At 46.3% G+C, this 65,729-nt stretch overlaps 2 protein-coding genes across 3 annotated transcripts in view; one reads left to right on the top strand and one right to left on the bottom strand.

The window, feature by feature from the left end:
* Positions 1–5,652, top strand: part of c1qtnf6b (C1q and TNF related 6b) — a 12,819-nt gene extending 7,167 nt beyond the window's left edge. Inside the window, exon 3 of the mRNA XM_053856938.1 lies at positions 4,677–5,652. Within this exon, the coding sequence (XP_053712913.1) occupies positions 4,677–5,260 (584 nt within the window). The 3' untranslated portion in view covers positions 5,261–5,652. The remainder of the gene's footprint in view (positions 1–4,676) is intronic.
* Positions 5,653–12,013: 6,361 nt separating this feature from the next.
* mgat3b (beta-1,4-mannosyl-glycoprotein 4-beta-N-acetylglucosaminyltransferase b) lies at positions 12,014–65,002 on the bottom strand. 2 transcript variants are annotated; one of them, XM_053855068.1, is made up of 5 exons: positions 64,354–65,002; positions 31,450–31,849; positions 24,910–25,559; positions 22,840–23,122; positions 12,014–22,417 (listed from the first exon to the last, which is right to left on the bottom strand). In XM_053855068.1, exons 2-5 carry the CDS (start codon positions 31,846–31,848, stop codon positions 21,926–21,928), a joined length of 1,824 nt encoding a protein of 607 aa, XP_053711043.1. In that variant the 5' UTR covers position 31,849; positions 64,354–65,002; the 3' UTR covers positions 12,014–21,925. The 2 variants fall into 2 exon arrangements, with proteins under 2 accessions (XP_053711043.1, XP_053711044.1); XM_053855069.1 differs by lacking the exon at positions 64,354–65,002 and adding an exon at positions 55,256–56,793.
* Between the last annotated feature and the right edge of the window lie 727 nt (positions 65,003–65,729).

Genomic DNA, 65,729 nt, shown 5'->3' with positions numbered 1-65,729 from the left:
TCAATATGAAGAAAAAACAGCCAGTAAATGTAGCTAACGGGACACGTCTGCATACAGAGGCTGCGTTACACACAATAACAAAGCGCGTCGTGGGTCAGCTGATCGGTCCGCGCACGTTATGTTTTTTCCGGGGGCGTTTGAGTTCTGGATTTTCGTTCAAAATCCGAAGCAAAAAAATCTCGAAATTTTTGTTCGAACTCCGATTTGTTCGAAGTCCGGGACGTTCGAATACCAAGGTGCCACTGTACTTGAAACGCAAACTCCAGATTGTGTCAGGTTACGACAACAGGAACCAGAAGTGTCACTCGGGTCGTAGAAGAACAAACTCCTTCAGGTTTGTTCGTGTTTATTTCCTCAGATAAATCTAAACCCGGAATAGTTGAACCAGATGATAAAAGAAGAAAAGAGATCACGTCCACAAGGACGCGTCTTACAGGCCAAACATTCAGCACATAAACTCTGGTTCTTTAAGATGAAGCCAAACTGCTCTGGCCGGCACACGACCCTCGCCGGCTTCCAAGCCTCTGAATCAGAATCAGTCACAAACGATGGAAGCCTCGTTCTCACATCTCACTGAGTGGAAAACTGGAGGATGAGAGGGTGAGACTCAGTTTGGTTCTGACCACAACTTCATGGTGAGAGGCAAACCACTCCAGAGCCAGACGCGCTGCCAGAAGTGGGTCGCGACACCATTCTATTCCCAGAGTGAAAATGAGAGCCAAGCCAGTGACGGTCCAATAAAGTTAATTTGAAGAGCCGTGTGAGGAGAGATTTTCCAAGAACAAGTTGTTCCAGAATGTTTCATTGTAAGTTGTTTTCCTTTTGATGCTCTCAGCACGGTGGGGTCGGCAGAAAATATTCACTTTGCCGAAGTAGAAGTTGACCATCATGAAAGTTGGCCGCAGAAACACAGGACTGGACCGATGAAAATAGCACTGGGGCAGTTTGAAACAGTTGAAAGTGGAACGCTGGGAAGAAAACAAGTCTGAAACAACACCCAACAACAAACACCAAAATTAAATTTTATCGAATGAATTTGATCGGGAGCTGTGTTAAAGAAACAAATGATAGCACGTCGACTATGAAAAAATATTCAGTCCCTTCCACATAAAAATAAAAATAAAAATAAAAATAAAAATAAAAATAAAAATAAAAATAAAAATAAAAATGTACCACCCCTTCCCTAAAAATAAGAGAAAATAAATAAGAGAAAATAAATAAATGTAAAATATAAATGATAAAAATAATAATAACATACTTTGTTCATTTCTAAAATCAGAGGACAGGACAGCAGTCCTGTCTGCCATGATGTACGGTTCAGAGACTCGGGAGTCAGAGTTAGACGAGTCAGAGATGAAGATGCCGAGGCCATCAAGGCAAAGATCAGAATGAGTCCCTCAGAGGAACAGCTCCCTGATGGACGTGGTGAAAAGGAGAAGAAACATTTCAGCCCCAAAACACTTCCTCTGCCCCTCCAGAACCGCCCCGCGTCCCTTTCCGCGACAGAAAAACTCTCTAAAGTTGCAACAACATGAAAAGCCGTGACGATGATTAATGAGCGTCTGAACATCGCCGTCCTCACTCGAGTGTTTCTGCCTCACTTTTTCAAAGTTGCTCTGGCAGTCGCAACAAGGAGAAGCTCTAAGGCATGAAATGGAGTCAGACAAGCCCCGTCTCCACAGCGTGGTGGTATCAGCTGCCACCAGAACTGGCAGGCACCGCAGCGCATCGCTGCTAATGGAGGCAAAAATGGAAATGAGGCGCTCGCTCACAGTTTGGGGGCGTGCTTGGGACGCTCTGCTTTTCAAATGCTGCCGCTGACACCCAACACTTGTATATATTTATAAGATATGTCTCTGCCTCACTCGTGGAAAACCCCGGAACAGCAGCATCGATGCCCCGAGTCTCTGTCTGGGGTTCCCTCTTCCGCTCCCTGGACTGACTCCTAATCCGATCTAGAGCTCGACTCCTCCTGGGCTCCGTCTGGCACCACGGCGTCCTGAGATGAAACACCTTTAGATCCAGTCAGAAAACTCCAGCTGGACCCAATGACCACACACACACACACACATCCTCTCCTCTCCATCACAATAGTGCGGATACATATTAGCGCTGACACGTCTTCGCAGTAAGCGTCTCACTCAGTCATCGTGAAGCCATTACTGCAGCGCGTTCATAAAGACAAACAACCGTCGCCACTTTGCTTCATGGTCGTTCAATTATTAAGGACTATTGTGAGCTATATTACACACGTTTCATCAAATCGGCCCGAACTCTAGCGCCGTGCGATTTATATTCCCACATAAATCTCCGGCCAGTTTTCCTCTCTGTTAAATATCCGGACTTTATTACTGTCAAAGTGAAATACGGACTGCGTTATGTACAGAGCTCGACGGCTGAAATGCAAACCTAACTATGCATTCTGTAAGTTCACAGGGTGAAGGGAAGGGACTCCAGTTAGAGATTAATGACTGACATGGGACGTTTCCACCAAGAGGTCTGGGTCGTCTCACATGAACATGACATGTTCCCACTGCTGAACGGGGCTGAAACAAATGCCCTGACTCAGTCCTTTCTTGATGAGCTTCACGAGGGGTCACAAAGTGGGGCGATATTGGCCTGGGTACTGGGCACCCACCCAGTGGTCTTGTTAGGTGCCCATTGGGTAGTCACCCTTAAAAAATGGTTACGCCCCCCAAAAGGGATCGAAATAAACCATCTGACCCAGACCGGTTTTTGGTCACAAATCGGGCTGATAATTCAGCATTTCTCTGTAGGTATTGGGTAGTTCACTGAATAAGGGCGGCAAAAGTGGCCCAAATAAACGGTCTGACTCAGACCAATTGGTACATTTGCTGCATTTCCACAAGCAGCCTGGGTAGGTGCGTATTTGGTATGGATAACTAACCGTGGAAGGGTAGTTCCTCTGCAAAAAGAAACAACCTGACTCAGACCATTTCTTGATGCCCTTTGAAGAGGGGTCCAAAAGGGGTCGATAAAACTGCGTTTCCATCGAGCGGTGTGGGTTGACGTGCATTGGTTTGTTCCACCCCTGAAACCAGACTTATTTTCTGTGTGTCTTGCAAGGAGTTCCCAAAGGGAAGGAGCAGTCTGGGTAGGTACGTACCGGATAGCTACCTTTCTAAGGGGCGTTTCCACTGCCAGAAGGGGGGGCAGTAGCCAACCTGACCCAGATATTGCTTGGCACAACTCACCAGAGGTCCACGGTTTCGAACCCTGGGGCATGTCTACTGGCACCGGTCATTGGACGTGAGGGAGCAAGCAACATCTGTGGCGAGTTGCGATGGCAGCCACTGTTGGTAGAGAGGGAATCATCTGACTGAGTCTGTTTGTGCCACAGCTCTCTCCCCACAGAGTCTCTGCCTCTTGCCCTATATAGCTAGGATAGGATCCAGGTTCCCCTGGGCAACTGACATAATCCAGGTATTGTCTTCACCCATGAAGCTTCATGGTGACGACAGCACACTCACAATCCTCAGGTGAAGGAAGCGTCACTAAGGAGCAGCCAGCAATATAGAACACGTCATCTGGAATCCAATAGCTGGTTGGCATATGTAACAGCTTAAGGTGGATGGCTGCCAGTGGAAATTTCAGGTCATGTGTTCCCCTCCACCGAACATGTGTGTGGTATAGTGTGTGTATAGGTGCACACGGTTTCACCCTTTTGTCCTTGACGAGAGGTTCTGGTTCCTCCGCTAAATTGCCTCGCGTCTTTCCCTTCAGACGTGACAGATTGTGTTACACTGGTTCAGCTTCACAAGAAGAAACGCACACATGTATTCTGTGTTTACGCGGTTCGGAAATTAAAGACGCGCATAATGGAAAGTCACACACATTGCTGAGTCATTGTTTTTATAATGTAATTTATAAACGTCTGCATGTGCTGTCAAGAACCCTCCATCTGTTGTGATGCTCAAGGGCTCATGGAACTAGATTAGCTTCCACACTTAAATGAGACGGTAGCAGCTTTCCCAGTTATTAACGCGCCGTCTGAGATAGCATTACTCTGTGGCGACATGTGAGGACCTAAAAGTCATCGCCATTCTTCTGCCATCCATCGCTGGTTCTGTTTCGCTAGTCAGGGTTAGCTTCGTCCTTCTGTTAGTTTGGACTTTCGGTTGCTTATTTCCTGTTTTATTTTGGTGAGGTTAGTCTTGTCTTCCTGTATGTGACTTGCCTGTGTTCCCCTGACATCGGGGGTCTTGCTTCATCTCCTTTATTTGTTGCTCTCTTCCTGTATTCTTCTATTGGTACGTTCTCCTCTGCTGTCATGCCATAGCCTTCTTGTCAAGTCTTGTCAAGTCAGTCTGGATGAGTTTTGTCTCGTCTCTTCAAGTCATGGTCTTGGCTTGTCAAGCGAGCTCAAGTCTCCACGTCAAGTCAAGAAACTGTTTGGTCGAGTCCTACCTTGTCAACTGTCTTGCCCTCCACAAGTCTCCACATAGGTCAAGTAACCATCTAGTTGAGTCCCATTTCGTCTAGGTATCGTCAAGTCAGGTTGTCAAGTCAAGTCAAGTCAAATCTTTTCAACGTCTAGTCTGTTTTTGACTTGTCACGTTTGACAGATTTAATTGAAAATCATTCACAACCCTTCAAGTCTGGTTTTGACATGTTGTTTCAGCAAGAGCTTCTTGTAAAATGTTTCTTATCTCCAGGTGATAAAGGGGACAGAGGGATTCGAGGCACTCCAGGGAAACCAGGTCTTGAGGGACCTGCTGGACAGAGAGGGCCCTTCGGCCCAAAGGGATCTAAAGGCCAGGCCGGGGCACCTGGGGATGCCTGCAAGAACCCCCAGTCCTCCTTCTCTGTTGGCCGGCGCAAGTCGCTCCACAGCGTGGATTACTACCAAGCGCTGGTGTTCGACACGGTGTTTGTCAACCTGTACGAGCACTTCAACATGTTCAAGGGGAAGTTCTACTGCTACATCCCCGGGATCTACTTCTTTAACGTCAACATCCACACCTGGAACTTCAAGGAGACCTACTTGCACTTGATGCACAACGACAAGGAGCAGGTGATCCTGTACGCGCAGCCCAGCGAGCGATCCATCATGCAGAGTCAGAGCGCCATGTTCAACCTGGCTCTCAACGACGAGGTGTGGGTTCGGCTCTACAAGCGCGAGCGGGAGAACGCCGTCTACAGCGACGACGTGGACGTTTACATCACCTTTAACGGATACCTGGTGGCGCCGGCTTCTCAGTGTAACTCGGTCGGACAAAGTGACGAACCCTGTGTCTGACCCACAGAGGCTGTTGAACAGAACTGAACCGAGACTCTCCGTGTAACCACTTTCCAGGCGACGGCATGCGAGAATTTTCCACATCCACTGTGCTAATTTTGGTGCTAGCATTTTCACGGGCAACAGATCTCGATGGTTTCCTGGAATAAGTCAAGATGTCTTATGATCTTGCCAGTCTTTTTTTCGTCATCTAAAAATATGTAAATATTCCAACACTGGCAAATACAACGGAAAAAAAAAAAAAAAACTTTTTGGGGCATATTTCTTGTAGTAGATATTTTGGTACGTTGCCTACCTGTCCTCACACAGCCGGTGTTCATACATGTGGCGTGTTGTGTCTCTTGAAATATGGAATTCCATTTTTCATTTTAACTAGACTGTGAAATAAATTGCTGAAGTCATGGCTTTGGAAGGCACTTAAAGGCTCACTGCTTCACTGCGGGACAGTTCATCTTTGGTTGCGAGGCAGTGGCATGTTCCTAAGTTTCAAAAATGATTTCCAAGTTTAAGCACCATGACGATGTGCAGCAACCGTACAGTATGCTGGTGGCATCTAGCGATGGGCTTATGAGGCTTCATGAAACAGTGTCCTCATTTTCAGAGCCAGTAGATGGCACTCTCTGCTCTAAAACTTTGGATTTGAGCAACCCTCTCAGTGAAACCTCACATCATGTTTAAACCAGGAGCGCCACCTATAAAAATGAGAACGCTGTTTCATGAAGCCTCATCTGCTCATTGCTGCATATAGACACCTTCTTCAAAACGCCCACTGTCAGGACTAGGCTAACACTATTACACAAAGCAACACAAATGACGAGTGAAGGGCCGGTGAGGTTTCATGAAACAGTGTCCTCATTTTCAGGGCTCTGTAGGTGGCGCTCTTGGTTTGAAAATGATGTGAGGTTTCATTGAAATGGTTGCACAAATCCAAAGACTGTAGAGCAGCGAGCGCCATCTAGTGGGCTCTGAATATGAGGACACGGTTTCATGAAGCCTCACCAACCCATCACTCGGTGCTGGGGCACTTCACAAAATCAACACGGAAAGAACACAATGGATGTAAACGTGGCCCAACCGCACTAAACCGCCACCAAAAACACTTGTGCAGCATTTTAAGAAGCCTGAGAGAGGACGCCCAAAACCAGCCCAGCCAGTTGCATAAGACTCAACCACAGAATATGTTAACATCTATATTTGTGTCACATCATTCTCAAATGTTATAGTGACTTTTGCTGCTCAGTTTCTGCAGGTTTTTTCTCTCCACAAAGTCTGTGGACAAGTCAGACTCGGTGGATTTGCAAATAGAAGTTTAAAGACCAAACACACGAGGGGGTTTTCAAGCCCCAACACCAAAAAAGGCCAACTTACTTAAATAAACAACCGCCTCCCGCCCCTGACAATCGGCGGACGGGTGGATGGATGTGCGCCGCGCCGGCTCCATCTGTTTGTCAGTATCGCTCCCATTAGTGGTAATTCCCTCCCCGGGGAGGGTTTGCTGGCATCACGCCGACTGCAGCGTAGTAAATACCTCGGGCCGTCAGCGGGGATCTAAAGGCTCCAGTGGGAGACCAAGGACGACATCTGAGGCAGCTCTGCCGGATCTTCGGGCCAGACGAGTGCGAGCTGCTGCAGGAGGCTGGGAAGCTGCTTCAATATTTGCTCCTCCGCCGCGAACGCTTGCAAGGTCGACGCTTGGCAGATCAATGAAAGCTCCTGAAATAACCAGAGAAACGCTCATGAGTCGACTAAGTCACACAACTTCCTGCATCATAAAAGTGCGTCTTTCTAAGACACGCAGTTTGAAATTCATCTCTGAGATTCTCACATGGAACTAATGTACAGTGAACATATTTGTGTTGTGAGTCAGAGTGTGTGTGTGTGTGTCTGATATTTGCTGTGCATTACAGCGGAAAGTGAAGTGTGTGCTTGGTCTGTCCGTGGCTGTGCTGTGATGCGTGTGTATCTTGTTGTGCGAGGTCTGTGCTGGAAATGGTTCTAATGCGTGTGTGTGTTAAGCTAATCTATCCTAGTGAGGACCAATTTTGGGGGAAAACACCTCCTTGTGGGGAACTTTTGTCGGAACCCACAAGGTTAAGCCTCAAGTTGAGGATAAAGAGTCAATAACTGGGTTATAACAATTGAGTTTCAGTTTTGGTTTAGGCCCTGGTTAAGGTTTGTCTTTTGTTTGGGATGGTTAGGTTTAGGGAGAGAGGCTGGGGAAAGGGTTAAGGCAATGGGTGGTCTTTACAAATGACTAACCTGGTTAAGGTTAGTCTTGTGTTTTGGATGGTTAGGTTTAGGGAGAGAGGCTGGGGAAAGGGTTAAGGCAATGGGTGGTCTTTACAAATGACTAACCTGGTTAAGGTTAGTCATGTGTTTTGGATGGTTAGGTTTAGGGCGAGAGGCTGGGGAAAGGGTTAAGCCAACGAGTGGACCTCACAAACGTGTGTGGGCCATGTCTTTTTTAATCTTCTTCGTGACTGTGTTTCTGTGTTCCAGTCTCCGGAGGCTTTCGTGTGGGTGAGTGTGTGTTGTTATTCTGGGGTGGCCTATTCCGTGTTTGTGTTAGTGTGAGGTGTCAGGTGGTTGGTTGTCTGTGTGGGTCAGTACACAGTTCAGTAGACAGGTGTGTGTTTACGAAAAGGTGTTTGAATTCAGGTGTTGCTTCCTGGAGGAAGCAGCCTTTTACCTTCATCTCCTGTTTTGGCTCCTCAGCTGACTCATGGTCCAGCATTCATAGTGTTAACACACACAGACACACGCGCATGTTCCGCTGGGTCCATGTAGACCGTATCTTCACAATCGTGTTCCCATGTTGATGCCCAGGGAACATCTCGCCTCTGCAGTCCGTTACAGCGACTTTTACGAGGCAGTGAAAACTCGAGGATCTGAAGGAGGCGGACTTCTCCGTCCTCAACAACAGAGCAAAGCAGTAGGGAGTCAATTTGGGTCCAATGATCTCAATCTGGAGCTCAACTCTGCTGTGGTTTCGGCAGCTGAACACTTCGCCTGGCCACGTGCCGTTACTAATTCTGAGGGCTCGAAGTAGAAAACAGGACTCTGAATTGAGGGGCCGCGGTCTGTGTTGGGGAGATGCAAAACTGGACTGTGAGAAGTGGAACTTTGGTGTTTTATTGAGTAAAACCTGAATGGGATGATGTTGGAAAATGCTTTTCCTGTCCGAGTGCTGATGAAAAGTGTAGCTCGTGTCCATGTTGGGAAGGTCATGTGCTTCAGCAGCCATTGGAAGGAGGCTTCACGCAGGCACAGAAGGTTGCATGGGTCTCCAAGGATCGGAGGTTGGCAGTTCCATTCCCAGTGAGGAGACCAGTGTGGAGACACGGATCCATCGGAAGTCACTTTGGATTCAAGCTAAATGACACGTGAATTCAAGTTTTACAAGTTCAGGACTTGGAATTGATCTCCTGAAGTCCAGGCATCGAAGGCAAACTCTCAGCTCTTGCAAGGCTCCGAAATTTCAGAACCTCCTCGAACAATTTCTTTTCACTGAATCCCTTTTAAGAATACTTTTCGATTCGATTCGAAAACTCGTGTGTCTTTATTACTTGAGATGTTCCCACGTTTAAAGGCCCTTCACACCTGGTAACATCACCTTGACGCGGCTCAAGCGTTTCTTTTTCTTTGAATATATTTTCAAGATTCAAAGCTGCTATGTGTTGAGACGTCCTCCATAAATCTTCCACAAAGCCCCGTGGCCGTGTGACAAACATTACAAGACCATAAACATAAGTTGGAGACAGTTTTACTCCACTTTCTCCAGTTTAACGGCTGCTCCCTGGAGGCTAGCAGCTGGTCCCGTGGCAATCGCTGAGGTCGGAAACAGGAAGTCAGGTTGAGCGAGGCCCTAATTGCAACCACATGACCTCTGATATTGATTGTATTTTTCCGCTGCGGTTCACAAAATCGATGCTGGATGAGGTGTGTTTTGTTGCAGGAAAATCGACTGTATCTGTGGGAGAAACGCTGAATTGGTTGGTTCCACAACCGCGGGGCGAGAGATGATAGCGAGGCGGGAGTTTTACTGCCTCCTGCACTGCTTCGGTTCTCATGGTGGTCATGGAGTCCTCAACAAAGATGTCAAGCCACGAAGCTTCATCCGGCAGGTTCTGGTGATACTTTCATGGGATGGAAGGAGAGGCGTAGCTCCAGATCCAGATCCTGGACGTGGTCCGCCATGTTACGAGGTCAATAAACGGTGTGGTGCAGGGTCACATGTGGGGAGGAGGAAGAAATCTGATCCGCCTTCCAGGTCGATACCTGCACGGGGAACGGTTTCTCTCATCACTCTGGAGCAGCGATGGACCACACGAGCCAGTCGTCTAAAGCTGCAGCCATGAGGGGGCGTGATGGAGTCTGGAGGTGGGGTCACCGCAAAAGCGTCAGATTTTCACGTGAACTCAAAACGTGAACTCAATGTGCGACATGGCAGCAGGAGACGGGACAAAGTCACTGCTTCAGAGTGTTTCCAGCGGGACATTTCAGGAGACATTTGTCGCATCAAGTGTCGCAGTCGACGCTTGTCAAGTGGACTTTATCGTGACACACATATCGACTTGTTAGGATTCGATTCCTGAGGCCGTAGGCAGCGCTACACTGGGCAACTAATTGTCATAAAAAAGAATGTTTGGACGAAGAGTTTGGACATGAGGTGGCGCTCTTGCTTGGTAGACCGAGCACCTGGTGTGATCAGGAGCTTGACTCACAGTGCCACATTTGATCGTGGACCCATCCTCACTCCCAGGACGTAATATATTGACGTTGGGAAAGTGGACCTTTGCGTCCTATACTGACGCCAAAGGCAGCCTTCAGCGTTGCATGTTGACGCATTAGGTTTTCAATCGAAGGGCATGTTCCACCTTCCATGTCATGACTCGAGGCCACGGGCAGGTGTCATGTAAAATAAAGTGGTAGGTTGGGGTCAGGGTGAGCCATGGGATGGCACTCTTGTCTCTTGACCTGTAACAACGGACAGTCAGTTCCCTCAAACGGCCATGCATTTCAGTCATAACCGCTACTTGTGCGTACTCCCCTGCACACAGTATCCGATGCTACGTTTTCTACGCCATTGAAACGCCTGTGTGTCAACATTCAACACGGAAGGCTGCCTTTGGCCTCAGTATAGGACGCAAAAGTCCACTTTCCGTCAGATGTGTGTTGCGTCTCAGATTTGAAGAGTTGAATTAAAGGGTTTTTCAAACATGTTATGGGGAAAGACTCACTTGACAAGGGTCAATTCCATGCCATGTGGTTTACACACAGAGGATTGAAATGTCATGACAAATACAACATTTAAATCATGTACATAATACAACATCTATGACGGTTATTGATGCATTATTGTGATTGTTATGTTCATTGTTTCGAGACCAGGTGGAAGAGAACGACAAATCGCTCTGGCAACCTTGACTCGTCCTTGATAGCTTTAAGTGTAGCTCAGGATTGATGGAACAATGGAGCGTGACGTGAAGCGGCGCAGCGGTGGAAAGTTTCCGCACCACTGAGCAAGTTTGATACAAAAAAGTTTCTACATCCAATTTCTCTTCAGCCGTCCATCACAGCCTGGAACTGCGGGTCAAGATGGCGGACGAGGCGATGACCCACAGGGTGCCGGTCACAGGAGCCACAGTAACAAGAATGTCACACTGTTCTCCCCTAAGTTATTAATGTTTGCTGCAAGCCACAAGTATTTATAGACGTCTGATTCAGCGGCTGGGAGCAGACTGTGGTTCTTCCCTGCCAGTATTTTTGTGCCTCTGACGCTCCACCGCGGCTGCTCTGGCAAGTGAAGTGGACATTATCGTGGAGTGGAAGCCTCCTCCCGGTCTCGGTGGTGCCGCGACCTCAGACGACACCGCTGCTCTTCCAAAAGTGAGCAGCCACAAAATCCATGCTGGTGCAGGTCTGTCCTTTAGACGCCTTTCGGCTCCTCGGAATGGAGCGGCTGAGCTTCTGCAGGCTGAAGGCAGAGGCGATTTGAGATGGAACAGGCTCCTGCCATCTCCTGTCAACGGACATCCAGGACCAGCATCTTGCAGGCTCTTGGCTCAGCAGTACCAGCAACAGGTGAAGGTCCTGGCATCGACGTGAGAGATGGGAGTGGAGCTACGTCCTCGGAATAGAGCCACAACTTGTTTGAGGTCAGTTAGTTGGATTCAAAAAGAGGAGAGGGTTCGGGCGAGTGCGATGCAGATGCTACCAGCGACTTCCCTTGACCTTCTTATGGGGTCATAGAAGTGGACACTGGCCTGAGCTGGTTACTACGCCAGACAACCATAGTGTAATGAAGATGACTTGGACCTCACTGCTAAAAATGCCCCTGTTTAATCCTATTACTTCCCATGCGCAGCTGGTCACATGACCAGCTCTGGGGAACACCTGCAGGAAACCAGAAAACATTGAGCTCATAAATGATTTTTCTCGACACAAAATGTGTGAACTGTGCAGTGGTGTTCATGGTCCCACCATAAGCAAATGTGATGACACCCAGCCATCATCACCGTCGCTTGAGAGATGAGGAAGAGCGTCACGCAGCTGTGGTGACGCCATAATATCCACCGTTAGATGAGTGAGTTCACTTCCATCCCAAACATCTGCTGTTCTTGGTGATACACTGGTCATAATGTTTCGGCAGATCATGCGTTAGAAACAGGAAACGGAACTGACGATGATGGCGATGAGGTGGTGCCGCCCTCTGGTGGCAGCAGAAGCAGAGCCAAACTCTCAGGGTAAAATTTTAAAATTCATTTATTATATCGTCTTTGTCATAGAGCTCCACGGTTAACATACAGCGAGAGGGAGCACACGAGCTGGGACTGAACTCAAATGTGCACTCGTCCTTGAGACGCGGCGAGCGAGAGGAGCGTCATGGTCCAGTCTGAGGAACCTCCTCCTGGAGTTCCTCTATAGACCAGAGAACACCTGAACACGCCGGCACCAACATGAAGGCTCGGACCCAGACCCGCATTTGTCCTTTGCTCAGACTCACATTCGGCAGCACACAAACATTCCTGGAGTCAAAAACGTGACCCAAGTTCAGCAACAATAAACTCAGATTTTTCAGAGCATGTTTTGGGTGATTTAAAGGGACCGTGCGGGGGGTTTTCTCCTGGGGTCTGATTTGGGGTTTTGGGGTCTTCGTCACAGGAAAAAAATAAAAAAATTGAAAAATTGAAAAATTATTCATGTGAATATCTATTGCTTTAACCTATCTCTCAAAGATATGTAACAAACTGAAAGAGATTTTGATTTTTTTTTTGTCCATATTAAAAACATTTAACAAGATGGACAGGCACAATATACAAAATTGTTTTATGATATATTTTTGACTTATTTATTCACTTTAGTTTATATAATAAATATAAGTAAACAAATAAACATAAATACATAATAGTATTTATGTGCTTGCAGTTATTAAAAATGTCAAACAATTCAGACGATAAAACATTACAATGACCTGTGCAACGAACGAATGACAGATTTTCATATTAATTTACAATTTTTTTTTAAATCACAAACTACTCAAATCAGACCTATTTTACTGGTGACCAAGAATTTATTTATTTTTATAGTTTAAATATTTTTTGAACTACATAACCGAATTAAAATTGTTTTTCTTTTGATTTCATAAAATTCATTTTGACACATTTTACATTTCTTTTCCTTTCTTTTACACAAGCAAACACAACTAAAGGGAAAAAAATGTAAACAAAAAGCTGCCATAGATTAATTTCCACTTCATTTACATCATTTTTAAACAGATAAAAATATCCACAAGAACATGTGGTTGTTAAATGGAAACCTCTTGTGGTCAATATTTCTTACGGGAGCAATATCACAACGTTACTTTCTGTATTTCCATTGCATGGTCCCTTTAAATTGCTGGTTGGTGTTTGAGACCTGGCAACCCGACAGAGGAGTGGAGGGAATGATGGATATGAATCTGGCAACCCACAGCGTTTGTCAGTTGCTGCTGACAGAATCCAGCCCAAAGGAGACCAAGTGTGTGCGCGTGCGCGTGCTCAGTGCTCGATGAGTCCAAAACATATCGCCCCCTGGCGGTTGTCTGGAGCCGCAGGTCGTTTCCTGGTTTGACTCTCAGCAACATCAATGTGAAACATGAAATCAGCTGCTAAAAATAACCACTGGAGGAAATGGAAGGAGGCTCCGCGTCAGATGCGGCGAGGCATCAAACAAGCACAAGGTAAAGGTGCAGTAACGCGTTTTGTTTTTTGTTTTTTAAAGGCAGGTGATTATTTTTGGCAACTCGGAACTGAACCTCACAACAATGAACTAAATATAGCGACAAACATTGGTGTGTTGCTTTGTTTCAGCATATGAAGGAATGAAATATGAATATGAAAACAGGAATGTGACAAAATTCTTTTTCACTTTTTCGTATTGATCATTATCTCCGTATAATATTCATAAAAAATAAAAAAAAATAACAATTGCAAGGGGGAAAAGTCCTGATAAAAGAGTGATATAAAATTAAAACAAAAATAAATAAATAAATAAAAATGAAATAAAATATAAAAACTAAATTAAATAAGAAAAATTAAATAAATACAAAAACAAAAACACCTAGTGCCCTGAAGATATAGTCATAATGTTTTTTTGGAGAATCCGAATGAAGATAAAAAAATATTATTTGTGGCGGTGATGAAACAACATTGTGCTCCAAAAACCATACAAATAAAACAACAATTGTAAAATGTTATGTAAAACTGCCTTCAGGGTTCTGTATATTTTGCGAATTAATAAAAATAAAAATAAAAATAAAAACAAAAATAAAAATAGTAAGGACCATGTTGCTGCAAATGACTGACGTTCTATTCTTAAATGTTTGGGTTGGTCGACGTCACACTCTGACTCTGACCTCTAGGTGTCACCACTGAGCCCTAACGTAGGCTCCGTCATGCTGAGGGGAGCCATGACCTCAATCCAATATAAAGTCAAATGTCGTGTAGCTGTGACACAGACAGTTGTTGATGACGCGCACGACAGCGCACATGAATTATCCAGCTGCCTCGTGGGTCACGCAGAGGTCAGCACTCTCCACAGAAAAGGCTTTCAGACCCGACAGACAGACTTCAGAGAAGAGTGCAAACCAGAGCAGAAGCCAGAGAGGCTGAGATTTCCTCTGCGTCTGAGCCCCCTCTGGAGGCGCTTTCCCTCTCGTCTTTCCCACACTCACCCCTCCGTGACCCCGCTGAGCCCGCCTGGCTAATGTGGCGCTTCTCACAAACCATTAGGAACCACGTTCGCTGCTGTTGCAGACTGAATCAGGATCTTGTTTTTGTAGCTTTCGCGTCCTTTCGTGTCATAAAAGTTTCTCGGCCTGAAACAGGAGCCGAGCGGTGGAAAGTGAGTCTTCACAGACCCACAGTTTGGGGTTGGGGAACAAGAAACAGCCCTGATCCCGACATTTATTTGAAGGACTTTCCGTCCTTCAGGTTCCTGCGAGACGGAAATTCCTCCGCTCATTTCACTGTACTCTAAACCACACAGCTACAGTCGGCACTGTACACACAGCTCAGCTAACACCATCCAGATGGGACATACCTCGGCAGGTGACATCACCACAGTGACTCGGACACGCGTGTGTGTGTGTGTGTGTGTGTGTGTGTGTGTGTGTGCACAACACAACCCTGTACTTCACCCACCAACGGAGGAGTACTCATGTAATACTTGTATTCTGAGCTGAGACCCTGTTCTCATCTGAAGCATAGCGCCACACTGCATTAGCATCTGGGACTGACTTGTAGCTGCCCTTCCTGAGCCACATCGGTAGCAGCATCCAGTACGTGGATTTTTAACTTATATTTCGCTCAGTTTTACGCGTAAACAGCGCAATTTATGCTTATGATTATCGATTATCGAATGTACAGTTTTTCTGTTCACTCTGTCCGTGAATCTTTGGTTTTATTTCTCTCTTATTTCTTTTTCATTTTACTGTGAAATGTTGTGTACAGAGTATGTTACGAACATAATTTCCCTTGGGATTCATAAAGTTTTCTGATTCTAATTTATTTTTGGTTTTAAAGTGAGTATTTTTGGCTGCTAAATAATAAACAGTGGAACAAGTGGAAATAGGCTGCAGATGTGGCCACGGAGGAAGATGCCATCGCTTGGGAAATGCCTCTTATTGACGTCGAAATTTACCATCAACTTTAAAAATGAATAGCAACTGAGTAAAATATAGTGGAGGAAGTACAGTTTCAGTGTTGCCATTCACAGTACCTTCAGTGTGTGTACGGAGACGGGGCGACAGAGTGGTCGGCCTGTGACTGAGAGGTGGCCGGTTTGATCCCTGTCGTAGTGTCCCTGAGCAAGACACTTAGCCTTGGTATGGCTCAGATGGCGCGCTGCGTCGCAGCCTACTGCCGTCAGGGTGTGAATCGGTGGAGAGCGCTAGATAAGTAAGAGCCATTTACCATAAAACTGAAGTACGGGCGACTGCATCACATTCACAGAGCCCAACTGCTGTGCTTTTTCTGTCAACCTTGGTCGACAGAAACCTCTCTGGCAAGAAACAATGTTGCCGCCGTCCCGCCGACTCTTTTTGATCCGCAGCCAAGCGTCTGCGAGCCAAAGTTTGACTGCACGTTTGCCTCCATCTGTCTGCACACTGTCGCTCTCCACTTTCATCTCTCCTGATCCTCTGTGACACAACATATGGGCGCCCTGTCTCACCCCCAAAAACGCTTGGTGCCTGGCAGGGACACATCCATTTTCATCAGTACTCCACTACTTCAGAAGGGTTTTTGGAGTTGTTTTTTTTTTTTTTTTTGTAAGGCTCCCAGCTGTGGATGTATTCTCTGAAAACTGCAGGGAAGTTTAACTGAACATCTGTCAGGGTCTTAAACGCTTCAGCGGCTACAGCAGCCGCCGTTCTGAACTCCGATCGCCTCCGGAGGTGCTGATCCTCATCCCCATCCCTGACAACAGAGGCTCTAGTCCCGGGAGCAGAATTGGTGTCCCACTGATATTAGCGCAGAGTTTGCACTCCCTTTTCTGTGGCCTTGTTTACAACCAACAACAGCAGGTGACTCGTGTTTGCAGCGGCTCCCGTTGCCAAATTGCATTTCCCCTCGACTTGATTTGTGGGAAGGTATTCGGCATCATGAAGGAAAGGAGCCACAGCGCCAGCGCCGCACTGATAAGGAGAAACCTCACATCTGCTTTTAAAATATGTTGGTCCCACGCTCTCCCGCCCACAGCGGGAGCAAATAAGGCGACAGAAGTGGAAAACAGCTCAGTTACCGGCACCTTCGTCCCTTTTTATTCTTGGGAAAGTCCACGATTGACAAGTGAGAACAGGGGGGCGACGGGGACCAGCACATCTGAACAGGAAACCATGGTAATGATGTTTGTCCTGTAAAGGATCAGCCCCAACCAGGAGGAATGTTGAATTACAGGCGCAGATATGGAGGTTATTCCGTTTCGTACGATGGAAGGATCAACTTTCATGTGCTATTTAGGCTGCTTCCTGAGGCTAACGCTGGCCACACAGCAGTCTGAGGTCAGGGGAGGTTGCTGGGGAGAACTAGTCTCAGGCTGTGTCCTGGCTATAGCACAAGCCAAAAGCCCACTGAGATGCAAGCTCCTCCTGGCCTTGCTCCTTAACCAGTGGATGTAGTCTTAGCCTCTCCTGGGCAATTTGGGCCACTTGTTTCTGGAATTTTCAGGGGGCCCTTAGCAGGTCTAGGCCTGGTAAGGGCGTCTATGAATACATCCATTTCCCACTGCCTAGTCAAAGTATGGTCAAAGCCAGGAAGCTCCGACCTTTGTCTTGCCAGAAACCATCTCCAGATCACTGGGTGGTCACTTTTCAGGACAGTGTTTACAACGTGTTCCTTATCGTTCCTCCCCGTTTGACGCTGATGTTCCGGGTGTTAGGGAAGATCTCCCTGTTATTCTAGGCACCTTGCCCTAAGCACTGTTGGACACGCTGGAGACACCTCAGCAGGGAGGCACCAACGAAGGAGTATGCATGTAATACTTGTATTCTGAGCCGATATCCTGTTCTCATCTGAAGCACAGCCCCATACTGCATTAGCATCTGGGACTGACTTGTAGCTGCCCTTCATGCCATCGCTTCCTGAGCCACGTCAATAGCAGCATCCAGTACAGTGGTACCTGGGTTCTCGACCACAATCCGTTCCAGACGGCCGTTCGAGAAGCGATTTGTTCCAAATCTGAATCAATTTTTCCCATTACAATGAATGGAAAAAGAAAGAATGGGTTCCAAGCCTTAAAATAGTCTTTTGTAGGAGTGAATGTAGAGTGTCTGCTGCAGGTGGCTGTTCCTCTATGTGTGTGGCCGCTGCATGTGGGAGGGGTTGCCGAGTGAGTGACGTCTCTCCAGAAGTGAAGAGGTGCCCGGTGCGTGTCCAGCTCTGAATGTGCGCTTCTGTGCAGTTTGGCTGTGACAAAGTCATAAACCAAGTCACGCTCTGTCCCAGACTCGCCTCATCCCTGTCCCAGCTCCAGCCCACAACAGGACATCAAACCCTGGAGTGAGCGCTCCAGCACCTCCCCTGTGATACTCTACCACGGTCCAGTGTGGAGACAGGAAAGGTTTTACACCTCAATATGAAGAAAAAACAGCCAGTAAATGTAGCTAACGGGACACGTCTGCATACAGAGGCTGCGTTATACACAATAACAAAGCGCCTCGTGGGTCAGCTGATCGGTCCGCGCACGTTATGGTTTTTCGGGGGCGTTCGAGTTCTGGATTTTCATTCGAAATCAGAAGCAAAAAAATCTCTAAATTTCTGTTCGAACTCCGATTTGTTCGAAGTCCGGGACGTTCTAAAACTGAGGTTCCACTGTACGTGGATTTCTAACTTATATTTCGCTCAGTTTTACACGTAAACAGCGCAGTTTATTTGTAATTCACGCTAATGACAGCAGGTCGTAACATAACTGCAGCTAATGAGTATTTTGGGCTGCTAAATAGCTAATAGCAATGTAAACAGTGGAAGAAGTAGAATTAGGTGGCAGATGGGAGGCATCCAAGGAGTCAGATCAGAAGATTGAATTTATGGGTCTTATCCTTGCCTCACCTGTGAACAAGACTCAGAGACACTTGGGGAAGGACAGCATTTGCACCTCAGACAGGACATTCCAACCTTCGACCTATTCCCCAAATCCAGGGAGCACAGACGTAACTCCTGAAAACACAGCAGTGACTTCCGCACTGAAAGGGTCTGTGACTGTGACTCCTGAAAACACAGCAGTGACTTCCGCACTGAAAGGGTCTGTGACTGTGACGTGACCTGCACCCCCCTCACCCCTTTGATAGCTGCCATGGTGACAGCCTCCAGTCCGATTTCTCTCTCCCACTTAAGTTGTCGCAGGTTGAAAGATTTCCTCTTGTCTGGGATGATGACTTCCTGACAGCGTGCTTCTCATGGCTGTCGCGACTTTCGGGGTCATCAAAGCGAGAATCAAAGCGAGCTGCTCTGAGGTGTGACATGGCTCTCTGTTGGAGTCAAACGCTCCTCTAATCAGATGCTCAGATTACTGCTGCGAGGATTACAGGCGGATATCTCTGTCTTCTGTTTGAAGGCTTCCACTGTTCACAAAAACCCAGACACAACCCAGTGAATTACTTCTGTCAGCGGACACCGAGTCTTTTAAAGGTCTTCCATTCTGTTTGGTAAATTTATGATGAAACTTTTCAAGTGGGAACTTTTTAAAAGTCGACCTTTTTTGGCTGAGATTTTGGGTGTTAAAAATGTTTTAGTGAAACCTCACATCACTTTTAAGCAAACAGCGCCACCTACAGAGGCCTGAAAACGAGGCCTCATGTGACTCCACTAGTCAGTCACAATTCACTTGGAAGGACTGAAGGCAACACAGGCCGCCGGCGACCGAAGCGGCGCTTTGCTTGAGTCACTTCAGGAGCCTCGTGGGTTTTAACTCCGTCCTGCCTCTACGTGTTTATTCAAAAGTCTGCAGCGTGGGCCGATGACCTCAGACTGTTGGGGATCTCAGGAATTCATCTCAAGAGCGTCGTCGCCATGGCAATCGCAGGGCTTGGTGAAGTCACCCCAGCTTTTTCTCTGCGCAGACCAGACACCCTTATCTGGCATGAGTCACTGTTGGAAAACACATGCCCAAGACACACACACACACACACTCGACGCACAATCTAATTTTACCCGGCACTTTCATTCATCATGATTTAAAGTCCAAGAGCCTTGGGTCTGAACCAGAACCCTCAGCTGGAGTTGAACTGAGCCAGCAGGCCACATTTCCTCAGAACCTTCACAGCAACGCTACATTGGAGATTGTGCGATAAATCTGGCAAAAAGGAAACCACTTGAGGGCGTCGTACAAAACACTGTCTAGTGATTTATGACTAGACATTCACTGAAAAATATTCTCCCATAATTTTCTTTGACTTCTGCTTAAATCAATGAGCCTTTTTTAAGTCAACAAATTCCTGAAATGTAAACGTTCAAAATGACAGAAAATTGTCTCTCCATATTTTCAGACTAAAAATTACATCACTATTTAAACGTATACTTTGATTTAACTTAAAAAATGTAGTAAATAAATGTAAAAAATATTGATTTAACAGCGGCCGTATTGAATGGTGTCCCCTGTCGCGAGCTTGTAGCCGAGGTTGGCTTCTCTCAGTGGGCTGCGCTCAGAAGACAATAGCCAAACAGCTGCTACCACAGACCCCGACGCCGCGGCGGAGGAGGCGTCACAGCAACTGCTCGCGGCCAGTTGGCGTGTCGGCTCACGTCCACGGGCGCGTGAGCCACTGACCTGACGGACCACGTGGCAGGAATCCTTATTGCCTTCGATAATTGGACTGAGGCCTCTGAGCCTCACGGGAAGAAAATGAATTTTAAAGAAGCTGTTCAGGGTTCAACTCCTCAGTCTGGGCGTCTGAAGCGACGCCAGGCAGGTGGAAAGAGAGATGTGAAAATGTGTGACGAAGCCACAAACCGAGGCACTAAGATGACTCTCATTCACTGAAGTTGAAAGATGAGGACGTTCCAAAATTCCAGCCCAAAATAACTTTCCTACCTGACCTTGAACAGGCGTGAGCCGAGACAGGAGTCGACAGAGAAGTGTGCGATTCAGACAGAAAAATCGATGCGTTCTTGATCAGATGCAGGTTCATCTCCCGTCTGCATAGTAAACACCTCCGACTGGAGCTCGGTGCCAAACAAGTGCCCCATCTTTCACGCCACTCAGCCGCCAAATTTCCCGGAAATTCAGACAGAGTTTGGGGTTTTATAACCACAGGAACGCACCTTCTGTTGTACAGAAATAAACAAGTCACACTTGCTCTTTGTTGTTTTAAAAGAATAGTGATGGAAATGACCACAAGAGGGACAAGCTTGAAAACAGCCAGCCCAGACGGAAGCTGGCATCCGGACCGAAGTGTGCGACGCAGGTGCAAATATGATTTGAAATATATTTGCTATAGCGCCTCCGGTGGCAAGGACGGCAAAAGACAATCTCCCAAAGACTCCCAGTTTAAAGTTCAGTCGGCTTCAGCGATGTTTACAACGTTGTGTTACAAACAAGAATAAATAGAGAAGGAAGCGAGTAAGTGTCAAGACTACTGAATCGCACACATATGACCGGCTCAGGTTCTTATACTCACTTCACAACAACCGACTCATTGTTCGACTCCGTTACGACAAACTGATGCAGTTTTGTTTCCGGTTACCTTAAATATAAAAGAAATATAATAATAAACCACTTAAAAAAAAAGTTATTTATTTTATTGCGTTGAATTTCAGTTCTTTCAAATGTCATTCTCTTGATAAATAGAACCAAAAAGAAGTTTTAAAAAACTCGACATGGATCGTTGTGAATTTTATGTTTCTCTTTTAATAAATAAAGTCCATTAAGAATTCACAAAACAGACAGCAGTTTTTTTTTTTGGAGCGGCCGATCAGGTTTGGTCTCGCCACCCTCGTGGGGACGCCACCAGCCCTCGGCCTATTTTCACCATGTTGAATCTCGACAGCTCAGAAGCGACACACATCGCGGCGACTGTGGGAAAGACGTGAGAGCAAAAGCCTTTTCTTCTCCCTCCCTTGTTATCACCTTTCCTTTCCTGCCGTCTGTTGCTGCATTTCCCACCCGTCCACCGCCGCGCTCCCCTTTCCTTCTGCTAATCTCAAATATGCCACAAAGACAGACATACGAAATATAAGGTGCATGTGGGAAGAGTGTGAGTTGACGAAGCAGCTCTCTGAGTCATTCCGTTCCTTCGAATGGTTTAAATAGCGCTTCCTACCGGGACCCAAGACGAGTGCAAAATCTCTGTTTTCGGATGCGTCGTGGCCCCCGCGAAGCAAAATTGATCCGTTACTCCCTTCCGGCGGACTTCACCGACATCTCAGCGGAAATGGAGGACAGAAGAGGTGAGAGATAGTTTGATATTTCCGCCTCAGAAAGAGGAGGAAGGCGGAGGGAATGGAGGATAATCCAGTGGTTGCATCCATGGTAGATATGATTCAGTGTTCCCTTTTGACCCCGAAACAGTTTTGGAAGAGACTTTTTAAATCCCTCCAACATCAGTGCTGCCTGGTGGAGCTACATTACTCTCCAGAATTAACTTAAGGAAATACTTTTGCTATCCGGCCTGGCCTGTTCGTCAGTACTTCAGTTTTGTTTGGCCTCTTTGTTGTACGGGTTCTCCAGGAGGTAGCGGTACCTGTCGTAGTGCTGCAGCATGTACTTCGGAGCGTACATGTGCTCTTTGGGCTCCACCGGAGGGTATTCCTGCAAGGAGCCGTCGAACCAACCCCCCGTCCGGATAAGGTCCCGGATGTAGTTGAGGTCGCGCTTGTCCTCGTAGTCGCCCCAGCGCGGGAAGTCTCCGTTCTGTGCCGAAACCAGCTTGTAGTAAATCCCTTCCGGGGTGAAACACCAGGAGCAGTGCCAGCCTGCGAAGTGGAACGGGCTTCCCACCGACCACTGCACCAGAATGTGGCCAGTGTCATTTTCATATTTGCGAAACCCAGGCATGGTGTAGTACTCCCTGCGGCGCAGTTTGATGCCGTCGCCGTCGTAGACGTCGCGGAGCATGCCCAGCGTGCAGCCGGACACCACCTCCAGAGAGCCAAACTGCTTCCAGAAAAATCCGTACAGCGACTGGAAGAGAACAAAAAAAACACGTAAGACAACAAACGCTAAATGTTTAGAAAACGCAGCCAAGCTAGCGACGCTAATCACGCGCAAGAAATCATGGGCAGTTTCTTAAAAACAACAAATCACCAAAGAAACCAGAGGCACTGCAAGAGTCATTGACAGGATTTACTACGAAACACATCACTAACTAAACACAAGAGCGAATGGCTAACAAATTTGTGAACTGGCAGTAAATACAAACTCACAAAATCATTTTCAGTCAGTAAAAGTAGTTTAATAAAACTGTCTAAAAATGGAATAAATGCAGATATAAATCAATAACAAATCAAACGTCAAGTCACGGTGAATCCCTTAAAGACAAAACAATTTCCCAACACAAAAAGGTATCGATAAAAAGGTTGTTGTTACAGGGAAACAAAACCTACCTTGCGCATGTGGATGGCGAAAGGTTCTGTCCAGCCGTCGAACAGCTTCAGGAAAAGCAGACCTTCGTTGGCAGGAATTTCGTCGGCGTCATTGATGACGAAGACATCGTCGGGTCTGGAGCCCATCACTCGCGACAGGCCGTTACGGGTCAAGAAAGTGCGCAAGTAGTCATCTGCGATCCAGCCGTCCTGCCGGCCGCCATCGGGGAAGTGGTCGAGGAACACGTACAGGATCTTGTGCCGGATGTAGTCGTACGTCCCGTTGAGGAGGAGCCGCAGGAAGCTGGGGAGGAGGAGAGTTTTCATCATGGATGCCGACTCCAAACCGCTTACCATTTAAAACAGTACGTTTCTGCTCAGTATTTCAGACAATGGTTTCTTGTGTGGGAGGCATTTATGAATCTGCTGAGTTTAAAGAAATGAGTACACTACATATTCTATTCATAAAATAAATAAATAAACAGCAATAAATCAATTCTCCTCAAAAACATTTCCACGCAAAACGGAGGAAGGCAATAATTGCTTTCATTGTTACATAAAAAAGACACCATTTAAGAGAAAGGCATGTGGTTATTGTGGTGGGAAATGGAACGTGCTTTCTGCTATGAAACTAAAAAAAAAAAAAAAAAACAATTAACTGGAGGTATGTGGCGCTGGAGATATCGTGTAGCTGCTCCTCCAGCCGAGTCACGCGCGCTCCATCTTCCCCCGACGTGACCGTCGTACCATTATCTACCGCACAATTACATCTGTAGCGTCTCCCCGCACGCCGAAGTCCGCTTCAATGGCTAAGAAGTCGATTGTCTCGGAGCGTGAAGGCAAGTCTGATTTGACAGACAAAACCCTATTTGTGTGAGAAATTGATTTTCTGCTGAATAGTGTGGGAACATTACCATTGAAAAGAGGGACAAACAGGGAAGAAATGGGAGACAGTGATGAAGTCTAGCGGATTTGGAAGCATTATAGCTTTCATGTTTGCTTCTTGGTTACTTTGATGCTTGTTTTAATATGATAAAAATTGTGCCCAAACTCAGACAGAAGGGCAGCTGGACGTTTTTTGGAAAAATCTTTGGCACAAAGAGTCTGTGTCCATCACAGGGACGGATGAAGATTGGACACTATCGATGGCCTTTTTCCTGGTCACTCTTAAAAAAGGAAAAATACTGACATGAAGCAGTGCGACAGGACTTGAATCTCCAGTCATTTTAACTTCACCGCACAGCCGTAGGTGAAACGTATCCAGTGCCAATGACAGAAAGAAGTGGCTGGTGATGGGGTCATGACAGCGACGTTGCCAACACTACTGAGTAGCTGAGAGAAAGAGAAGTAGCAGCAACAATGATGTAACACGATGTTTGAGGACCAAAGTTAAGACGATGAAGATAGTTAAGACGGCAAAGAAAGAGAGGCCAAGAAGCAACTGAGTTTGAGTGAGAGATGGGTCTGAGATGAAGGAGACGGCGAGACAAAGACTTTGCCGAGATGATGACGTCTGGGTGGAAGACGCACCAGAGAGCAGGAAGTTGGTGAGACGAAGAGATGCTGCGACAATGACACTGATGAGAGGAAGTACTTCAGAAGAGGATCTGAGAGGCTGAAACAGACCAGCGCTGATGAAGTTGTGAGAACGTGTATAGTGTTTCACCACTCGTAACGCAAGTGGTACGATTGAGTTAGACACAGGATGAACGTTAACAGGCTATGCCAGCACGGCGCCCTCCATTCAGGCACGACGCACCATGGTTTTCAGTCAGGTCGCTGAATTTGATTTACGATTCAGAGGCTGACGCCAGCTTAGCGGCCACTCCGCAAATTCTTCAAATCTAGCCTCATACTCCGCGACTCACTTTTCATGGGTCAAAATTCAGAGATGCAACGTGGACGGTTGCTGCTGATAGGTGTGATATCACCTGTCTCTTCACGTAAGCTCTGCGAGGAGCGGACTCTCCTAAAGAGTTGGGAGTGTTCGGGCTACATATCCTAGCTACAAGCCAATAGGTAGATCACAGTTGCGGATCAGAGAGAATACAGTCACACAGTTCCACAAATGTACTGCGAATCAAAACTTACGTGAGCGGCCGTTTCTCTCCGTAGGCAGTGAAGTTGGACTCACAAACAAGAAACAGGTCGACCGCCTGAGCAAGTTCATGAAAGCGAACGTGGAGCAGGTCGAATTCGTGGTTGACATTGATAGCGTTGATGACCCGCCGCGGGGTCTCTCTGGGCGTGAGTCTCTCCTTGGTGGGCAGGTTAGAGTGATAGACCATGGTGGGAACCCCACAGTAGGGTCCATGCCACCCCGGCCGGCACACGCACTTGACCAGTCGTTTGCCGCCCCTTGCTTTCGACTTGGCTTTAGGGGTGTTGGAGGGCTGCTGCGGGACCTCCAGAGGCCTTCGCTGTCCCGCAGCCCCTGATCGATCACCTTCCGCTGCACCGGCGACACCAGCGCCCCCGACCTTCCCAGCGTTCTCCTTGGGGTTCGCCACCTCCGTCCCCTGCCTGAAGCAGAGCGCTCCTGCTTTGGTCCGGACAAAATAATGTGTCCGGTCGTCTTGGAGCTGGTGAGTGCGTGTGTGCAGGTCTCCCATCAAGTCTGTGGATTCCTTCGAGCGGTCCTTAGATGGTGCCGTCTCCACCGGTACATCCTGGGATTCTTGACGGACAGGGTGCTCTGGCAGGCTGGGAATTCTGGGATCCAAATGGTCTTCAGGCATCCTCTTGAGAAGAGGAGAAAGAACAGAAGAAAAGGTTAAAATCCAAACCTTGCAATGCGTCTTCACTCATGTATCGACTTGGACAAAGGAGGAGCGCGCGGGACTGTAATTACCACTTGTTCTCTTGTTCTGCCTAAATAGTTTCCTCCATGTTCACCGCTATCTTCTGGCCTTAACACGGCTTTAGGTCCTGATGAAGTGTGACCGTGAAGCCCTTGCTTTGAACACACCCGGTCCGCCCTCTTTCTAACACACCAAATGATGACTCAACGGCGCCTGCTATATCAGGCATCTGTCACTCCGACAACGTGTCTCCTCCTCTCATCGTACCCAAGAGAAAACACATTGGAACACTGACAGATTGCAGCCCTTGTTATCTCATTGCTTCTCAGTTCTTCTGCAACAATATATTTGTTTACTTGCCATTTGTCTCAGGACTAAAGGGGAGCATACCTGATACCACTGAAGGGCTGTTTTAATGACAAACCCTGGTCTTTGGAGGCAAATATACAGCACAGCACAGGTGAACAGAAGCCACCCGTCGTGCCAGAGGAAGTCAGCCTGCTCCACCTCAACCTATCGTGCACATGTGTGGTGACCCGTGCATTGCTCCATATCTCCGACAAGGGAAGCTCACTTCACTCATTCAGCCTCCCTTCACATGGGTTCACTGACTCCATGAGCTACGACTTGTCAGACGAGACACTCCGACTTCGATCCAGCGGAATCAAAGCGTCTTCCCGACCTCGCCTTTTCAAAGGTCTCCTTTTCATTTTTGCTCATTCCACAACCAAGTCTTTCATTTTCTCAGAGCGAACCTTCGTTTCCCTTCTTGTGCACTTTGAACGTTGAACTGCTGTGCATAGCATCCCATAATAGCACAGCGCAGTCGTGATATCATCCTCGTCTTCATGAGGTGAACTTTCACCTTCCTCTGGATGGAAAACCATATATGGTTATCCCCGAAGCAACAACGACGGCAGCGTGTCTTTCTGCAGAGGTCAAGAAATGTGTTCTTGGGCTTTCTATTATGAAAGAATGAATGTTTATTTATTTGTTAAAAAAAACCCATTTATTTTAACTGTAGGCTACTAAAAATACATGGATTTGACCCCTTTAAAAGATACTTTTCTTCACTCAAATAGCTTTCTAAAACACGACAGGACACTTAAAAAACAAAATACATAAATATAATTTTGAAATACAAAAATTGTAGGATGCAACGCTCTCGACAATTTGGATTAGACACTTCACAATAACCTTTTCACTCATAACCCTGACATCTTTCAGGAGTGAGGCTGTTTTTGACCAGCTATATCCATCTGACCAGCATAAACCACAGAACAGCAAACATCAGAATGATGAGAATGCACAGAACTTTGTGTTAAATCAAAGGTATTATTATTCGAAACAAAGGATTCATTCCTGGGAGCATCCGAGTGAGGTCATGTGGATGCTAGACACAGACATCCTGGTCATTACGATGCCTCTCTACGCCGACTTGGACCTGCTCGGACGAGAACAACACGGGAAATTCCTCTGACATTTAAGCTGCCAGCAAGGCCGAGACTGCCATTTCTCTGAGCGCCTTCAGTGAGGTGAAGGCAGCCATGAGCAAAGTCTGGCTCGATCCAACACATTCAACAATCTGGCACTTGAATTGAAACAATTGTTCACATGGTAAAGACGTCAAGTGCTGATGATGTCACCACTAACTGTTGCCTTCTGGTGATGTTTTTTTGGTATATAGTGATGGGTAGTTGAATTCATAATCATAAAAGATGGAGGTTATATAGATATATACATATATATATATATGTGTGTAACGTAATGCGCAAGTCCACAGCATGATAGTCGATAGGTGACGTCTTTGGAGTGGGAATGTTTTGGTTCATCAGACTCCCTAGCGCCATCTAGCACAACTGGACTGCAGTGTCACAGAAAAGGTTGGAATCTTTTCAAGAAGTTCCTGTCAGTTAAATAGAAAACTCCTCGTAGTTCAGCTGCAAAGTTGAAGAGCTAATTCTTAGAAGTTGTACTTCCACATTCCACTACTTTAAAAAAAAACATCAACAAAATGTTCAGTACTTTGAATCAATTTGTTTCCAGACCAACTAACTTCACTGTTGCTCGTAAATGATCAAAAACGGTTCAGACTGAAGTGTGTTTGTATCTGTTCTGAAATGGCTTGTACTTCCATGACGTTATTGCATCTCTTAAACACACACACACACACAGTCACACACAGACACACACACACAGACACACACACAGACACACACACACACAGACAGACACACACACACACAGACACACACACACACAGACACACACACACACAGACACACACACACACAGACACACACACACAGACACACACACAGACACACAGACAGACACACACACACAGACAGACAGACACACACACACAGACACACACACACACACAGACACACACAGACAGACAGACAGACAGACAGACAGACAGACAGACACACACACACACACAGACTCTCACACACACACACACACACACACACACACACACACACACACACACACACACACACACACACACACACACACACACACACACACACACACACACACACAGACACACAGACACACACACACACACGCGTGTGTGCAGTCCCTCCACAGCAACACACTCCCAGAGTGACTAATGTTTTCGGGATATCAAAGGAACAGCGTCACCCTGGCTGCTGATGGAAAATGAGTTGAATTTATTACACGTGATTGATTCTCTCCAGCACAGGGAAAATGGAAGTCTATAAAGCTGTTGTGGAAATATTGATCAGCGTACAAAATGAGTGTTTGGCTATTGACAACTCAAAAGAGACACCGGAGGGGAGGGACGGCGATGATATGAGCGATGAGCCCGGCGTAAACCTCAGCTCAAGCAGCGAAGACAAAGTGTCTCTTGACCCTTGTCGGCATCTAACAGACACAGACAGCAGTGAGAGCCTGGCAGAAGCATTTTATTAAGTGGACTGAGGATGGATTTTTACAAGCTTGTTTATAGGAGGACAGATCAAATGGATTCGATCAAATGACCTTCGTCGAGCTGAGAAACAGTGGCTGGATTCAGATCTACATTTGAAAGTACAATTGACTGCCAACTGCGTGTGAACTAGGGGACACCCCCAGCCAGGGAGATACCCACTTAGAACTTCCCTGGATTCGTAGGAGCAAGGTCCACCAAGGCCGGAGCTTTACCTCCCTTGGCCTTTAGGAGCCTCTGTCATGGTTAGGGTCAGGGCTAGTCTAGTCTAGTCTAGTCTAGTCTAGTCAGCCTCCCACAGGCCTCAGCCTGCCTGCAATACATTCATGTATGGCCCAGGTAGGACCCCAATGTCGGTCTCTGTCCTGGAACCACGTTTCTAAATGTACTTCTAAAAGAGCCAAAAGTCTTCAGGCGGCCCCCACTACACCTTGCGTCCCACTCCTGGATCTAACTGAACTGCTGGTTTGACAGGTGATGGGTACCTATGGGAGTCTTTAGAGACCAAGAACTGGGATGAAACTGCTCCCTAGAGCTGTAGCTGTAACAGCCTTTGCTGGAAACCATGTGCCATCCCACGACCATAAGATCCAACTCCATCAAGAAATCCCGGAGACCCCAACTACCATGGGACAACCACCTCTTGGCCCAGAAAAGCCAAATTCCTGAATGAATTCCCCAACTTTGCCCCAACTAGGCTTTCAGCTCGAGAGGTGTCTGGGTTTCCTGGGGATGTCCTGAAGTGGAAAACATGAAATTGGAAGCCCTGTTTTTTCAGCAGGACACCCCAATAGAAGTGCTGGTTTCAATGAAAAGGGGGAATCTTCCCGATAACTTCAACAAGTTAGATCGAAATTCGATGAATCTCATGCCTTCACGGACCTGGAGGAAAGATCTCGTGGATTATCGACATCTTGCGACACTCTTGCTTGGTCAATGTGACTCAGTACAGCTGTTATTTGTGCTCTGTTAGGAAGAAAACGCAGACAAGTTTGACCATTTTAAGGTTGTCAAGGTAAGTACAGCTGTGAGAAAACCATTGCTAAAGGAAAGAGTTCTTTCTCCAATGGTACGGTGTGGGTACAGTCGCCTGAGAAATGTTTAAATTTCTTCCTCTTTCTCTGTCGAGGGACTCGAGGAAACAAGGTTCCACTACACAAAATACGGCTTACCAAGGTCGGCGGACGGGGCACTTCATTTTACAGCTCTTGCAAAGTAATTATAACCGCAGCAACTCATTTATTTTAATGAAACAATACCAAAGAACCTCATCAACAAACGTGATTTCTGTCAAGCGGGAATATTTAACTGGTCGACCAACAGTTCCAGTGAGTGTTTAACCAGACTACAAAATGGGTCTAAGTCATAAATAAAGCTGCCGAGATACGATCAATAACCTCCCACAAGCTTATGACAGCTGTCTCCTCTCAGGCTCTGATTTATACTCCTTATCAGAGGTTCTTAAAAATACCATGGAGATTCCATCTGAATCCATTATCTGCGCCGTCCATTTGGCAACTCAAAGACACATTTAAGGAGCCAGTCGAGACAAGGCTGGAGATGTATACTGCACCACTCAATAGGTTTTGGGGACCAAGACAAAGAGTCAGGATCAGGGTTTGAGCGATGGAGCATGTGTCACGAGTTGTTGGTCAGTTATGCATTAAAACACTAAAGAGTTGGAATCTTTAACTCATTTGGGAGCTCAACTTTAACCATGACAATGGAAATATACATTGGGGATTCGATTCGTATCATCACGATTATTCAAGCGATTATTGAACGACCTAAGATTTAGCTGTCATTTAACTTTCAAACTTTGGTGAACAATGAACTACAACAAAGCAATGTGTAAATTTAAATCATAATTTAAGAGTTATATGTAACCTTCTTCATGTAGGTTAAATGTTTCTCTCTGGAAACACCAACCTGTATGGTCAGGTTCAGAGAACAGTGGAGACAGGAGACAATATTTCGAGCTGAGCTGGCACTTGGCAAGATGTTTCTGTGGTTCTGATTTGTAAGCTGTGATGTCAGATTCCAAATTTTTTATTCATTTTTTTCATGACGGAAGAAGTCACTCTTTTGATAATAGATATTCGAGCGCTCTTCCTGCGTCTCTGCAGCGTGATGAATGACAAGAAGCGCTTGATTTCATCACCTCTGTCTCAGGTTGAGCACGAGGCATTGTCCACTTCCAAACATCTCCAACAAGCAGCTATCACTGCTGTTGTGACTCAGAACGCTGGATGAGCGCCTGCTCCTCGGAGGTTCTGACGCTGAATACCATGCCGCCGTTGTAGAGGCGACCGAGCTAACAGTGGCTAATATTAGCGCCCCCCACTCCGTGTAAACAGAGGCTTCGCGCGCTCACTGTGCCCTCCACAGTAGCTTCCCACCGGTCAATTTTCATCAGCGTTTGGGTTCAGCGGGACAAAATGAGAGAAGCTGGGGAGACGGGTGTCCAGCTAAATAATCGTTTCATGACGATTATCATGTTTTTGTAATCGCAGGAAGACATAATCGATAAAAATGTGATGAATTGAGCAGCCCTTGCTATAAGCTTTTCCAGCTTGTTCAGGCACCAAGTAGCGAATTTCCACCAGTTCCACCGCAAACTGGATGTTTCAGTGACTAACCAAAGCTAGCGACCACAGGTCAAGGCGGGAGTGCGGATTGCAAATTTGGCTGGCTCTCACAGTCCATCCTTCCCACACCCGTGAACAAGACACTTCACTTCTTCCGTGTGGGAAAGGATCTCATTCCAAACCTGGAGTGGACATTCAAGCCTCTCTACTTGTCCTCCTGCACCGCGACTCAAAGGCCGTGTACAACTCACGTGTGAATGTGAATGAGCAGAATTTATCATACCTCATTGGGTGCGTCCCCTCGCTTGTTCTCCTCAGGTTTCTCCCAGGGGTGCGGCGGTTCAGGCTCCTCCCTCAGCCGTACCTCCAATCCTCCCATGCCACCTCCACCGTCTGCTATCCCCAGTCCCACCGCACCTCCTCGGGCTTTGCTGTCCCCTCGATGGAGGACAGGAATAGGAGGGGCCTCTTCCGGCGCGGCGGGACTTATAGGGGTGGAGGCCGCGCCTTTCTCCCTCCAGAAGAAGCCAGTGACCATGATGAAGGACTTGATGTTGGGGTACGGGGCGGAGAGTTCACGCAGCAGGGAGACGTAGTGTAGGGCCTTGTAGTAGTGGAGGAAGGAGATGACGCACAGGCCCACCGTGCACAGCAAGAACACCCGGTGCCGCCGCATTTTCATCCTGCCAAATGACAAGAGGAACCGTCAATGGATGGATGGATTAACGTTTACAATCCTCACTCTTCTGCGGACAAGGATTTCCATCACATTTGTGGATTAAGACATTTTAGATAGAGGCATTTCACAGAGAAGATATGGCTGTTTTTCTGATGATCACAACCATTATTGAGAAATCAATCCATCCACCGATCACTTCATTACACCAGACGTTGATGTAACACAAAATATTCTGGACACAGTTTTGTTTGACGCATTTCCACTTGACTGATGGGATCTTACTGAAAAGAACTGATGCGTCCCTCCAACATCTGTTGCCTTATACATTTAATGACAGTGGGCCATATGAAACTTGTTCTAGGGCTGCAACTGGCCCCCGAGCCAGACTTTGTGCCGGTGGTTTCACTTTTTGCGCTGCAACATTAACAAGGCAATACGAATCTGTTATAATTCACAACTGAAAAAACATTTTCTTAGCGTCAAAACAAGTTCTTGGAAGGTGAAGAAGAAGTTTCCAGCAGTGGGGGAGGAGAAGCAAAGCACAGTCCGGCTGAGGGGGAGGAGGAATGAATCAGACAACATAAAGAGATCCAGATCACAAGACACCAGGGGGAGTGTGCGTGTTTTTTTTTTAAAGATTCATGGGCAATGAAGCCCTGAGCTTGAACTTCAGGCTTCACTAATGAAGCAGGAACACTAAGCTCCTCACTGGAGCAGAAGTATGTCGATGAAACGCGCTGGAAGGTCAAGTCACAGGTCAGGTCAGGGCACACTGACCATCCATAACTGGGAGCTTCAACTCAAGTGGAGAAAGTTTTATTGGTTCATTTGTTTTCATCTTCAGTCGGGCAAACAAGCGCCAGGACCCACTGATAGCAGAAAAATCCGAAACCTGACCGGAATAGTTCGGACCTCCTGACGCGACTGGATCGGATCCATAAGACCAAATAGCCTCAATTTCACGTTGCCTGACACGATGCCTTTTGGATTTTCCGATGGTGCGACAAACACAGTGTATAGCCCAGTATTTTTGTTGCACTTTTATTTATGTCACGAAAGGCTTTAAAAGAGCCAAAGCCCATCTGGTGTGGTCCTTTCAGGTGTCAGGATTGAGCAGTTAACATTAGGGACACACCGAACATTCAGTGGCTGAACATTCGGCTTCAGTGACAAATGTTGCGTGTGACATGATCGAACACCACGCAGATGAACAACGGTTTTCACTTGCTATCAACAATGCGGAATGTGTTTTTTAAAAACAAAAAAGGTTAAATAAAAACTCTTCTGGACCGCTGGTGAAATCCTGTCAACCCACTCACCCATTCTCAAAGCGCCAAGACAGATCTGGCAACACCACCCTCCACTCCGCGGCTCACTGTCTGGTCGGCTGGTGAGTGAACAAGAGCGGTTCAACACCAGCTGAAATTATTTTGACCTTCCGACCCATGCACCATGTATTTAGCGCCGCCGGTTCCAACCGTCGTCATGGCGACACTTCAGTGTAAACTGTAATCCAAAGTTTTCAGTTCTTTTAAAGTGTTGGAGACTGAGAATAGAATTCCAGTTTGCAATGGGTGTTCAACAAAACTATCTACAGCTTTCTGTAATGGGAAAATAGTGTTATGTTTTTTTAAATACGATATATTATTGTTATGACTAGATATACAGACAAATATTATTATTTGAAAAAATCTGAACATTACTGTATGTGAATATGTTCTCCAGTATTTACACAACATTTTTTAAAAATAGTAAAAACAGTGCATGACTCAGTATTTGGCCAAGCACTTAAAATTTTATTTGGCTTCAGACTAAAATTTTCAACTCGGTGCATCCTAATTTAACATTAAAGACTTTCTGAATGACAAGGTAAGGGAGCTGAAAAAGGTGGAACCAAGTCAAACCAAGCCGCAACTTCTCTGACCACAGCAGTCTATGTAAATATGACATTGCTCTGCCAACAGGTTGGTTATGGCTGTTTATAACAATATGAACAGATTTTGCGTGAAAAATATTTGGTGGTAAAATAGTGCAATTAAAAAACGTCGAAAAAATTGTTCTCCTGTCCCTTTCCCCGGCCCATGTGTGCTTTTGTTTACAAGGATGGACTGAGTAGAAAAATGTCAACACAGGTGGGAATGCACGCGATGCAGCGTCTCTCCAGTATCACGGTGAGGTCACAGGAGCAGGCGGATCTACAAAGCCATATCGATTTACGCTCAATATGAAACCATTCGGCAAAAGAAACACTGAGGTCAAAACCTTCTGCTCTGAAGTCGACTGCAGTGATTTCCATCCGAAGGGTTGTGGCCCACATCCTGACACGGGGGAAGCTTGTATTTTCAGAAAACTGCTGAGTCCCTCCAACGTTCCGACGCGATCCGGTTCCTGTGTTGACGCAACAGAAAGCTTTTATTCAAGTGCGGTCACGTATCAGAGCAGCTGGAGCGACGACCGCTCCTCAAAACCGCACGCTCTACTTATCTAATCTCGGCCGGCCGCACAGAAAGTTTTCATATCCCTTCTGCTCGGCTCAACAAATACCCTTCCTTCTCCTGACCCAGCCGCTGTCGCTGTGTTTATTCAGGGTGAGAAGTTTGGGTCACCCCTGGAGGGTTCGGAGGAGTAGCAACCACAGCGCCCAGCGAGGCCAATGGGAGTGATAAACTACCACCAGGAGAGAATGTGAAGGTTTCACAGCCACAATGTATGTCTCTGCGTGAGTGTGTGAGTGTGTGCGTGTCTGTGGGCTTGTTCATCCTACAAGAGGTCAAGCTTCAGTTTGAGGATGAAGATGTCAAAATAGCTGTCATTATAAATGGGTTTCAGTTTGGTTCAGAATCCCTAAAGTAGAGTGAGAGGCTGGGGAAAGGGTTATGGCAATGAGAAACCGCATGGATAGAAATACAAGCGTGTGTGTGTGCAGCCACTCCTTAAGCCTATTATAGAATGTGTTGACATTGTTTTTCAGCCCACTTTTCAAGCACACAGCTACTCCCATGTTGCACATGAACTCCTTATTGGCGACACCATCAATAGGTTTCCAAGCTCCATCTGAGCACAGAAAAATGGGCTTCACTGGACAGTAACCCCCGGACAATCTAACTGGTGTGTGAAAGTATAAAACAAGAGGCTTCATCTAACCTGGAAAACTGAATACAATTGCAGGCTGGAACTAGCTAAAATGTCTGTTTTGGTATCAGGCCGTGCTGCACACACACAGGAGAGGTAGCTCATCCATTTTCCTCCAGCAGGAAAACCGCTCCATTTACATGACATGTAGCTTGGGTTCCACCTGATGAAGAACATGGTGAAGGTCTTGATATTCAAATGCGCTGCACCAAATGATCGGCTGACCGATTTTTCAACGCCGATGGTGGCATTTATGATGTCTTACCGTGATCAGGCCGAACAAATGACAAATATAGTCGGATTATATTATATAAATATATAACATTTTACACCATGGTGTGAAAATGGCCCCCAGCGACTCATTCATGTAGTCGATAAAAGGAGGAGCGGTCTGTCCGGTGATAAGGCAACATTCCGGTAGTGAACAGTGATGAGTGAAGTTTACATTGTGGGTTTGACCTGTTCATTGTTCATTGAAAAGGGAATAAAACAACCTTTATTGTTTGCTATTTATTTGCTTTAAAAGTTGTTTTCTACACAGTGTTGTTTAGTATTATTGTGAATTAGTAGCTTCATGTAATTCCATCTAAAAAAAAAAAAATAAATAAATAAGTGACGTTTGCGTGTGATATAGTTCGACCTGTTCGGACTTTTAAAAAAAATCGGAATTTGCACAAAAAATGGAGATCGGTGCAGCCCCAACATTCATTCAGAGATGAACATTTTTCTGTCCGAACTTCTCAGCGTTACTGCGGTACGTACGAAACACTGCTCTGATAAAGAGTGTTGACACCATATATCGTACATACTGCGCACTTCCAGAGTAAAGAGAACTAGTTCAACGCAGCGGATATGTTTGAGACAAATTATCACCCCGTGCTGCTAAACGCTAACCTGCTAAATGGACCCAACTCAACAAGGAACTCTGCTTGGACGGTCACAAGTGAGTGGCAACAGATTATTCGACTGCAAAAGATAAATGTATCAGACGTCATCAGCGGAAATGACGGCAGCGCCACCCGAAGCAACTTTAAGGGCTGAGAAAATATTTTACTGTTAGGTGCGGTGGTGAAAACAAATATAAATAACAGCTACTGCACAACTGTACGACCGACAAGGTGTCGACGGGCAGTGTTTTATTGTGACGGTGGCTATGCAGAGAGTCGGCCGCCACCTCAGGTCTGACTGGTCACATGTTCTATCCTCCTCTCCCACTGAAATGTCACAAAGATAGCGCTTGTTCTCTGGACTGTGACTCACCAGCTCATGGCTCCAAACAGCTCTCGACAGTTCAAATCCCCCCGCCAACTTCTCCGTTCAGACCGAGAGGTCGGCCTCCCGACACATCACCACTGATGAGTCTGAGCAAGAGTCTGAACTCACAGTCGGCCATTAGCGGATTTAAAAAGTGTGAACTTCCACAACAAATCGGGTATTGACATTTTAAGTGCTCCCACCACTTTAGAAGCAGAAAATCTGGCCGGCGCCCATCTCCCCCTCGGCACCGGCATTAATATCCGCCAATTCTCCGCCGCCTCCGTCTCGTCCCTTCGCAACATCTTCTCTTCTTGCCGCATTTGTTTTCTTGTGTTTACAGTCCAGTGGCTCGGTGAGGCAGATGTTGCAGGAAAACCGGTGGCAAAGTGGATTTCAATAATGCACACAGGCATCGGGAGCAAGCGTCTGGTTGTGCGAAACAGTGTGCGCACAAGCAGAAGCAGGGAGAAGGCCGGACCTGTGGCGGTGGAAACCTGCCGCCGCTGACACGTCCTTGCGTGTGAGGAACACTGCTGTGGGGCCTTTAATGCATGTGTGTGTGTGAGAGAAGTGATGGAGGGCCTCATCTATAATTCAGCTCCGGCACCGGCCGTGAGGTCTCTCTCACCTCCCTCCCCTCCCCCCTCCACCATGTTCGCTCGGTGCTCTGGAGGTGGAAACAAGTGTTGCGCGGTACATCTCACCGTCGCGGCCCATCCATCCTCTCCAGAGGTGGAGCAGCTGTCTCTCCCTCATGAAGATGTGAGGCACAGGTTTGCACCAGGATTGGACGATCGGTGAGACGCAATTTCATGGATTAACTTTGACGCACGATGTAGGAAATGTCTCGTTGGAATTAACGTTCCTGAACGTCGATCAGCTGACTGCAATAATTGCTGAGTCATCGTCTAGAGTGTCGCTATCAGCTCAAAAAGAGATGCTTTTCCATGTTTCAGCTGTGGTGCAAAAAGGTTTGTGATTGTTTTCGCAGAACACAAGTTGGCTCGCCATTGCCCCCCACCCCCTCCATTTGCTCTTAAAACTGCAACTGTTTGCCGCAATGACAGCTTGCTCTGTTTGTGCCCGAGGTATTAAAGTGTGTGTGTGTGTGTCTGCGTGTGTGTGTGAGAGCGGTCTCCAGTGGGTCGAGTGGGCGTGTGCTGGAACTGCCGGCCACGCCGTGTTTATATGTGTCAAAGAAAATGAGCTGGCAGCACAGACAAGTGGGTTTAGTGGTCAGTGGGTTGGGTGACTTTGTTTACAGTCGTGAAGGCACAAACGCACAGCTCTTAAAGGAGCAACTTCCAAATTCCACTGCAACTACTGCAACATATTTCAAGTCATTACGTCCGCCGTGCGTTGAAAACATTTGACTGTCACTCAACAAGAGCAAAAAAAATCCACAAAAGCGAATGGATCACTTTGGGTTTGATTTTCATCCAGTTCCAGAACAGTTGGTCCTGACTGGTTTGTCTGATTTGACTTGGGACTTGGTTGTCTCAGACTGGGACATGTTAAGTTTAGACTAAAGGAGGATGGACTCTCTTGCAAAAAAAATGGACTTGGACTAGGCTTATTTCAAAATAAAGTATTTAGGATAACAGATTTGCCTCAGTGTGCAATTTGATGTTTTTGCTTAAAAAAAAAAAATTCTCTTTTGAAATAATCGGGTTCATTCCAGACCCCAAAACACACACTCCGCCAGTTAATCGCACAATTCCGCTCCAGACCCACAGAAAAACAGCAAGGTCGAGAGATCATTGCTGTTGCTATTCTGCTAACTTCCTGTTTTATTTTGAAAGGTGCACATGTTGTTTTACAGAGTCTGGGCACAAGTACAGAATGTTGTCACCTCGTAAAACATCCAGCATCTGATGGTGATGCTGTCACGCTATGCTGTCGCTAATTTTTTTCATTTGTTTGCATTTGAGTACTCACCGACACCAATACCAAGCATAAAGTTTCTTCACCTTCACCGTCTTCTGCTGCTTATCCGGGGTCGGGTCGCGGAGGCTGCATTCGGAGCAGGGAAGCCCAAACTTCCCGGTCCACACAAACCTCCTCCAGCTCCTCCCAGGGGGGATCCCGAGGCGTTCCCAGGCCAGACCGGAGACATCATCTCTCCAGCGAGTCCTGGGTCTTCCCCGGGGTCTCCTCCCGGTAGGACATGCCCGGAACACCTCCCCGGGGAGGCGTCCAGGGGGCATCCGGATCAGATGCCTGAGCCACCTGAGCTGGTTCCTCTGGATGTGGAGGAGCAGCGGCTCCACCCCGAGCTCCTCCCGGATGACCGAACTCCTCACCCTATCTCTAAGGGTGCGTCCGGCCACCCTGCGGAGGAAACTCATCTCAGCCACTTGTATCCGCGATCCTTTCGGTCATGACCCAAAACTCGTGACCAAAGACCAACTCCTATCTTGTCATTTTTGGCATCCCGGCAGACAAAAGTTGACCTTTGATCCGGCAGAACAACTTGTGCAAAAGTTACCTAATATCCAAAAACAAACTCCAGCATCCATTAAAGCGTAACATCAGGGCGCCATTATAAAGCTTCCATTTCTGCTATCGTCTGCTTCTCAGGCAATAACTGCTGAGCGCACATAAATCTAACGGCGCTCTCCAGTCAGTTTTTGTTGCTGTCTCAAGCACAACAGGAGCATCAAGTCATCAGCAATGAGCCGTTTAAATCTCGCTGCACCGTCGACGGCGTTGTTGGCGGTAAAGTTTCACAGCGGCAATTGCGCTCGCGCCACTGAGCAGGAGGACAGGTGTCTGACAGCCCAGCGTGCCAATATCCAGCCAGGCAACTCTTGTTAACTACTGGCTGATGGAGGCAGCCGAGGAGAACCAGGGATCAGGACGGGCAATCTGGGAGCCATTACGGAGTCTCCCGCGGAAGGAGCCGAATGGAAATAAAGATAGAAGACGCCAGATCGAGCCAAGGCCGCGTCAAGATGACCACCACCCCGCTGACACAGAAGTGAACCAAGCGTGACAGTTGCTGGAGCGTGCCACCCGTTTTGCATCGCAGTTAGCTATCGACTGATTCAGCAATATGTCAATATTCAGTTGGGCCGTCTCATCGCTGCATGTCAAGTGAGGTATCGACACACAGAACAGGTCACAGCACGACTGAAATACAGGCGATCCCGTAACTGAGTCTGTAGACACAAACAAAATGTCACTTCTCCAAGTTGTTGTTGTTGGAGCTTAAAGTAATAATAATAATAATTGTGAGTTAACCACTGCCTGAAGGCAGGAATACACTGTGGACAGGTCGCCAAAACAGCATCTGAATTTTTGTGTTTCAAATTATGCTTTGAGCTACAAACTTGTTTTCGTACAAACCAATTCTGTATCTTTAATCTTGGATGTCTTTTGTGTCTTTGTTTGGCTGCAGTGACACGTTGAATTTCCCCACTGTGGGATAAATCTGATCTAACCTAACCTAGCCTAGCCTAACCCCATACATCAAGTAAACAGGAAAGTCCAAAATAGACTAGTCAGATGACAGTGTTTGAAACAAACTTGAGAAATGAGGAAGCTTTCAACTTCATATTTCTGGTGTCCTGAATATATAACAGGTATCAAGCGCAGGTCAAAGTAAAACAGTTGAAATCATGCGTCACTATCCTTTTTTTTTAAGTTGATATCAACCAGAAACACTTGTTTCCTAGCCTCTGTGAAGGCTGCAAATCTCATGCTGCTTCAGAGAAGATGATGCCTGTGTCCTACAGCAGCGAGCAGGTGTTCCTCGGGCCGACACACCGCGCCACGCCTCCCTCTCCATGCAGAAGCTTCCGGCACACAGGGTAAAAACCCCCCTCAGATCTGAGAGCTGGGCTCAGAATCAACGGCGTATAGATTCCAGATGTTTTCGCAAGAAAGCCCTGCGGTGCTGGTAACTCAAGCTTTCTATTCTCACTTCTTCTTTTCGCACACAAAAAAAAATGATAAAGTTCATGACCCGATCAGTTGTGCAGGCAAGCAAGAGGCACTGAAGATGGTGTGTGTGAAAGTGACATTCGGTTCAATTGCGTGGAAGAAAAGATGCTGCAGTGGGGCGTGTTTGTTGGAGAAGCACCTGCACCAGGGACACGAGAGATGCTAGGAATGATCTGGAATCAGCCTCGGTGTGGAACAGTGAGCCGCATAGAGGTCTCGGGGGTTTCAGACAAGAGAGTACAGTTTACAGATTCAGTCGTAACAACAGCAGAAGGACGGATTCACCGTCAGCATATAGAAAACAAGGGTCACGTCGACTTCCATTCTACGACTGTGATACTAAAAGAAAACACTATTAGCATCTACATTCATCGATGGAGTTCAATCTTGACTGAAACCTAAAAGAGGTTGACGGAAACCTAAAGGAACTGCTGATCTGGCAGCAAAAGAGGAACCTTGGCAACTGTGGTCAAATCCGATAAAATAAAAGCAATACTTTAGAAAAGAGTAGGACCTCACCGATGATGAAGTGGTCGATGTGTGTAACAGTTGAAAGTGAGTGGATATGCATGAGTCCTGTGGGCCTTTCTCAAGGGACAGTGAAATCTGCTGTTTGTGTCAGCAGATGTTGGCCTTCGGCGTCCGTCACGGTTCAGGTCGTGACAGGGTTCATGCCGAATTACTTGAGAATACTCATTGAAACACGATTCAAATATAGATGATAAACGCTGTGACCGAGATCTTCTCTTGCTTCAGGCTTCGACTTTTTGGCACTCATTTATGAGTTCATAACCGCCTCTTGGCGCGGCCGCAAATGTCAACCCGAGTTCTACCGACAGTTCTCACCATGAATTCGTAACTCACACGGCCGCAATTTCCACTGTGCCACATGTTATGTAACACCGTGCTCCACTATGAGTGGAACTGCGATTCAACGGCTGGAGTCAGCGGAAGGTCTAATGTGATGAGCTTGACCCACGCTCTGCTGGAAGAGTTGGCACTGGTTCTGCTTGGACCACTACAACTGCCTCTCCACGCTCCACAGTTGGAGCAGGCGCTGCCCCTCAGCTTGTCTTCCTGACAGAGTTTCAGCTCATCACAGTCAGAGGTCCATCCGTGGGTTTGACCATCATATCAGTGAAGATCGCGAGCTTCATTTTTATTATTAATTCTGTACTGCCAAGTATCAACATGAACTTCATCCACCTTAAAGGACCTTTTACGCTGCCTTTATTTACCAAAATGTACCTGCCCGTTTCAAACCATGTTACCGTCACTGATCACATGCTTTCATGCCTTTTACATGTTGGTATTGCTGTTCACCAATATGTCCAGGAGGACGGAGAATTTCCACCATTGTTATGTCTTCTTCGTGTCTCATGTGTAGTAGCAGCAACACTGCCCCCCATGGTTTCCAGTGGTACTGCTCCATTTGCTCTGTATTCGTGGAAGGTTTGTGGAAACATGCAGAAATACAGGAAATGAAGGCAGAGCACAGACTGAAGGCTCCATCCAGATTGGGATCTGTAACGCTGAGCATAAATGAGCCTTAAAAGTGAACTTGGTAGACAGTGAGGGCAAAGTTGTACTCATTTTCTCTCACATGTTCATCGCACCACCACTTGTCAAAGAGTCACTTAAAGCTGTCGGGGGAACTGCTTGTAGTCGACAGTGTCACCAAAAGTTAAAGTAGTTAAAGTAGAGCCAAATTCAGAGCAGTCTGACCAGAGCTATTTTGTCATTTATAAGTAACACGCTTTTATTTTGTAACTCAGCCTGAATTTGAGTTTCTGTAGGATGCACATCCACTGTGGTTGGCTCTGGCTCACTGTAGTCTCTTACAGTCGGTAGAAACGCACTCAGTGATTTGGAAGGTTGAGTATGAGCTCGGTAACGCAAGCACCAAAAGCTATTTACAAACGTGGAAACAGGAAGTGAGTTTGTGCCACATACATTGGGAAGAATAAGTTGCTGGGGCAGTGCCATGGAGATAAAGTTGTGGCATCCGAATAATCTGAGCTCATAATTCCAAGTTAAAATAAGTGAAATTCAGCTACATATTATCTGATGGCACAAATTCAGCTCCATAACTGACATGCTTTGCGTTGCGCTTTCAAAATAAAAGTGTTAGAATTATCAAATAATTTTGGGGGAATGAAGGCAACGCTCTCAAATACAGGGGGCGCTCACGTCCCTCCTCCGCACAAAACCACTGGACTACAATGAAAGGAGAGAACTCACCCCTGCAAATAAAATGTGTCATAAGTTATTACACATAATTACCTCTGCTATCTTGCTAAAAAAAAAAACGTCAATGAAGATTTTCCAAAACAATTTTCTGGCAGAGTTGGTCACATCAGATTAGAGCAAAAGCAATCCTCTCTCCCCATTGTCGTCTGCGACGGCGGCTCCAGCTGCTGTCAGAAGCAGACATGTTTCAGACTCCGATAGAAGCATTACACTGATAAGAGCAGTGACGGGACCAGAAGAGACAGCTGGACTGATGTGCAGAACTTTCATGGCTCTCATCTGACAGCTCCATGGCTGCAAAAGCCTCAATTAGAGAAAGTAAAGTTTCCCTCACAGCCGGGCTGTCAAGCCCCTCTCATGTTTTATTCCATCTGCCCGTATGCCTCGCCTCAAATGAACGTACATTTAATTGACATATCAGCGCTTCCTCCAGGATTCTCACAGCTCTGGATCAACGCGAGGTGGCTGCTGCGATGTCGCCAGACGTATGTTCGAGGCTTTGGATTTGCTAAATGAAACTGAACTGCTGAACTCAAGCATCTGCAAAACAAAAACAATAATGAATCCAACTCAGATTCTTTTCTCTTGAATCCATTACGTGTGTGTTGAGTCACCGGCGGCAGAAGACTTACATGCTAACATGCTCATGAAATGACAGCTACGAGCTGTTGTCTTGTCATGCTGTTTCAGCCACATACTCAATAGCTGTTAAACGCTACACAAGCATTGTTTGTGTTGTTTCGATATATATTTGACTGATTTTAACACAGCGTTTGAGAAGCCAAAGCTTCCGTCAGTCTGTGCGGACAATAGCACTTTGTGAAACTTCCTAAATTTACATGTCATTTATGGTGACCTGCAACACAATGTAAGTTTCAGTATTTATATCCATCGAATCCATACCTCCACCGTGAGTCAAATTTATTCACGTATGGCTCGCACCCCCATTTGTACTGGTTTTACTACAAACCAACAGGCATTACAGAAGGTTGACTGAAATCGCCACCCAGAAACTGGTCTCTTCCTTTTCATTCCAGTTAGCACTGCAAAGTGAACTCACTTCATCGTTCTACTTGCTATTTTAAGCAAGTTACTTGCAGAGTTTTTATGATTTTATTGTTTGATTCTGTTGCCAGGGAATAAAAATTCAACTTTTTTGTGATCGTTGTTTCAAGTTTAAAACAGATATGTAGCCAACAAAGCTTCAGTTCTGATTCACATGATGTGGTTTAGTGAATAATTCTTGCACCTTTCAGGTTTTTGATAGTTGCTCTCCTAATATTCATACACTTGTGTTCTATCTAAACTCAGTCTTAGCAATACTGGGAACATCACTATAAGCCCAGCAGCCATCCATCCTCACCCACAGTCGTCACCAGGTCGTGGGGGCAGCAGCTTCACCAGAGAGCCTCAAACTTCCTTCGCCCCCGGGCAACGTCCGCAAGCTCCAATCTCGAGGGGATTCCGAGATGCTCCCAGGCCAGTGAAGAGCTCTCATCTCTCTACCTGGTCCTGGCTCGACCCCTCGGTCTCCTCCCACCTGGCTGTGCCTGAAACACCTCCAAAGGGAGGCCTCCTCATGAGATGCCCAAACCACCTCATGGGTCCTTTCAACGCGGAGAAGCAACAACTCTACTCTACTCAACAAAACGCTTCCAACATGGCCAGTTGCAACACAAACAAACTCTACAGGGTTTCAGGCAGGATTTTTTTAAACTGTGGCTGAGCAACTCACCTCGTCCCCGAAAGAACAAACAACAGAACAAGTTTAAATACGGGATTTCATCTTTATAAAAAGACCATTTTTCTGAAAGCCTGGCGTTGCTCATTTAAGCTGCAGTGATGCGCCATGACTGTCCGCGGAAACCCTGCTCTCACTTTCTGTTCCCATTTGATTCCTTGAATCACTACCTCAACCACAAGATTGTCACGAAGAGAAATGACCTCAAACACATTTGCGTGGCGTCAAGTGCCCAAACAAAAGCGCCATCTCCTTTAAATAAATGTACACCAGCCTGAATATTTTAACATTCAGCTCCAATCTCCCGCAACGTTGTCCAGATAATGGAAAACCCTCTTATCTCCGGCCACCTTTCTTCCCTCTTGACAGCGCTCGGTGAGGTAAACAAAAAGGTCAGCGAAGAGGCGGGGAAGAAAGACAAAATGGTGGAAAAATAAAATGAAAAGGAAAATGTCAGGTACTGCACGCTGCCTGTCAGCGGGACGTGTGATTGAGGACGGAGCTCAAGTGCTGCTGCTGCGCCCCATTCCCTTCAGAGAGTCGGGTAAATAACCCTGGGCTGTTTGCAGCTCGCACTCGTTCGTTCAAATAACACCTATTGTCACATCCTCAATCTCTCCCTCAGCTGACATCTTATTCTCATTCTCCACGTCACTTTCCCTCCATCTCTGCTTCGCTGGAGGCAGCGGGAAAAAAAAAAAAACACACCGTATCAGGCCTTCAAAGAGAAAAAAAAGACAGCGTTGTTGACATTTTTAAGTTTCCCCGCTGCTGAAAACCTCTTCTTCCCAAAATACCAGGTGAACGACTCAAAAGACTATTTTCCGTGATTGCGACAACAGCAGAAGTGTCAGCATGATAACAAGCTACACCAGACTCCAGGCAGTGATGCAGGAAAACCACACAACCGCCGCTATAGCCGCGCAAACCGTTCTGAAATCATCAAACTTTGATTCAAGAAGGCAACTGTCAATGATTGAACAACCTTCTTAGGCTCTGATTTTGGAGCCTCCTACCTCTGTCCTGAAGCTTCTAGACAGAGGTCCAGGGGCAGGTCTTACTTAGTGGCCATCGCAGAGAGGAGTCATAATAAACCAGGATGTTTTCATGATGCCATTCACCCGGAATTCAAAACCGTTTGTGCTCGCCAACTGGAACATCTCAACAGAAAACCACTACTGGTCAAGGAGTTCCAATACTGATGCTCTTGGTTCAAGCACTGGACACTCTTTCGATTCTTTGCCCTTGTACCACTAGCACTTAGAAACAAAGATTTCTGTTAAACCTTGCCACTCATTTCCACCAAAATCAATTCCATGCCGCTAAAGGACTTGGACCTATCATTGATCAGGAGAATAGCAGGGCGAGACAAAGTGGATCTGGTCCAATTCAAATGACTTCAGAACTGGCAACACTATCACCAAGCCATCAGACAACCCCACTTGATACTGAACACTAATGTAAGTCAAGTGTAAGTCAGTCATTTAGGTAGTGATGGGCTGATGGGGCTTCATGAAACAGCGTCATTTAGTTGGCACTGTCAGCTCTAAAATTGAACAAGAAGAGTCCGTAAAAACAAGCACACTGTTTCATGAAGCCTCGTCAGCTGCGTAACTGCATGTAGACACCTTCACCAAAAACAGCCACCATCAGAACAAAACCAACACTGGCCGATCACACACAGCAACACAAATGACCAGTGAAGGACCGGTGAGGTTTCATGAAACAGCGTCCTGATTTTTAGTGCTCTGTAGGTGGCGCTCTTGGTTTAAAAAGGAAGTGAGGTTTCATTGAAATGGTTGTTCAAGTCCAAAGATTTTCAAGTAGAGAGTTCCATCCGGTGACACTGTTTCATGAAGCCTCATCAGCCCATTACTAAAGTAGGTACACCTCAACCTCAACAACAACTTGAACCAATCAACATGCCATTTCGGTTCCACAAAAGTCATGACATCATCCAAAAATCAGGGGGCAAAATCATGACCCGACTTCCTCTAAGGGCAAAACAAACTGTTAAGAACGGAGCTATCCAGCAGCAAACAGCACGGCAGCTTTTAACCTTTCATTGCTGTGACAGTTTGATGTGTGAGGTATGTTTTATTTGTCTTTGCCACAACATCACACAGCTTCTGACATTTTTCTGAGCTGCAAAGTGAGATGGCTGCTCACACAGCAGCTGCGCGGCACTGCGATGCTGCCCGCCACATCCACAACTGCTGTCTGCAAATACACAAGGCACCAGATTTTTTGCATGTTCTACGTGATAATAATCGTCACTGGCGCAAAACAATCCCTGATCAGTCACAAAGAGCCACAATGGGACGCCACACTACAGATGAACCCTGCTACATAATCACTGCAGTAACAAGCAGCAGTTTAACTGTCGCGCCGTCGAACAAGAGAACTCAAATGAGAGCGGGATGAATGTCCAAACAGAACTCGCTCTCAGACGGCTTCTGCAGTGAAACACTGAATATTTTTGTTTTATTGTTGGTGTACAAAATGGTGAGGCTCATTCATAAAACGGAGTAGGGAAGCACACTACGGCTGGCAAACGCACAAAAGTGTGCGGAGACACATAAGACGCCTGCTTCAGTTAGTGAATCACAGTTTATCCTACAGTTAGGAAAGTGATTGTCGAAGTAGTAGTAGAAGTTGTAGTAGATAGTTTCCTCTTTGTCCTTGGTTGATCCTGGGAGGTGCAACATCGAAGCGAAGGTCAAGGAGTTGCGGGATATTTAAACTGTCCTCACTGCCGTCAGTGAAACACTAAAACAACTTGTGAAAAAATAAAGACATGTTTTCCAGTTACTTCTTGTACTATTTATGTGCATCACTTCCAGAGGCTTGGCGCATTTGGCGCAAACACGAGGGGATGGTGGTCGACGTCATCAAAGTCAGGTGGTGGCATGCAATGTTGTGCAGCACACGCCGTCTTTGTTGGTGTGAATAATTTGACAGGACGACCAAGGAAGGTATATGAAAGGACACCGTAGGCTAAGCCAGTGTGCCGTGTCAGGGTGAGCCACGAGAAATGATCCAGTTTCACTTCATTTGTCTGGAGACAGAGGGGCGTGATATGATGACATTAAATCATGAACATCTAGAACATGTTGACATTAGTAGAACGCAGAGGAGATGACATGGATTTGGTCACATTGTGTCTATACACTATAGATCTATGTGTTGAGCACTCTTCCTGTCACACACACTCACAGTGAAGATGCCGCAACACCGAGTAGTTTTTAAACCTGATGCACCTCTAACTTGACCTCACGCCTTCAGGACAGAACGATAGCTTGTTCCTTGTCAGTCCCGCAACGCCAACACTGAGCGCTAACAGAGCTAATGGCTAACATGACGTCTCACTTCAAAACTTTGTTGACACTCGCAGACCATCAAAGTTGGGTACCTTATTCAAAAGTTGACTAAAAAAACTAAAGGCGGAACCAAATAAACGCGCCACAAAACGTGACAAAACTGTCATGCTATAATGGGACATAAATATTGTAAAGAAGGCAATCGCGCAGGGCCAGAAATGACAGGACGAAGGGCCATCACCAGTCATGATAGCAAACCATGGAGATTAGAATCATGGTGCTACAGACGGCATAGCAGGTTATAAATATGGATGCAAAAAATGATGAAGAAGATGAAGCTGCAGAGCAACAGGAGGAACCTAGCACAGGCTAGGGACCTGCTAGGTTTCTTGGGCTTCTTGCACAGGCTGTCGGCCCAGCGACACGACCTTGGAAGTCGATGGTTGGACAAATGTAGGACAGCAGGCCAGAGAGGGGTCAGGAGAGACAAAGAGTACCGCGACACAAGAGAGAACACTGTCGAAGAATACATGAAAAGGAGAGGCTAGAATAACGTACTTACAGGTCGGACTTGACTGAAGAGAGCTTAATAGGACATGCAAATAGAGATGGCTTGACGGAACTGGGGTAGGAAAACTAGTGCACGGTAGAAAGAGAGGAAGTTTCTCATCGGACGGCAACACAAAAACGTATTGCATAAACTCAATAAAATGGGAAAAGTACATTTTCACGGCATGTTTGTGAAGGACATTTTTGTCGGTTGTGACTCAGCCAGGAAGCGGAGAGTGGAGTTGACACGTTGACTTGAATAACGCTGTTTGCAGAGTGGAGTAAAAATAGGACCAACAAATACTCGGGTGGTAAACAAATGAGCTCCTCAGTCTGGATGCAAAGCGCCACGGAGAATGGAGTTGACACAGGGAAATCTGCGGCAGCGATTAGTTTTCAACTGTCATCCTGCAATCACAAGTGGAGTTCGGAGCTGTCCCGGCTGACTGAGAGAGTCCCGGTGATGAGGGGGAGGAACCAGCAAGTCAGTCAGTCAGGTACCCGAGAGCATGTGGTCTGTTTGTGAACATTGGACTTTTGGTTTTTCTCTTGGGGTGACAGGGGGCACTTAAGAGAGATCACTCCTCTCACCTACCGACAGCTCGGACCTGCATTTATCCACTAGGGGAAACACGCAGCTAAAATGATAACAATTACAGTTTATTACACTTAATTCCCCCCTTTTGTATTTGTTTTGTATTGGTGAACATTTGTGAACATTTCTTTCTATTGCATTTTGACATTTTAAAATATTGCAATAGGAACACATTCACATTTATTACACTATTATTTTTATTTTTACATATTTTTTATTTCATTATTGCTTGAAAAGAAACACATTGGGTCGTTCATTTTGGTGCCGTTTGCCGTTCTGAATTTCTTTTTGAAATTTTAATCAAGACCTTTTCCCTTATCAGGTGTGTTTGCGTTCTCTATTGTTTAATTTCCATTGAACATTCATGTCTGATGTGTGACGAGTCTGCTTGACAAGCGACGAACAAAGACCCGATTAAAAGTTATCAGACCAGCAGTTGTGTAATTTGGACGGCTCGGCGGCGAGTCATGGAGAATTTCATTTTGCAATCTGCGCACCATCTGTTTGCAAGGCGCCTTCAACACCGAGAATTGGACTGAACTGAACCGGAGCAGAGTGTGAATTGAGACTCAAGAAGTTGCCCTCCACCTATAATGTTCCCTCTCCGAACAGATCAACCACAGCAGCCTTGGGACGCCCCAAAACTGGAAAACATGAGACATTGGACGCCATGATTTTTCAGAGGCACGCCCTAAATTTCCAATCCTGAGTGCCAGTATGGTGCCCTACCTGTAGCGCCATCTTACGGGTTTCCCTGAAAAGCCCGTTTAGCCCTTGTAGTTTTGCTGAATTAGATCGGAATACACCGATACTCATGCCTTTGAGGACCAGCGGCTTCACCATTGCCATACTTGTTTTCGGGTGACCACATCTAGAGAGTCGTGACACTGACATTGGTTGACGCAGCATGGAAAACCACTGTTACTGGTGGGACTTCTGACGATGGTGAGGGGAAGAGAAAGCTGGCATGTTGTCCACCTGTACCGCCCTTAACCCCCCAGGCGAAACTGGGGCCCCTGTTCTCTAAATCCAGCCTGGAGCAGATGGACCAACAATTTTAAGAAATAGCAAAAATATCCAAGGATTTTAAGGCCATCATACGTGTAAAGCTGAAATAAAACTGCATTGCTTTATTATTATCATATCATTACTGTTAGTATGTGGCGTAAAAGAATCGGCCTTAGTGAAGCAGAGCATCAGTTTCACCCAGTTTTAGGGGAGCATTAGTATTCAGGAGAGTGCTGCTCAAATTCCAGTCACAGCCCACTTTGTCATCAACCTGTAACCACATTAGCAGCAATTCAACGCACACAATAGCGACAAACAACCATCGGGACTCGGAGGCATTCCAGCGACGACCTTCCCCGCTACAGACGGAAAACTCATCACGTTAAAAATACCTGGCATTGTCCTTTAATTACCACCATTAGATAAGCTGACGCCACCCCAGCACTTCCCGCTGAAAACGTCCGGGCTGTGACCCCCATTGTGGGGCCGACAATAGTCAAGCCTTTTTTATTGTGTAGCTGTCGCTAGTCACACTGTGTGCATCTTCCACTGCACAATCGGCACCAGTGAACTTCATCGGTAACTTGTATTCAATATGTCGTGTATGTCGTCTCAAAATACATCAGTCACCTTCAGGTGACATTGGAATCTGCTGCCAGCGTGATATTTAATTGGCAAATGTAGCCAGATTAGCATAACCTAGCTTGACCAAGCCTCCTTAATGACAAGCTTTAGCTACCATTTGCATGTTTGACTCGGTTAGAGTGACGTGATTAAGGTCTGTGCTCATTCCGAGTCACGAGACGGCTGAAGCGGCCCTCTCTTACCGTATTACATCTGTGTAATAGGAATTTAACTACAGCTTCATCGGGGATTACGTGGCTGTGTGCCAAGTGCGTGAGTGTATCATTCGCGCGCACACACACACTAGCGCTCTATCGGCACACCAGGGGATGTGGAACAGAACCTTTCAAGACGTGGTGGGGTGCAGAGTTGAATGGACCTTATTGTGTGTCAACAGCACTGTCATGGAGACAGGGTGGCGGGCCAAGGTGAACACACAGCAACACACACACGTCACTTAACTTGTTATTAGGGTAAGGTTGGTTGACCACTGTGTTGCACTTATAAGAGTAGTGAAACATTGAAGAAGCAAACAAACAAACATTGAACACAGGTGCTCCAGTCAACCATCCCACCAACTTCATCTTGGAATCAATCCCTTCCCAATGCCAACCTCCTGGGAGGACGTCGAGGCCTCTGGAGAAAATGTCCACCAGAATCCACCAGCTTCTTCCCTGAGAAGCGCATCGGTGCGCCTTGGAACAACAGTAAAAATGCTTTACCAATAAATGCTGTTCAGTGAAAGGTAAGAGGCTAACTTATTTACGAGAATCGGTTTGAAGCGTTGAAGTTGAGTACGAGTTCACTGTGTTCACAGTATGCCCTACATACATGGTCTTAGGGGTATAGAAACAACCGTCATTGCTGGATTATTAGATGCTACATTTTTCCCGCCATCTGGATCCTGTGGCGTATACAACGTCGCGGCTAATATATGATTTTTACAGGCTAAAGGGCGTCATGCTGCCAAAATATTGAGCCTTGTCACATACTTATTGATCTTAACGTGCTCAAAAGTTCCGACACCAAAGTTAGACTGAGCTGCTGCTTCGTGTTTCTGGTTCTCCAGGTGATCGCCTCTGTGGGCGGAACTGCCAACAGGCGGCGAAAAGTGCTCATTTTGAGGGCTTTAATGTCAATGAAAGGTGTTCTTGATTCAAGTACAGAACATTGCCCAGTTCGTTTCATGAGTCAGTCTCCATGATGGACCCAGTTTTCAAAACTAGCGTAGCAGTGATCCTCGTGCATTTTTACTGCACCACTGACCTTTCTACGGGGCAGACAGCACCACTGCACCCGCGGCTTATAGACCAGTGTGACTTATGTATGAACAAGATCTGTTTTCCTTCTTAAATTCAGTGGGTGCAGCTAATATTGCGTTGCACTTTATAGCCTGGAATTCCGTGTATACAGGCGAGCATAAGGGGACATCGCAGGACCCCCACAGAACTAGCACAAAGCACTTCTGTTTCACCCCTGTACGGCTTTGGAGAGTGGGAAACTTGAAGAACTGTGGCAGATAACAGCAGCAGTCCTGCTCATGTGGGCAGGACCTTTCTTTTTTTTTTTTTTTTTGGAACGTGATGGTGCTGACACACGTGAGACTGGCAGATATAGCACTGAGAAGGGCAGTTTTCTTTAGATGTATCCTTAAACAAACCAGGCCATGTGGAACTCAGAGGTGCTGATGGCTGTGTTGTTTCTAACCTGAGCTACGCTGGTTCTCCACCCTCGCCGTCCACGCCTTGCAACACACTCCACAAGAAGTGTGCGGGGTGTTTACAGCATGTTCTGAGGCCGGAGTCCTTATATACGCAAATGAATAAGACCTTTCATCCAAAAATATCCCGAGGTCTTCGCTCTGTCTAATTTTGTGTTGCCCTATTTCGTAACTGGAAAGAAGAAGTCTCGAAATTAACAGGGAAAAAAAACCCATACTCAAACTTAGTAGCACAGATCTTCTCATGAGAATGAACTGAGGACGGCCTGTTCAGCAGCCACAGGGAGACAAACGAAGCTTAGGTATCCCCAAATGTTCCCAGATCACACAAGGATAGATGACACAAACACACAGAGAAGCCCATGCTTTTACTTGACCCCACTGAGCTGCCTCTCTCTCGCCCTCTCTCTCTCTCTCACACACACACACAATAGCAGGCACTGTACTAGCATGAACAGACGTCTTGTTCTCTGATACATTAACGCAGTTTGCCTCGTCTTGTCTCACAAATTCAACCGGGAAATGCACAATAGAGACATTGCTTTGGCGCCCACAGACCTTCACAGTACAATCAAACAAGTACTTTGTTATTTAATTTTAATGTTATGACAGTGTCACCATTAAAATGATCTGTTATAATAACAGTAGTTTGTCAGCCTTGTATGGCGTTTGAACAGAGTCGCTGATTACTAAGCGGTAAACAGACGAAGCTAAAGACACATTCCGGCACGGACGCAAGGATGACGCTAATGTTTGTTGTTTTGGAAAGGCGCTGCGGCGGTGAGGTGCCTAGAAAGCTCAAATATGACCCGCTAATTCCGGAACGCCGCTCAGCCAAACTGCTGTCTCGGCCAAAACCTCAAGTCAAGTCAATAACTGTCAGCCTTCAAAATCCTTTCTCTTTTCATCTTTCCTGAATTATGGAAAGAATAAATAAAGGCAGCAGTGTCACCAGAGAACTCATTTTCTGCTCACATTTTCATCTGCGTCAAACGCAGTCCGTGCACTTTTACCTCTTATTTTCCAATTCCCCATCACCCCCTGCCTGTCTTTTTCAATTTTCGTCCCGCTCTGAATGTGCTCCAGTGTCTGACTGCCTCGCTGCGGGTCTTCCTGCCTCGCTGCCAATCTGCTGACACGGGGCTTTTCATCACAGTCGAATACTGAAGCGAGAATATTTGATTGTTTTGAAATCTGAATTATCCTGTTTTTTGGTTTAGCTTTTGCCGCTGCTTTCCCAACCTCATTATGCTTTCACAAACACCACCACCTACAACAGCTGCACAGAATGCATCTGTGGATCAACCCTAAAGAAGGCCCTCCATAGGGAGGTAGTTATGGGTAATAACAGTCGCTTGAATTGTATCATGACAAAAAAAGAGTTCCCAAAACAAGCGTGGCCACTGTGGAAGAAGTACTGACAATGTACCTCTCGCACAGAAACAGAGGAAGCCTTGTAGATGGTGAGGCAACAGGGGAGGAAGACCTAACACAGACAGAAGGCTTGTATCCAGATCCGTATGTAACGTTGAGCAAAAATGGGCCTTCAAGCTTCTGTCCTCAGTTAGGCCTTGGTCTTGCCTCGCTCTCGGGTCCTCCAAGTCTTGGCCTCCTGAGGCATTGGTCTTCTCAGAATACGTGGTCTTGACTGCAACACTAGATTCAGCAACTTTGCGTACGGAAAATTTGAGTGTAAGAGGAGCCAAGGAGTCTCAGCACCAGGATGCCGTCTGGTGGTCAACGATATGAAACAGGTATTTGCAAAACAATAGGTTTACTTTTTACTAAGAATGAACAGCACATCTACAAATAAAACAAAGGAATGGCTGGGCTATATCAATCATTACTGGATGGTAGCCATTTTATCATTTATCGTTGGGCTCATGAAGTTTCATTGAACCGCACTTTCAGAGCTCCATTGCATCTTTCCCCCCCCAAAAAAATAGTGTAATGGGATTGTGAATTGACGTCCCATTCCTGAGAGAGTTCCTGGAATTCCAGGATTAACTCTCCTCCGTCTCTCGAGGCAGCGGCTGTGTTTATGACCGGGTGCTCTGTAAACACTGGCTACTCTCCCAGATGAGACTGTGCAGATTAATCCTGATGAAAATGTCTCGCGCTCATCCAATTCCCTGCATCCATCCATCTTCCTCACATCCTTTGATCAAGTCTCAACAATAATTCCGTGGGCTGCCTTAAGCGGAGGACTCGACTCACCAGTAAAAAAAAAAAAAAGTGGAAGATGAATCATGAGTCCTCCTCCGAGCTGCCGTCATATCAAACCTTGGCCTTTACTGACATATCTGCTTTTCTTTTATTTACTCTTCCCCGCACTTCAGTCGATGTTATACAAGACTTGCCGCAGTTTGTTTTACAAATCACTTCACAAGCTGTCAGCACTGCAACGTTTACATCAGCATGTGCAGTAGCTATGGTTTCAAACTGAATTCTACCACAAAGTGAATTTTGTAGATTTTCACCTACTGGACACGAATGGCTCAAAAGAGCCTCCGCAATTCATATCATACATAATTCCTTTCCACCCACGACGCAGTTAAAGCCTGCATTGACAATGCACTCCCTCTACACGACTTGGAAAAAATGACTCGGCCATTTATCTTTCCTCATCTGGACAAGCGTAACCCAATCCCGACCACCATCGACTAGAACTCCAATTTTAGCCTCACCGTTTCCTGTCCACTCTCCTTCATTCAAAGCTTTATTTCCGAAACACAAACTGACCCCCATGAGTCAGCCAGGGAACCTCACGTGGCCACCTTGTAACTGTTCCTCACTTTCCAGATCTACATGAGGAAGTTTCTTTCTTCAATGAACACCAGAATCCAGACGAATTAAAGAGAGATACTGAGTCAGAACTAACCCTTTTTCACCACCTTGACACCAACCACAGTTGAGAGAAAATAAATCTCTTCAACGTCATTTCCAAACCTTCCTGCAGACTCCATCTAACACTGAAACAAAATGCTGAGTTGGGCTATAAATCAAATCCCGACAATGAAATTCTGGAGTCACAATTAGCCTTGGTTGCTTTAAAACACACATGTGAGGGTGACGCTTTTCTAACAAGTGTGCGCATGGGACTAGAGATGAAAAAGGCCAGTGAGTAGGAGGTGAAGGGGGGGAGACATGGCCAAGGACATTCTTCTATTCCTGTGTCGAACTGTCAGACGGCAAACAAAGTGTGTGGATGTGGGGGGGAAGGGAGGAAGACATGGCCATATTTAGAAGACGAGAGTGTTAAGGCTTACAGCTCGGCAGGGAGAAGGTTCTGGTCTGTCAGCTGTGACTGCACTTGAAGACTTCGAGAGGCCCAGACGTGGCCAGTATGACCTGTGAAATCCCAAACTCATTCTTCATCATCGCAACCGCTGCCCCTTTAAGACCCCGGCTACCAGATGAGTCTGTGTGTGAGACAGAGAGACGTGTGAGGGGGTTGCTAAGTGGGACAGATACCGCAGCGTCACAGCACTTTTCCAGCGTGCCCACCTGGACACAAACACCACTGTGGAGAGGGGGTGTCAGCACAACCCTGGCATTTCAGGAGCAAAACAACTTTATCAGCTCGTGGACTCCTTTTTTTTTTGTCCACTCAAAAACTGCCAAATGAACACAAGGTGGGCGCAACTGGGCTGCAATGGCATTCAATTGTTCCAGGCAGCAGAGGATGAGAGGGGAACAAAACCATCAACCTGGGGGATGGAAATCTACAATGAGAGCTGGCAGCAGGTTTCAAGAGAGGGGAGGAGAAAAGAAGAAATGACTGCGGTGCAAAGTTACAGGCAAAAACAGATGGGTATTCAGGTACTCGATCTGGGCCAATGAAAACCTTTGGTTCCGGTGGATCTGATGTGTGTACGGGTTTCTAAATGAATCTTTCTGGGAGTGGCCTGAGAGGCGGTGAAGCACGGACATGATGGACCCTCCAGCCAAAGGTTCTAGTTGTTGAGCGTTGAGTACTGTGCTAACTTGGAGTGTTGTTGTCAGTAGTTGCTTGCCACTCGCTGGGCATATCAGAAGTGGGTTGCTCTACTGAGGCGATCACAAGAATATCCACTGTATCAGTGTGTATGAATGAAGGTGGTCAAGTCAGAAAAATGATGATCTCGAGTTTCTCTCCTTTACAAGGTCAATGACTTAACTAGGAGAGTCTGTGGTAGCCTTAGGGGCAGGACCTTGAACGTATCTGTATAATGCAGCTCTGTACAGGGTTTGGAATGATGAACCGCGTGAGCTGAATGTCTTCCCTTGGAAGGCAGGGGCATGTGGCAAACTTGTAATATGGTAGAGTCAACACCATCCAATCCTTACAGTGAGAATCATTGTCAGAGGACGAGTCATGTCTGGGTCAGAGTGGCATTTACTTGTGTGTAAACATGAACCTGAGATTATCAGCAATAATAACTTCACATTTTGGGAAACGCAATTGAACTTAGGTCAGAGACGCAACTTCCCTAAGATTGCAGCAACCCACCAACTCCAAGTCCTTTGTCCCAAATTCTGCCACCGAGTCTTCATCGCGGAGCCCACAGTTGCAAGGGAGATAAAGCGTTTGTGTTTGTTGTAAAGCGTTTGTGTGTCCACTGGGCAGCAGGGGCTTTGTTCGAATGAGGTTTGGAATCAGATATCAGTCTGATAGAAAGATCATCGTGCAGCAAGGAGCTATCCTATGCAGCAGCCTTTAACTGGGGCAGAAGCGGAGTGCGACAAACACACACAGCCTGCAGTGGGTGCCGGGTGCGAGGGCATATTGTGAGGAAAGCCTGAAACACCCCAGTTGTGGTGTGCACAACTGATGATGTGTCGCACTGAAGCCAGAGCACTGCCAGGCTAACACCCCTGAGGACGCCCCCAACCCACCTCCTGGTAGCAAAGCTCCATTGTTGTAGTCGGAATCAAGGGCGGTTGAACACTCGCATAACTTAGGAAACTATTGGGAACAAAAGACCCAGTTGAAACGTGCAACTTACAAAGCGTTTGCATTGTTTATATAACAAAACGTGTCAATCATTTGGTTCATTCACATTAAAACTTTAATGTTTTACGAAGCCTGCTGCTTCATAAAGCATTGATCTATTACTGTAATGACACCATAGTTACAGTGGCTTACAACGTCTTCATTCAATTGTGTTTGTCCTACTGTTTACTGCTTGTGGGAGTTAAGCTCAGTGTAATGGTTTTCGAGCAACAAAACCAAAGTCCATCATCTCCATGTTGACAGCAGAAATGCTGAGGTCTATGAACTCCCACATGGTTTTTATTACCGCGCAAGTCGTTGCGTGAAGCAGACGGATCTAAAACAATCTTTGGGGGGAGAAAAGAAAGAATGAAAAAACACTGTTACACATCCTACAACCAAAGTTCATAACTTCTGCATCAACATACTAACGCCAATGTGTTATGGCATGGGAGAGAGAATGGGAAGTGCTGTTGTCATGACGACGTCACCGGCCATGTTTCCATCAAAGCTATTATTGTTTAGCAACTTAACTGGCTGAGGCCATAGGTCTGATCAAGAAGCCATTGAATGTATACTGTGTTGTGGCGATTATCATGTTGGTGTTGTATTTATAAGTCAAAAGACAAGGTTGAATCAGATAATACATAATACAACATTATAGGAATGTTTCTTTTACTACAGTAAAGTGATGAAGAAAGTGGGTCAGGAACATGATAAAGATATCCCCAGTTAAGGCAGTTTTTTAGCAAAGGAGAACAGACTTGGGAGAAGTTTTATATCAGAGGTGTCGCCCGCCGACTAATCCTCTGATAATAATACAACATATTTTACATTATACGTTATTTGCTTGGACCTATACGCGGCTTTAGGAGGATTTAGAGCAAAGGTCGAGTGATACACGACGTCACACTGGTGCCAGCTTGACATCCTGTCCTCTCGCTGTGTGCTCTTAAAATCTTAGCAAAGAAGCATTGAAGGGTGGTGAGGAAAGAACCCGACACGGCTCATCGAGGAGACGTGCTGAAAAAATAATCACATTTTGGAGTGCTTCTGCTTAGACTTCATTTCCTCCATTTTTGCCAGTGACCCCGATCTGCCGTCAAGTCAAAGCAATCGCAGTGTGGAGCGTCTCTGCAGCAGGATGGAATCGTAGCAGCGCGGGGACGCACAAACACTGCACACCACTCAGCGCCCCAGGAAACACGCTGCTGCCTACTGCTGGGTCAGCTGCTTCTCCATTACGATGTTCCCCGTTTCAGCGCTACATCAGCCATAAGGTTGTTAGCACCTCAGTTAAGTCGTCAATCAGATTAACACCTCATGCATGTCAAAGTTTAAAATTAATATGCAACAATAACTGCTGCCCAATTCCCCTTACACAACTGTAAGAGCTACAATATTGCATTGCAATATATGGCCTCACCTCAAACTTGTTTACGTCAGAGCTACGACTTCACCTGAGCTGTCAACGACAAGGGGTGAACTCTTCAGTCCTTCTGGTTCCTATGACCATAGAGGTTGAACGCCGGCACTACAATGGAGTTGTCATCGTCAACACACTCCCTTTGACAGGTTTGGGGAAAAAAATAGCACGTTCCTGAATAAAGTCAAATTTTCTGGAGACTTTGTTGTATGTGTCACAAGAATGTTATATGTGGACTGTCTCGGGTGTCTGATATCGGCATATGGACATCGGCTAGGAATGAGGAACAAACACACTGCACGACTTCATGAACGCAAACAAGGTTATTAGAAATCATGAGACTGTGTGTTGAGTATTAACCGAGGAGTTTGTTTACCCAGTCCAACCATAGTCGAGCTACTCAGCTGCATGCTAGCTTAGTCCAGCTATTAACCACATTATTCTGGTGGCAATGTCTGACAAAGAGAAATTCAAATCTCGCTCCAGTAGTCGGATTAAACTGTCTACATGCGTTTTAAAAAGTCTGGACACAATAATTCCTTGCTGTGACCACAGTCTGCGGTCTACTCTGCTGCCACAATACTTGCACCTATCTGGAAGTCTCGGCCACCTGATCACCTCAACTGCAACATTGCATAAGCTATACCATGACATCACACCTTCATTGACTATGATTTTACCCTTTGACATAGCAGCTACAATATGAACCAAGCTATCCTTAGTTAGCTTAATAAGCACATCAGCGACGTCAGTTGTTTCCGTGCCTTAAATCTCAGTTGCTATATCCACTTGATAAGACAGTTATTCGTTTCCAGATACTGTGTTCAGTTCAATTCTGTATTATGAATGGCATCATGTTTATAATAATAAAACAAAAATGCTCACAGGAGCATGCAGTTTTACACACACACACAGTCCTATATTCTGTTCACCACTCTCCCAGAGCGTCCTGCAGATCCCATCGCTGACAAAAAAAGGAAAAAACGCAGCTGAAAAAAGGACGAAACGATCTCAGAAATTGTACATTTCATGTTTTGCTTCATTCCATACACCTTCCAGGTTCAGGGTCTCATAAGGTGGTTTGAAGGCTGGAAGTCGGATCTGCTCAAAGTCACACTGTCACTAACCTGACAAGCTGCAGTGATAAAAATATCATCACCGCGCTCAGAACATAAAAGGCAGCAGCACCTCAGCCCACTTACTTTGACTCTGAAAGCTCACATGTTGCTCCTGTAACGTGTGAAGACGATATTTTTGTAGCACAAGTACAGAGAATTCCCTTTACCGCGGAGAGTGATGCGCGGATCGTGTAATAGCAGAGCCTGTCTTCTTTCACGGTTGGTCACTATCGATGATGTTGCTGGCCATCAGACTCCAGTACAGTGTTTCCAAGTCAGAGAAATCTTTGCCAACATGTGCGGATGCAGATTTCAATTTCAAAACAATTGATTTTTGGCTTTTAAAATTGGCACTGGGACAATAGTTTATCCTCTCTAAAGTTGGAAAGATGAAGCCAAACAACCGGGGATGTGACTGATCCGATCCAGTATCGGGCTCGGATACCTGCGCTTTTGACGGATCGTAAATTGCCGATCCAACCTGCGGAGACTTTCGATCCATGAGCCGATTCAGGGCTGGACGCGGTGAAGAACTACAGGAAAGGAACAGGTGTGACTGGGGGAGAGGAAAACTGGAAGGGACTGCAGTCATTTCTCATGAGAGGCTGCAGTAAACTTCATTTGCAACCAAAATTGCTGCCGTGCATCGAACAAACACACACTCGTGATGGCGGGTAAAAAGCAGGAAAAAAAAGAGCAAAGCGTGTGAGCTAAACAAGCTTCATTTGCGATAGAAAACGTTGACGTTGATGGGACCGACGCCTCGTTGCAGGCAGTAAAGATGCTAACGCGGCGGTGGAGCCCTCCGCCGATGAGACGAACACCTGCTGAAGCACTAAAAACCTCCTCTGCGTGGTTTCTGCTCCACTAAGTGTCTCCCGGACCACATTTGCCATAATAACACACTCTTAAAGACACTCGGTCAACGCCGCACACCGCCTGCTGTTTCTCACACTCCACCACAGTGTCGCAATTAAGATCCCTAAATAAATGGCGCTTAGAAAACTCTCTTCATCAGTGAAGTCAAACCTGCAACCAAAATGAGAGCAATTCCACATAGTTTAATGTAAAATCAGCTTTGAATTGCAGATACTGAAGATGAAATGAAGGCATTATTACTTATCAGACGACTTATGTGGGATTCAGCCACTCAATGCGTCAGAACCAATTCCTTTTAAGTGTGCGATTCAGTGGATCTATGACTCTAACAATCTCCTCACAATCCTCCAAAAGAACGACGACTCAGTGGTCCCTGCAGCTCCAGCCAAACATGGCTTTCTTAGCTCAACAGAGCAGATCGAACATGTGCAATTCAGGGACTCTATTGATACTTGAGTCAGAGGCGTCTGAACAACTTCCTGTCTGAAACCCCGACGATTGGGTCTTCATCAACTGGGACCTGGTCATGTAAAACAGCTACCAATAACTGGCGTGTGATTCCATTTGTCAGAGCACACTTCCAACAACAACATAAATGGGAACTACTGAAATTCAGGGTGCATCACTTCACATCAATGAACGACTTAATCGGACATGTGCGATTCAGCATTGGCACAAATGGAGTACTCAAGGTGCGCTAATGCTCTATGTTATGTACAGATCTGGATTCGGACAACTGCATTGATTTCGTCCGTATTTCTGCATGTTTCCACAAAGCTCACAGATACAGACCAAACGCAGCAGTACCACTGGAAACCATGGGGGGCAGTGTTGCTGTTACAACCCGATAAATAGCTCCAATGAAACACGAAGAAGACATAACAATGGCAGAAACTCTCCGTCCTCCAGCTGCGATATATTTAATGGCGTCACCAACCCCCGCCTGCTACAGCACTGCCTCCGTTTTCCTCTTTTGTGCAAGAGGTACGTTATCAATACTTCGTCCACAGTCGCCATGTTGGTTTTCGAGTTAGTCGTTGCCATTCACTTTTGACTGTGGGCCTCTGGTGGATATATTGGTGAACAGCAATGCCAACGTAAAGAACACATGGAGTGACAGTAATATTGTTTCAAACAGAGGGGTACAATTTCGGACGTGAGGAAGCATAAATGGGCCTTTAGACTTTCAGGCTCCCTGAGGCAAATGGAGTCACAGGTTCTTCATGAGTGTGGTTCAGTGCTTGCACACTGGAAACAGCTTTCCACGTCATTATATTCTCTGCCCTACAAAGCCCCCTGGTGGGCACCAGTGTCACTGACGATAAAAGGTTATATAACAAACCCAATGTGTAAGTTGAGCATCTCAGTTACTTGTTTTTCAGCAGCACAAACCTTAAATCTAGCAGTTCCAACTATCTGATTGAAGGAGAGATAGACAAAAAAAAATGTAGAGGAGCGAGGGAGACAACAGATCAGCTCTGCCAACGTTCACGGACTGTCTGGTGTGTGCCGTTGCCAGAAAAGCCTTTTTCTGTTTGTGACTGGCAAGTTCAGTTTCAGGCGGTGAAAAGGAGAAGCAGCGGAATGGAAGCGTGAGAGAGGAAGAGAGAAGCGCGAACGAAGCCTCAATCCAAAAAACAGGACCAGCCACTTGAAAGATTGCAATTCAAACACCCGAGTCATTTCACCGGTGAGCAGACTTGGTGTCAGAGGCGGAACTACATGAAGGCATCTTTCATGGCCACAAATCTACAGTCAATATTTGCATAACAATCCAGCCATGAATCACAATGAGTCATGAGAAACCTACCATTCCAAGCTAAAAAAGTAACAAAATATTCAGCATTTTTAATGGGAAATGTATGAAATGTTCATTAATTTATTGATGAATTCTGAATTTACTTATGCATCGATTTCATTTTATTGAGAAAAATGATTAATTGATTTAACTTTTAACTCATTGCATAATTATATTACAACAGCGTCATATTTATTTTTACAAATGAAATAATTGATTCAGTAAATAAGTGTTTTTACTACACAATGTGTACTACGAAAGCAAAATCCACGTGTTAAAATCCTGCCTCAGTCAAAAGTGAGAATGGACAGATTATCGACGCGAGCTTTGCAGTTTCCAAAGACACAAAAGAGAAGCAAAGCTTGTAAGCACCATTCATGGTGTCCTGTCAGGTTCCACTGTTTTGCCTTCCTCCTTTTTACATGAATCCCTCTCTGTGTTCTCTTCGCATTTGCTCCCTTCGTTGCTCTAAGCCAACAGCTCTGTCCCCCAGGATCATCGTCATGTCCACAGAAAAGGTCAACCCCCCCCCCCGCCCCATGAGATGCGATCTTTGCTGGAGATGTTAACAGAGTAGATCTTCTTACCCCCGAGTACAGTCTGACAGGTGGACCTGTATTTAAATCTCAGTAAGAGATGACTGATTCACATCAGTCTGCAAATGGACAACACACTTGAGAAATACATTGCGTTACAGCAACACTTTGCTCAACAGGACACTTGCTCTACAAGCCTGGAGGGCAGCACTGTCCCTACTGTGCAGTCCACCCTACTGGTGCCATCAGACCTCATCACCTCCTCTACTTCTCAGTGTCTGCTCTCACCTGATCCAAGACAGTTGCCCGCTGTTCCCCCAACCTTCTCAGAACCAGAATTACTCCAGACAAACCGTGGGCGAGGAGCGACGCACTCCTTTTAACTGAGTCACATTCAAGGTCCCCAAATGCGCTGAAGTACTGCAGTTCTGACTAATTGTCGCGTCACTTCAGATCTCCTGCAGGGGGGGACGGACGGGGGCTGAATCGCACCCTCACACCTTGGTGACGGCAGGTGCCACTGCTGTGCCGCACCGCATAATTGTCTTGCTCAAGGGCTGCGAACAAGATTGGCGGTAGCACAGAGGGGCATCTGGAGTGCTGATCAATAAATGGCTGATCAATAGGCTAATTTCGGGGGAGGGGAGGGGAGTCATCGGATGGAGACACGGAAGGTTTGAAACCTGAATTGCAGAAGAACGCTGTCAACAAACAATCCTGCCATTATTATGAGCAGGCCATCTGCTCACTGCCTAATTTGGGGATCTGAACCAGCAGCCCACGGAGAGACCCCCCCACACACACCTCTCAACACACACTTTCATTGACTGGTGAATGCACAGACTTGAAGAAGCCACTTTTGTTACACTGACCAGACGGTATCTCAGTCAAAGGGAGACAAACTAGGATCAGGGAAGCATCCTAGTTTGTGTTGTGTTGTGTGTGTGTGTGTGTGTGTGTGTGTGTGTGTGTGTGTGTGTGTGTATATATGTATATATATATACACACAGACGATATAGTCTCCCTGTTTTTATGAAAATATCCTTTTTATTCCAATTCCAAAAACATGAGTTAGTTGTGGAATAAAACACTCACCTTAAAAAACATTTTTGAATGTTAAAGTAGAAAATAAAATCAAACGGAAAAAAAGCAAACAGAGACAAACTTTCACCCCGTCACATGTAATTTTATGCAAAGTAATTGAATATTTCTTATTCTACAAAACAGTTATTTGAAGTGAATTTCATCTTGAATTAGACAAACATATTTGATTTAAAAAAAAGTCTAAATTTCACCTGAAGAATAGTGATGAAGCCTTTGCATTATTGATCATTTCTTCACTTCATTTTATACGAGTTTTGGAATATTTTATCGTGTTCTACTCCTTGATTTATTCAGGGACAATATTAATCGAGTAAGGTTGCCATTTTAAATACATATTGCTCATGTACAAGTTCCCTGTCGTCACAGATGCCAGGTCCTCCGCACAAACTCATCTGGTTCTGAGCAGTACAGAAGCATGAAGTATGGAAATAATCCAGTTCTGTGGGTGACCACTGCCCGGGGCCACGGGCCGAACTAAGCCCACCCCTGGTCTCAGCCCGAATCAGAGTGAAAACAGCAGCCTCTTCTTACCCATCTGTGCGTGAGTCTCTTAGAGCGTCATGGTGGATGAGAGCCCAGCTGCTCGGGGTCCAGTCCGCCGGTACCGCCGCACGAACCGTTAAGCCATCGCATCTGGGATGCGAGCCGGAGCCGGTTTCCTTTCGTGCCTGTCGTTGCTTCTGTGTCGGATGGTGGTCCCGGGCAGGACGCTGTCAGTCAGCAGGGGTGATGCCTCTCCGAACCCCCCCCTCCTCCTCCTCCTCCTCCACTTGGTCGTGCAACAAAAACGGCTCGGAATGAAGACGTCTCACTCAGGCGGAGGGATACGGATGATGATGATGATGATGGAGGGATGATGAGGGACGCGGGGGGCGGAGGAGGATGAGATCCGCTGTCTACTTCGCGATTCGCCGTTTTCTAGCGGTGTTTACGAGCCGCTCTCGCCTCCTCCCACCGCCGTTCAATCCCAGCCTCTGTCCGGGATGCGACCCCCAATCGGCTGCCGCTCGCCAACTGTCCGCGCGTCCTCGTCCCAATCGCCAAATCCGCTTCGATCCTCGCCAAAAAGGACTCCTCTCGTGTCATCCCGCGGGCGGGCAGGTTGGCGCACAGATGAGGAGATCGCGTGGAGGCCGGAGCAAGTGAAGGAAAATGAAGGGGATGGAAGGAGGAGCCCCGAAGAAGACTCCTCCCCGTTATGGTGCTTCGAAGCGGCGGGAGAGGAGATGTGGAGGGGGGGGGCAGTCATTGGGGGGAGAAATATGAGCGAGAGCGGGGGAGGCGGTGGAGGGAGACTCGTGCAGACCACTGCCGTTATTCAGTCAAAGGAATTAGGAATTCAAATCCCAAATGTTGAGAGGAACTTCCAGACAAAATACTTTTCTGGATCACAGACCCTTGAGTTGGATCACAGTACCGTAACCCAGGAGTCAAGAATCAGCATCTTCATTGTCCTGCAGCATCACAAGATGATTGACATTGACATGCTTGTTTAAAAATAATGATAATAAATTGAACTTCCAGACCAGGAATCGGGACTACAAGTGGCCCCCTGGAGGCCCTCACCCGCCTCAACCACTGAAAGCGGCAAAAAGAGAACAGGGAAAATGTCCAGGTCCTGCACTTTCTTAGGCTTTAGAACTGGGGTCACACACTCAACTGACTGTCTCTAGAGGCAACATCTCAGTGAGCCTGGGTCACAGACCAGAGGAAGTGAGGGGACTTCTGGTGTCAAAGTACTGTTCTTATTTATTTCTGTTTCCATCGGAATTCACTCGCACATTATTTACTAACCATCCAGCATTGGACAAAGAGGGGGTGTCCTTTTGGGGCCACACCAATGCTGTACTTTGACAGCTAGTGGCAGGCTACTGAACTGCATTTGTGCAGGTGAGTTTGAGACCCCT

Source organism: Synchiropus splendidus, chromosome 2, assembly GCF_027744825.2.
Source record: "Synchiropus splendidus isolate RoL2022-P1 chromosome 2, RoL_Sspl_1.0, whole genome shotgun sequence".
Taxonomy (NCBI): domain Eukaryota; kingdom Metazoa; phylum Chordata; class Actinopteri; order Syngnathiformes; family Callionymidae; genus Synchiropus; species Synchiropus splendidus.
This window is presented reverse-complemented; position numbering and strand designations above follow the sequence as displayed.

Excerpts from the sequence above, each read along its gene's own strand:
- mgat3b (XM_053855068.1), bottom strand. The coding sequence starts at position 31,848 with ATGAAAATGCGGCGGCACCGGGTGTTCTTGCTGTGCACGGTGGGCCTG. Across the intron at positions 23,123-24,909 it reads GGAGAGAAACGGCCGCTCAC|CTTCCTGCGGCTCCTCCTCA; the intron begins GTAAGTTTTGAT and ends CCTCCTCCCCAG. Across the intron at positions 22,418-22,839 it reads TCGCCATCCACATGCGCAAG|TCGCTGTACGGATTTTTCTG; the intron begins GTAGGTTTTGTT and ends GTTCTCTTCCAG.